Consider the following 72,089-nt stretch of genomic DNA (forward strand, 5'->3'; position numbering starts at 1 on the left):
GAGGGTCCACCAATTTGACATGCTCCACATAAAACTCGTCACCTCCCCTCACTACTGCCCAACCCAATTCTACTTCTTTTGTACCATTAGGCACTGGTATCCCCAGAGTCCTAAGCCAGAAACCAGACACACTCTGACTCTCTCTTCATGCAATGCATCTGCATTCCTATTAGGCTCCTCCTTCTAAATACCTCCCCCCTCTGGCCCTCCTCTCCACTCCCACTGCTGCCACCAAATATGTCATTTTCCACTTGGGTAAGTACACTGGTTCCCCTACCCCCAGTCACCCCACCCACCATCTGACCCTCTCCAGCATCTTTCTAAAATATAAAATCAATCATGTCCTTCTACTTTAAACCCTTCCATGTGACTCCCGCCAAAATCAGCAGGAGGCTTACACTGCTCTGCCTGGGATCATGTCTGACCAAAAGGACCCAACTATGCCACCTGTATTCGTCAGGGCTCTCCAGAGAAACAGCACAACCAATAGAAAACACACACACACACACACACACACACACAGTCAGGGCTCTCCAGAGAAACACAACCAATAGAACACACACACACACACACACACCCCCCACACTGGAGATGGGAGGTGTAACTGAAATTTAAAGTAATTGGCTCATGTAGTTAGGAGGTTGGCAAGTCCAAAATCTGGAGGTCAGGCCAGCGTACTGGAGACCCAAGGAAGAGTCAATATTCCAGTTCATGCGCAAAGGCTATCTGCAAGCAGAATTGCTTCTTCCTCAGGGAATCTCAATCTTTTGCTCTATTTAGGCCTTCAACTGATTGGATAAAGCCCACCCATGTGGAGGGCAAAATGCTTTACTCAAAGTCCACTTATTTAAATGTTACTCTCATCCAAAAACACCCTCACAGAAGCAGCCAGAATAATGTTTGACCAAATATCTGGGCACTGCGGTCGCACCAAGTAGACACAAAATTAGCCATCACATCATCTCTTTCCTATAATGATAGGGTTGAGGCATTTAGAAGCAAACAGGACTTATGCCCTTCCTGCACGATCAGCGCAGAGATCCCTGAAGAAACCAGACCACCAGGGCTGGAGAGACCCCTGAGCATCTGATCTGAGCCTCCTGTGCAACAACAGGAAGAAAGGGGCCTAGAGAGGGTCAAGTTCCCACAGACATGTAACAGTCTGTTGACTTGGAAGGTGAGGGATACTGTGCCTCAATTCAGGAGCCATGTAAAAATACAAGTAACATAAAAACACATAAAAGCTCAGGCTCCCATCCGATGTGGAACTTATCACACATACGATGTGAGTTCTTATCATTGAGCAGGGCCCAATACCTACTGAGTGCCAGGCCCTGTGCGGTACACATGGTACAGAGTGTGTGGTGAGAGCCGGGAGTTCCTACAAGGCAGGGACTATGGGCAGCAACTCAGTGGGAAGGGGAGGGGTGGGGGCAGGGGAATCTGTCCTGAAGCTGTATCTCCATATCCAGCACACACTTTCTACTTAGGATGTTTCCTTATCCAAAGTGATGTGGGGCAGACAAATGAAGATTACAAAGGGAACAAGCCCCTAAGACCCCTCCCCAGCTTGGAAGTGCTGCTATTTACACACAAACTGGGGCTTCTCCACAGAGGAAGAACAAACACCAGACACAGATGGAAACACCCATTTCAAAGCCACACGGGGTGAGAAGTGGGGAGCTCAACCTTGAACCTGAGTAGACAAGAAGATTACTCTCTTTCTTCTACCCATTCCCCTCCCACATTCTGGTCCAGAAAGGCAACAAAGCACATGGATTTTCTGTGACCCACAACACCTCAAGGGATGCAGGGATTCATGCTGCCCTTAGGGCAGGCTGCAGCCCTAGAAAAGGGCACTGCATTAACCTACTCCAACCAAACACCTTCGATGCTTCTGTACACAATACACAGTACTTATTACAGCCAACCCTCCAATCCCCTCACAGGAGAGGGACTTCCGTCAGCAAAGACTGCTATAAATACTGCTGTTCCCTGAGTTACGCCAAGATGCATCCTGCTCAGAACTGACGATTCTCTTAGAGAAGTATCACATCACAGTTGTAAGTGGGTTTTCATCTGGTATTATATAAAAATGAATAGAAGCACCATACCAGATTAAAAGCATCTTCCAGATACACATTCGAAGAGACCACAGCCAATCGCTCAGCTGCTACAATGGGATATAGGAAAAGATTTTTTTTCCTTAAAAATATGGAGAAAAAGGGTGCCCTGCAGTTATACTTTATAACTAGATCCATTATCCAGCCTCAAAAGCACAAACTACTCTATTCTTCCTTCTTTTAAGAAGAAAACAAAAATAGACTATACTCTGGAAGCTCTGCAAAGTCACCAAGACAAGCAACTCCCTCCAGAGTCATTTAGAAAAAACAATCTCTGGCATAGGCCCCCATGCTCATGAATGCTCTGAGATGGGGCCATAAAGCAGTTCCCAGGCCCTGGTACAGGCTCTAATAGTGGACACCTGTCCATATCTCTTGCAAGTAGAAGGAAAGGCCGGAGTCAGACCTATGGCCAGCCTTTACTTGGGCAGGTAGCTCAAACAGTGAACAAAATCACATCCTAGGTCTCCTCCCCACTTTATTGCCTCTGGAATGTTGCCTCCCTCCCCCATCCTGGGAAGGAGTCACTTCATGCTGAGGCCCAGGGCCCGATAGGCATCACTGCCCACCCTAACCCTGCATGGTGCCTAGATCCTATATAGGCTTTCACTACATGCACAGCATGGGAGCTGGTGGAGGAAGTCTTCAGATCCTAAAGCTCTTGAAAGGCCCAAACACTCATCCTTTACAACCCACGCATGCCACTACCTTGTCCAAGACACCCTGCCCTCTTAGGCTGGCGAGGTGCCCAACTCTGCACCTCCTGGTACAGTGAACTTACCTTGAGCACAGCCCTGCAGGTGTCAAATGGAGAAATGAAAGAGAAAGTCACCCACAATGGCATGAGAAGAACAAGTGGCTGGAAAGATGGAGCAGCAGCTGCGAGCACCTTCTTCTCAGAGTCCTCTCCTGACCACAACCGTTGTTGCTGCAATCACAACAACCACTGCTTTGGGCAGATCGGTCTAAGCAATGGGCCCTGGGCACACTTTCCAAAGTCTTCAGCCTTCTGAGCCATTGACAAATAGGTAAATCAAACTCATCATGTCCACAACTTCTGATCTCTCCAACCAAGCATGTTCCTTCCACCATGTTCCCCAGCTTGGTTGAAATTCCATCTTTCCATTATTTGGGCCCCAAATACAAGTCTTCCTTGCCCCTCTCTTCTCTCACCCTCATCCAATCTTTCAGGAAATTTCGTTGGCTTTAACTGTAATCTATAACCAGAATTTGGCTTTTATCATGCAACACTTCCACTGCTACCACTCCCATCCAAGCACTGTCATCTCTTTCTCGGGTCACTGCGGCAGCCTCCTCATGGGTCATCCTGCTTTCCTGCCTCCTTCCAGTTTATTGTCATCAAAGAGTTGGGGAAAATTACTCATGGTATTCCCATGTCTTATGATAGCATGTGTCTCGTACTATCTTTTCGAGGATGTTTATACACAAAGAGCTCTGAAAGATAGAGATAATATCTCCTTCTTGGGCAGAGGGCAGATTGTTTCCTGAACAGGATAATGAAGATATTGTCTTACTCCAGGGCAAAGTTTGGGCAGGTTGGCCAATACTCACTTACAAGACTGGAGTTTCCTCAGCTATGACACAGACCCAGTGTGTACACAGCATCCACCTGGGCTGTTCTAAATCACCCACATGGGACTTGGGAGCAAGGGGAATAGATATGAACAAGAACTCAAGCTGTCTGTTGAGCCATAAATAATATAATCCTTTATCTCTGACCAGGAATCTCTTGTCTCTGCCAACATCCATAGAACTGTGCCAGGTCAACTTGTAAACTTGGAAGCAGACCCTGCATAGCTGTTGACAGTCAGCAGCCAAAGTGCTCATTTAATACAAACCCAGATCACGTCACTCCTTGACTCAAACTCCTGCAATGACCCTCATCCCACACTGAGTGATATCCAAAGTCCCCACGATAGCCACAAAGCCCTGCATGAGCTCACCTTTCATGCCCCGTCATGCCTCTGCCCTCATCTTCCCTGCCCTATCCTTCACTCTCCTCCAGTCAAAGTCCTTCTCACTGTCCCTCAGACACAGACACATCAGGCGCATGCTTTTCTGCAGAACTTTACGCTTGTTCCACTCACTGAGAGCTCTTCTTCCATATCCACATGGCTTACTCCCTCACTTTCTTCAGGCCTTTGCTCAATGTCACCTTCTCACCAAGAATATCCTTACCCCCTACTTATAATAAGAACCCCCCTGCCATCACAGGCCCTCAACATGACCCCTAGATCCTCACAGAGCCACCTGCTTCCCACCTGTGTAGGTACTTCCTCAAGTACGGCTTTCTTGGGTCAGTTTACCAAGTCTTACCATCACCCTGACCTGGTCACAGTACCATCCCCCACAATGATACAAGAGAGCACCTGAGGAATGGGAAAATGGGAACATTCACTGTGGAATGGGAAAATGGCACCGGGGAACACAAGAGCAGAGGGAAGGAAGCAGCTTTCCATTTATCAAAGTGGCAGAGCACTGGCCTCGTCCTCGAAGCTAGCAGAGGGAGCAAGGGATGACTGGCACTGGTCAGTGTAAGTATTTATTTACATTCTCAGGGAGCTACAGAAATACCTGGGGCAGGGGAAGGGGGAGATGTGGCACAGGGCTGAGCTTTGCTCCTTCTGGGCAGTTGGAAGGAGGCTCAGACTATAGAAATTTAGGCATTCCAGGCACATGGAGACCCTGTTTCCCACTTCTACTGCAGGCTGGGGACATCTGGAAGAGTTAACTTATTTTTTCAACTGATACACTTTTTACAGTATCCTATACTTTTTTCAGTTATAGTTCTGAGTTTGGTGATGATGACAGCCCTGCTCTGGTATTTATGTTTCTGATTATTTTTAGTATTTTGCAATTAAATTTTCTTAAATTAAAACTTTAGAGCCAAGCAAGAGATCGTCTGTAATGCACCATGGTATGTTCATGCATGCAGTATATTTGGGTGGCAAGAGCCTCATAAGAAAAGATATTTCAATATTTGGCACTCAAACATCCTTGTTTCCATATCGCCCACACATTTCCGTGTAATTCTTTTGATTCCCACACTATGCCCTCAAGAGCCTTGTGAGCCAAAACAAAGAGCTGGGAGAAGTAATCCGGCCTCTTTCAAAACCCGAACTGGCTGCCTTTCCCACCTCCTCACCACTTCCACGGGTTGGGCCCAGGAATGGTGCAGCCTTCAGGCTCTGCCCTCAGCCTTCGGTTTCTCAAGCTGCCTCCCTTCTACTGCTTTCTCTCACCCAGAATTAGAGTCATCAATTCCCAACAAGGCTCTCTGAAAATCATGTCTGCCTGGACTGCGTGGTTTTCCTACTGACTCCATGGCCCACCACACTCTCAGTGGTGCTCTCCTGAGCCTGTTCCCCTTACACACTGCTCCTGGACCCAACCATCCACTGGAGAGGCCCTCCTCCCTGGCGTCCACCATGCTGCGCTGCCCTGACAGCCCCCTGACCCCTCTCTCTCCTGCTGCCTGGAGGATGAGGACAGCACTCTCCCCTAGGCCACATTCTCGCCACAGTTGAGACAGCCACCTCCACATCTCCATCTCCAGCCCTACCTCCAGGCAGTGCCAGCTGTGTTTCTATCCAGAAGCTCATCCGTTTCCCTCTAAAGTCCCTTCTGCCTCCCAACCTCCCTCACTATGTTAATTCAGTCTGCAGGCCCTCAGTCACCTAGGTCAACAAAACCTGCTACCATTCACCCCACTCCCTCTTCCGACCCAACTCACCTGCCTCACTTCAGAGGCTGCAAAAGCTAATGACTCTCCTTGCTCACAGCTGGTCATGAGACACAGTTCTGTCCAATGAGTTAGAAACAAGAGCCTACGGAGGTGTCTGAGAAAGCTTTTGCTTTCCTAAAAATATAGACCAATGGAGCTGGTTATTCCCCTTTCAGCTTCCCTTTCCCCCATCTTTCCCCTAACACTAACGTGCATCTAGAGCTGCTGCCACAGTCCTGAGGCCCTGGTGCACAGCAAGTAGACAGGCTAAGAGTCAAAGGCAGGGAGGAAATGCCAAGGACTTCGGTGTCATCGCTCAGTTGCCACTCAAGCTCTGGACAGTCTGCCTTCAGACAACTTGTCCTGAGAGAGAAATAGATGTCTGTGTCGTGTTTTCTGTTGCTTGCAGTGAAGGCGTCTTTACCGATACCCTTAATCGTCATTCTTTATCTCTTCACTCCCTCTTGCTCGCAGCACAGCTTTTTACTCAATTACTCTCTCTTTCTCTCTCTTTTCCTTCCTCTCTTCTCTGTCATTGTTGTAGCAAGAGCTTGCTTTTTGAGCACCTCATCTGGACAGGCTCTGTGTTGCACAGTGGAGGGACATCGGGTGCCAGCCGTAACCCATGTGGAGAGTGCCCAGGCTAGATTTCACCTTGGACACTTTAGTAATGGAAAGTCTCAAGTCTCCTGTCACTGTTCCCTTTGTCTTCTTCAAGGGTTTACTGCACACCTCCAGCAAAATGAGATTCTTGAGTTTTGTCCATTGAGAAACTGCAATGACCCTCAGGTCTCCCAGAGGTTACTCTGGTCTCATTCTCCTGACTAGGAGCATTTTGCAACCCAGAGCTGGGGGCCTCTCCCGTATGGCCCCCGCTCTCAAGTCACACCCACTGCCCACGCTCTCAAACCCTGGGCTCAGCACTTAGATCCCACTCTCCAGATACTCATCTTCCTGCAGGGACTCAGGGAAGCTCTGCTGTGAGGATGGCAGCAGTAGGGGAAGGGGTCCCAGCAGAACAAAGGGTTAAGAAAAACCAGGGTTACATTCTGGCACATCATACAGAGCCAAATAGTCCTGTGGGGAGTCACTATAAGAGATAATGAACACTTAGCAAACATACACGATATACTAAGCCGTAGGCTGCATGGTATACGTATATTATCTCATTTTAAAGTGCACAGTTGGGGGATAGTTTTCCAGAGAATGGATTCTCAGGTTTAAAGAGATTCAGCAGTGGGTCTGAAATCACATAGCCAATAATGGGGAGATCAGTGATCTGAGGTCAAGAGAAATGGGGTTGGAGGTGCTGGTGGTCTGCAGGTCAAGACTACAGGCAGGCATGTCCTAGAGCAGAAGATGGCCTTCTCCCCTTATACTCTGCTGCTGGTTCATCAGCCCTGCTGAAGCCCCTTCCTAAAGCCAGGTTACCCAGCAAAACGCCAGCAGAGGGGCTGTAACAGACCTGGCTCTAACACGGCCATGCCACCAATCAAGAGATTATAGATTCCTGGAAAAATTGTACCTAACATGCTGCCAAGTTAACAGCACCACGGCTCAAGCCCGGAGCCATCTGGGGAACTTCCCTGGGTCTGTCCAAGTGGGTCTGCTCATCTTCCAACTGTAGGGAGATGCCGCATGGCAGGTGATGGAAGGCCCTGGCTTCACCAAGATCAGACCACTCGTGCCTCTAGCTGATGCCCGCCCTCTGTAACCCTTGGAACACACAAGCCACTCACTGTGCCTGGGGGTAAAGACAAAGGGATTTCCAAATCTAGAATATGAAAAGTCTTCTTTTTTCAAATTGTTTTGTAGTTGCCAAAGTGCTTTCATATCCATTATTTCATGGGATAAAGCCAGCGCAATAATAAAGCAAATATCACTTTTCTAATTTTCTACATGAATAACATCAACAACAAAGCAAGACTCCGAGAGGTCTGGCATGCTGAAGACCTCACAACATTTTAGAGGGCATTGGATGGTAGTAACAATCAATTTTGTCTCCTCCTCTTCCCTCTCGTTTCCTGTGGGACCCAGGGGCCCAGAGGACCCCCTCTCCTTTGGGATAACAGATGGTTCAGGGAAGGTCTGTGCCTCTACTCAGGCCATTGAGCATCTTCCCTGAGATGTCTGATAGGATTTTCAGGAAAGAACAAGGGTAAACCTGGAGCAACCAAGGGCCACCACTCTCACCTGAACTGCTGCCAGAGCATGAGGTCAACTGGCAGGAAAGCCAGTCCTAGAAACATAAAGGTGAATTTCTGGGAAGATCACTGACTACACAAATACAGCCATGCCTGAAGCTCAGTCTCACCTCTGGAACTTTCCTGTAGGTGAGTCAATATGCTCTCATTTTAGTAATGACAAAAAGAATCTACATCTACAGAAAGAGTAAAACCAAGACCTCCTAACTGGTGGCAGAGCACAGAAATCCCCCAAAAGATAGAAGTGAAAATCAAAGAAAAGCATAAGATAACCACAGACGGCTACTTTTACTCATTCAGCAAATATTTATGAGCCAAATGCCATGCTAATTAATGGTTGGAAAGATGGCAGTGAGTCCAACAGACAGGATCTCCGTCTTCAGTGATCTTAACAGGACATGAAGGTACAGACACTATGGGAGTGGTGGAGGGTGGCAGCAATAATAATACAAATCTAATCTGATGGAAAGTCAGAAAAGACTTTCTCAGTCTTTTCTGACATACTGAGAAACTGAAGGATGATCAAAAGGCAAACCCCATGAAGCAAAGTCTGGGCAGGGCAACAGCACAGGTGAAATCTCATTGCTGACACAACAATTTCATTACCAGTGACTCATGAATATTGGTGCATGGGGGGATGATATAAGTGGATTCTATATCTTCTTTTATAATTTAAATGTAAATACATGTGAAAATCTTTCCGAAATAATCAATTAAGCATGCAAAGAAATATTTAAAAGGACCGTTGTTGCAGTAATGTTTATAACAGCAGAAACCTATGATAATTGAAACTTAAAAAAGAGCAACGAAATGTCAATATGCCCTTACAATGGAAAAACATTAAAAAAAAAAAAACAACAATGTAAACACACATATTGACTTAGACAGATGTACACTTCTAGGAGAAGAAGCAGGTCTCAAAGAATATACATAGGATGATTCCATGTATTGAGGACAAATAAGAATTCAATAAATATTTACTGAATGAATGGCAAAAAATATATCTGAACAGATAAACAACAAACAAAATGTTTTCAGTCATTATTTGTGGGTGATGGAATTATTTTTTCCCCCTCTTCACTTTCTTCCCCCCACTTCCACCCCTGACCTATGGATGTTGCCGTTTCCCCTTAAGAACTGGATCTCTGAAGGCGGGGCATCTCTTCCCACATGCTCACGGCGTGCACCTGGGGCCTGGCGCACCTGGCACATTTGGGGTGCCTGGTGTACCCAGGGCCTGGTGTCCCCGGGGTATGGTCCGTGGCTCTCCCTGGGGTGCGAACCCAGGACCTTCTGCATGTAAAGCAGATGTACTAACCACTACACGTGCTAACCATAACCACCCTGGGCGATGGAATTATTGATGATATTAAATTGTTTTCTATATCTGCTTATCTGAACTATCTAATTTTTTGTTCAAGGCACATGAATTACTTGCACGATAAAAAGGAATAAATAAGAATTCTTTCCAAAGCAAGCAATGACTCACCAAGATCAGTTTTAAAGAGCAAGATTTATAATTAGATATTGAGACTGTACGAAAGAACAGAAAATAGTGTAACTGGATAAGCATAAGAGATAAGAAAATATTCTTCCTATAAACATTGGAGAGAAATAAACCTTTCTTTAATGGCCCTGCCAAAATTTGTTTAGTACAAGTCCGTTCCATGTTCCATATGTATTTAGCTATTTGTATCGCAGCACATTAATTAAATATTAGTAAAAAAAACATTAATGCAAAAATGAAGGCAACTAGGCTTATGTTTGTATGACGCCAAAAAAAAAAAAAAAAAGCACAGAAAAAAATAAAAATGTCTATGTATGCCAAACATCTAAATATTTGGAAAAATCTGTAAAACAAATGTCATTTGGATTAATTTCTGGGTTGACTGATTACATCATCCATGTTTCACCCAGATGTTTTAGCATAAAGGAGAATGTGGCCTTGGACAACCAAACCAGTGGCTGATCAGAATTACAGCCAGCTATGCCATCACCATTACTAAAAGCACATGCTGGGCAAATAACGCTACTGACTCTCTGATGTCCTTTTGCAGCCAAATTATAATCTTCAGATTGTTCATGTCATTAAAAAAATTCTGTTAGCTTTGAAACTCTGTAAGTCCTGATGCAGGCAAAGGATTGGCTCTGATCTGGCAGATTTGATGAAAGCAGATAGCAGGTGCAAGGAAGAGTGGGCCAAATGGTAGGCTCTGGGCCCCGCAGACCCCATGAATTGCAGGAACAGCTGCCTATATCCTACATGGCTTCCCAAGTCCCACACAAATGTGTGGCTTCTATCTTCTTGGGGCTTCCTCACACACCGGGCTGCACCTCCTTATTCAGCACAGCATGGAAAGATTTCATAGGAGGCTAAAGGTCAGGAGAGGTGTACAGCAGGAGTGGGAGGTGAGCCGAGCTTTGGAGCATAGGCCAAAGAAAAAAGGATGACAGTGCCAAGGATGCCAAACACATGGTCATACCAGCCACTGCAAAGACCCAGGCCATAGCTCCTGGGGATAGCCCAATAGCTCATAGCCGCTCCCTTGAAGAAGCATGAGACGTTCTTTGGGCAAACTCAAGGACTTGGGAAATAAAAGGGTCATCAGACACATGCCCCAGTACCACTCATGCACTTACCCTGTGCTAGAATCAACCATTTACATCCAGTCTCCACGGGAACATGAGCTCCTGAAGCTGGGACCATATATGACTAAGCTTGGCATCCCTGCCAAGAGTCCTCACTCAGTAACTACTGGCAATTAAATGAGTGATCAGGTGAATGCATAAAATTACAAAACTACATCTCACCCAAAGGCTAGGTTCTATGTCAGCAGGTGCCGTAAAAATCATAGATGGTCTGAGTCACCTCTGGAAAATCCCTTAAATTGCCAGAAGATACATACAGAACCAGCTAGCATCTTTCCTCCGCTACTGGACAAAGTCACTGGTTCTTGTAGAAAGCCAAAGGAAGTGGTTACCCAGCTCGCACAGAGTTATGAAGGTGCACAGTCTCACATATTCACACGCAAGTACACAAACACAAGGACACATTCAGCATCACGAAGTTCTTACACCATGGTGAGTACATGGGAACTTAGGCCAGACTGAACCTCCTGCCACCCCCAGGTATGCTCGCTCTGGAGCCAACCCGCTCAGAGTAGAATGGTGGATGAAATCTCCAGCACTATGTCAATTCTTCTTTTACTCTTCTCAAGATTGCTGGTAGCACAAACAAATGAAGAAGTAAAGTTCATATATGATGGGACTCAAGTGCCTTCTCTACTTGGATTACTATAAGCTCAGAAGGAAACTGGGATGAAATGACATGGAGGAAGGGAAAAGGGTTGCCGCCTTGGAAGGCAGCCCTGGCCAGAAGCCCCCACTGGCACCATCCATGTTGCTCTAACTCCACCATCTGTTAGCGCACTTGCCCCTCCTGCTCCCGTGTCCTGTGTCCACACCCATAAAATCAGGCACTGGCCTGGGCATACATGCCTGACTATTCAGTCCCAACACAGGCCTGCATACTCCTGGAAATACTCATGGTTTTCTCAATGCTATTTCTTCAGCAAACTCAACAGATTGGTGAAATAGTTCCTGCAAGATGAACAATTTCATAATTCATTCCATCTCATTTTCAGATCCCTAGTGAGTGATAGAGGGAGAAGGACTTCTTGGGAGGCCAAACTGGAATAGGCACAGATGTGTAGTTATACATCACCCCTAGTGCCATGCTGAGCCATATTAGAAGCAAAAGGAAAATCAGTAATGTTGATCTTACATTTATTTAAAATTTTGACATTTTGTTTATCATTGGTTTTTTGTAATTATTTTCATTTTCTAATATATTGCATTAAATTATTGTTTATGTTTATTTCTGAGTTTTTTTTGATGCCACCTTAAGTTTTACACTTGAGATGAGTGCCTCACTCATTTCAACCTAGTCCCTACCGACAGAGCTACTATTTACTGAATGTCAATTTACTGAATGACACTGCGCTTGAAAAATTACATATAAGCCTAACAATACTCCTATCAATAGTTAGGAACATTCCCATTTGACAATGGGAAAACTGAGACATGAAAAGTAAACAGCACAGGAAGTGTCACACAGCTGGTAAGAGGTAGTGGGGTGAAGCGGACCATGCTTGATTAGAAAAAAAAATCAACCTACTGTGTGTCTTATTTAGGCAAGAAATGGCATAAAAAAAATAAGCACATGAGGCAGTCTTCAGCGAGCTGGATAGAAGGAGAGTGGATCCCATGGTGTCTGGTTCCAAGAGATTTAGAGTTTCAAAGAGGTTCAAAGAGATTTAGAGATCAATCACTTCCATGAACACTTGCATAGGACTAAAGAAAGAATCTCCTGGCTTCTAGTAAAGATGGTAGAGTAAGTAAATACTGTGCTTGCCTTCTCTCACAACCACATCAAAATTACAACTAAAGTACCGCAGTCATTGGGAGTCACCAGAATTCTAGCTGAACAGAAGTCCTACAACTGGTGACATACAGAAGAGGCCACCTCGAGGCTGGTAGGAAGGATGGAAACACGGAATGGGCTAGTCCCACACCTGCATGTGGCAGATGAGAATCGGGAGGGATATCTCAGTTGTGGAGGTCCTCTCAGAAGAGCAAGGGGTCCTGGTCCCAGGAAGGGCGCACCAGCCTAGGGTTCCAGTGTCAGGAAGAGAGGTCTCCATAATTTTTGGCTGAGGTGTTGGCTGAGTGAGACAGAGAACTGTTGGAGTCAAGACATTTCTCTTAAAGAACCCACACACAGGCTTATCACTGACTAATTTGCTCTGAGCTCCAGCGCTGGGGCAACAACTTAAACGGCACTAGGGACATAAGGGGAGGAACTGAGTTGTCTGGCTTCAGGGTGAAGGCTAGAAGGGCAGCTTTCTCCCAGAGAGTGCTGGCAGTATCCATTGTTCCTTTGTTGAGCCCTTCCTCCACCCACCATGCAGATACAGGAAGCCATCACATCTGAGTCTCCATCAACCTTGCTAATACTGATGGCCCCGCTCTGTCGATTCCCTGAGACTCCAACCCAACCAAGCCACTTCCAGAGGATTTTCCATACAAACAGCCTATCCTAGCTCATGCTGTAGACTTTCCTAAAATCTCTTAAAGGCTCACAAAACCCAAACAAGTAGCACCTGGCCACAGCATGCCCCATGTCTCTTGCTAAGCAGCCCCAAGCCCAGCATTAGTGGCAGCCAATCTCAATTTGCACCTTGCCCTCTCAAGGCACCTCTAGGTCCAGCATGAGTGGTGGCTATCTACAGATTTCTTAGTTACTCTTTCCAGGTGGCCCTGGGCAGGGTGCAGGGTGCAGCTAAACTTGGCCTTCAGCAGGGGTCCTCTCAGGAGGCCCCGGGGCTGGTATACCCAGTAGCCAGCTTAAGACGGAGCAGGATCAACACCGGGGGCTGCATTCAAGGAAGACACATTCAAAGAGGCAGACCAGGAAAGCACCAGAGCCCTGCTAAAGTGATTCCTGCTCTGTAGGGTCAGCTACTCACCGGCTAGTCCTCATAACCAATCAGCCCAAGAGACAATCCCTCCCACTGATGTGCAAACAGCAAACAAAGCTCAACTACAACAGAAGGGCATATACAACCCATACAAGGGACACGCCTGAATCACCCAGCTCAGGTGACCAGAGAAGACAGAGCCACTGGACCCCACAGGACTCCTATTACATAAGGCCACTCTATTAAGACCAGGAGACATAGCAGCCCTACCTAATATATAGAAACAAACACAGGGAGGCAGCAAAAATGGAAAGAAAAAGAAACCTGTTACAAATGAAAGAACATAACAATGCTCCAGAAAAATAACTAAACAAAATAGAGACAAGCAAACTACCAGATGCACAGTTCAAAATACTGGTTGTAAGCATGCTCCTAAGAATTTAGAGGAAGAGTAGATGAACTCAATGAGAATGTCAACAAAGAGATAGAAAGCATAAAAATGGATATAGAAAACATAAAAAGAACCAGTCAGAAATGAAGAATATAATAACTAAAATGAAGAATACATTAGAAGGAATCGAGGGTAGATTAGATGAAGCAGAGGATCGAATCAGAGATTTGGAAGATAAGGTAGCAGAAAACAACCAATCAGAACAGGAGCAAGAAAAAAGAATACAAAAAAAATGAGGATAGTTTAAGGAGCCTCTGGTATAACATCAAGCGTAACAACATTCACATCATGGTGTACAAGATGAAGAAAGAGAGAGCAAGGGATTAAAATCCTATTTGAAGAAATAATGATGGAAAACTTTCCTTACCTGGTGAAGGAAATAGACATACGCAGGAAGCTCAGAAAGTCCTAAACAAGATGAACCCAAAGAGGCCCACATCAAGACACATAAAAATTAAAATGTCAAAGGTTAAAGACAAAGAGAGAATCTTAAAAGCCACAAAAGAAAGGCAATTAGTACCTACAAGGGAGCTCCCATAAGACTGTCAGCCTATTTCTCAAGAGAAACTTTGCAGACCAGAAGGAATTAGCATGAAATATTCAGAGTGATGAAAAGCAAGTACGTACAACCAAGATTACTCTATTCAGAAAGGCTATCATTTAGAATCAAAGGACAGATAAAGAGCTTCCCAGACAAGAAAAAGCTAAAGGAGTTTATCACCACCAAATCAGTATTACAAGAAATGTTAGAGGGACTTCTTTAAGAAGAAGTATACGAACAAGATGAAGGAGAAGAAAAAAAGATAAAAAATGGGAATAAAAAAATGGAAATAACTACATATTTATCTACAATTACTTTAAATGTAAATGGATTAAATGCTCCAATCAAAAGATAGGATGGCTAAATGGAAAGAAAACAAGGCCTTCACATATGCTGCCTTAAGAGATCCACCTCAGATCAAAAACACGCAGACTGAGAGCAAAGGGGTGGAAAAGATATTTCATAAGATATTTCATGAAAATGGAAATGAAAAAAAAAAAAAAACTAGGGTAGCAATACTTATACCAGACAAAGTAGACTTTAAAACAAAGTCTATAACAAGAGACAAAGAAGGACCCAATTATACTACTTCTGTGTATTTATCCAAACAAACCCAAAACACTACTTCAAAGGAACATATGAATCCATATATTGATTGAAGTATCATTTACAATAGCCTAGATATGGAAGTAACCAGGGTGTCCATCAACATATGAATAGATAAAGAAGCAGTGGTACATATAATAGAATATTACTCAGCCGTAAAAAAAAATTAAATTTTGCCATCTGCCATGACATAGATGAGCCTAGAGAGTCTTGTGCTAAGTGAAGTAAGTCAGACATGGAAAGATAAATGCCATATGATTTCACTTACATGTGGAATCTAAAGAACAAAATAAACAAAACAGAAACGAACTCATAGGTACAGAGACCATTCTGATGGTTGCCAGACGAGAGACCATTTTGATGGTTGTTCATCAAAATGATGTTGAGATGGGTGGAAAAGGGGAATGGATTGAGAAGTATAAATTCATTGTTACAAAATAGTTATGAGGATATAAAGTATAGCATAAGAAATATAATCAATAATATCATAATAACTATATATGGTATCAGTTGGGTACTAGATTTACCAGAGTAATCACTTCATAAATTATAGAAATATCTAATTGCCATGTTGTACACCTGAAACTAATATAACATTGTATGCCAACTGTAATTGAAAAGTAAAAAAAATTAAAAAATAAAAATAAAAAAAGAAAGGCTCTCTTGGCTAGAGGATTCACATACTGAAGAAAACCTGGTAGATATTTTTAAAACCAGGCTTTGAATTTTTCATAAGATTATTTTAGGTTTGTGGGAGGAAGATTATGAAATCTGTGGCCAAAAGTATTTTTCTTGCAATTTAAATTTATCAAAAAGAATAAAACAAAATATCTCGCAGGAAAAATGTCTCATTTGATTTAAAGCCATAGGTCAGCCTTCTTCATCTGCTCACGAATACCGCATTCTCATTAACACCCAAGGATCCATGGAAACTCCAGAGAAACCGTGAAACCTTGATGTGGATTTTAGTTCTCCAACCATAATTTTGCTGATATTAGCAGTAGCATGAATGAACTTAAATACTGTTAACTCTAGATCAGATATACAATATGGTTCAGACTAAGCTGTCAACATTGGAGACTATGAGTTATCACCATTCTGCTATGTGTAGGTGGCACCTCTGCAATTTTGTTTATCATTTCATTTATTTTGTCCTTGTTGCTTGCCAGACGTGTTACCAGTTGGTGACGACCTTGGCCAAAGTCCAGAAGTAGGTGGGAACACACAACCCAGGTTAAGATCCATTTCTTCTCCCACCTCAAATTATATTAACTTTTCTCTCATCAGATTTTCTCTAGCACTTATCAGCCCCACACCATTTCGCATATAATTAAATATAGTCTCGTCTTGTTAAGATTTGAGAAAGTTTTGTCCTTCAGGTACAATGCAACTGCTCCAAGCAGGAATTTTGTTTCACTTACTCTCACAGCACTCAGCTCAGGGATAAGCACATATTAGATTATCAGTTAAGAGGTTTACTGGGGCCAAAAAGAGATACAAAGGAAGGCAAGTGGGGCTCTATGTGAGAGTCTTGGTGGGCAGAGGGTGAAAGAGATCTAGGAGCCTAGGGTAACCTGAAAAAATGTAGTCAGAGGCTAGATTAACACGAAAGACAGGGAAGAAAGCCAAGGTCATCAAACAGTAAGTATGGAAGGAAAATACAGTGAATAAGAGAACCAATAATCATAACATATGCTGGAAGGATCTAGAGTGAGAAGAGGTACAAAAACCTGTCCATGCAAGTGGTTTAGGACCAAGACTGTGCCTGACATGAAGGTACCAGAGGTCACCCAATGGCCATGGAATCACGGGACACTGTTCTCCTCAGAGCTGTCCTGTCAAGAACTGCTCCCATCCCCAGGGAAGTGCCTATACTGCTTAGCTCCTTTACCTTTGGGTTCCTGGACCCAGATTAAGTTCTGCCTTTCCCAGTTGTGGTGATGTCTAAGGCTAGCCATCGGCTGCCCAGCCTTCTCTAATGGACCAGTAGCAGGGGTGTATTATATGGCCTTACTGTGGAGAATAAACAAAAGTGCCTGCTCCAGGATAGAGAAGAATTTTTGTTTTAGATTTCTATATCTTGCTCAGCTCTCAATAAAAACCATGGGGCCTGCACAAATAAATCCAGTTGGTCTTTTATGAACTGGCCAAAATTAGTACAAGAATCCCTTTGCACACAATTATGCTTGTATTGGTTGAAGGGGCTAGAAACCAGATGTTCCTAACTAGAAATTGGTTTCTTTTTCCAATTCGGACATCTTCCTCGAGTTATCATTCCCAGATGAAGAGCTTCATTATGCTAGTGTATTCATGGAAGGTCATGAAGCAGGAAACCAGGTCCCTGAGAGGGCCCCAGAATCAGAATAATTCTGTAAAAGAAAGATCTAGATATTTCTAAAGTTTCACCCTTCTTGCTGTCCCTGTGAGTGATAACTGCTATACGGGTTTCCCTGTTGGGATCCAGATATCCAGAGGTGGATTTATACTGATTTTTCACATATCCTACCTCATCGCTGTCTGTACCTCCCCCTGGAAGGATTACCAGATGGTACCTGTCATAAATGGAAACCAAGGTCAGACTAGTCATATGCTTACATTAAGAAAGCCACCTTCCAGGTGATTAACTATCTCTTTTTTTGGCTTTAATTTTGCTAATAAACAAGAGGACTGCATATTAATAAAGGCACTTGTTTAACTAATTGATGTAAGAGAAACTGCAGCTTCATCCCTGCAATGAGGAAGACTACCGGACTATGCAAACCTCAAAGAGGCACTGAGCACTGATTGGTGTGTCATATTTGAGTGTGTACATTTTATTGGGTTGAGGTAATCATTTTCTCATCCTATCTACCTAACAGCATAAACAGGGAGTCCTCTTTGATAGATAATAATATCAGTCTCTATAGTTCTTTGTAAACAATGACCATCATACAATAAAAAAAACTACTGGACATGTGAAGAGGCAAGAATATTCGACCAATAATCAAGGGAAAATCATAGAAATACACTCACAAATTATCTGAATATCTAAATTAAGAGACAAGGACTTTACAATAATTATGATTAACATGTTAAAATTACAAAAGATGAAGAAAATGGACTAAAAGATAGAACACTGCAACAGAAATTGGAACATACAAGAGTTTTAAAAAGGCACTTAGTACTGATATATGAAATGTATCAAGTTAAGAATTCATCAGGACAGCAAATTGGACACAGCAGAAGACAAGATTAGTAGGGAGCCACACTAGTGTTTGTACAGAGAGAAAAAAGAATGGGGGGAAAAGAGAAAAGAGCACAAGAAAAATGTGGGGGACAGCCAAATGGTCTAAAATACATGTAATTAAACTGTACCATGTTTTGACTTTGAACAGACCTGATCGACCCTCCCCCTCCTCTTAGATTACTTACTGGATCATTTACTAGGGGGACAAAAACCAGGCAATGCAAGTGTTTTAGGACCAAGACCAGGTTAGTGAAGGGTATGCTTGGTAGGTGCCCTAACTCCTCTGAGGTTCAGTTTCCGCACATACAAAATAAGAACAAATAAGCCAACATCGTAGACTTTTTAAAGTGAGGCAGGATATTCTGAAGTACTATCTGTGTGCTCCTCCTAACCATCTCTGCCCCAGAATCACCTTACATGCCAAAAACTAGAGAACCCCAGAATAAAGACCCCTAATACTGGACTCCTAGGCACACAAACTCTTGGTCAGTGTGGAAGATGGAAAGTTAGGGATGTAAACTCATGAAGTGGCTTTCTTTTCCTGTCTCCCAGACAAGATGCAAGATGGCATAGGATGGAAAACTGGAGAAAGAATAGACAATGTAGGCTAGGAGAAAACCTGGGCTCCTTCAGAGCAAGCACCATCCTTGCCAGGCCCCAGAAATCACATGAAAACAGTTTGGCTCATAGAGATGCTTCACACTACCATTATCCATTAATGACCATTGAGATGGGACAATGCACAGGCTGTGGCAGGAACAATGCTCATCTGGGTCCTGACATGAGTTTAGTCTCCTACCTGACCCTCTCCATGTAGGCAACATCCATTTTACAGATCAAGACATGGATAAAATAAGGTGATAATTCTAATATTTAGCAATATTCCCAAATATATTAATTACTGACTACTATGACTTACTACACATTACTTCATTTATAGCTAATACTTAATGAGTGCATACCATGTGCCAGGCACTGATCTTAATGATTCACATGTACATTAACTCACTTATCACAACAACCTTCTAAGATAAGTTCTAGCTAAATATCTTCCTCAAGGCCAGCTAACGAGGCTCTTCATCAACTCTTAAGTATGACCCAAAGGATGAGTAGTATCTGCTGAGTGCCACTGTATATTCGGGACCTTTTATATTTGGCCTGATTGAATCCACACAATAACATCTGGGGCTCAGTCCCTTATCTACCCTGTAGTTATGTTGTTAAATCTCTAACCCCGCAGCGCTGCTGTGAAGTTTAAAGGAGATGATTATATAAAGTACCCATCGCAGTGATTAGTGCATTGTCAACACTCATTAGACATGCTGTCTCTTACTTCTCTTTTGTGTGACAACAGAGATCTAGGAAAAGAGGGAAGATCCAGAATTAAAAATGTTCCATACATATAATTCAAACAGAGAGTGAAACTAGGAACACCTACTTTTCTTGTTGCATATTTTCATATAATTTAATGGAAGTTAAATAAAAAACAAATGTGTCTGGTCTCCAGTTTGGTTCAGGATTGTCAGCTAGAGCAGGGGTCCTCAGCCCCTCAGCTGGACCGGTACCAGTCCGTGACCTGTTAGGAACCGGGCTGCATAGCAGGAAGTGAACAGTAGGCAAGCAAGCAAAGCTTCATCTGTATTTGCAGGTACTCCCCAGTGCTAGCATCACTGCCTCAGCTCCACCTCAGATCATCAGGCATCAGATTCTCATAGGAACACTGGCTCCTGGTGCCAAAACGGTTGGGGACCACTGAGCTAGAGCATCAGAGCTTACAGGGATGTATCAGAAACACTATCTTAGTAGGCACCACCCCATCAGTCACATCTGAGATCAATTTGAAGCTGCCCTCCTCTGACCAAGCATATCACCACAGAGTCCTCAACTAAGGCTCAGATTCCTCCTTAAAGAGCTGCACAGGTAGAGGGAGAGCCCTGGGACCCAAGGCAGGCAGGTACGAGATGCTGGATTTATTCCCCAGCCCCAGATTCCCCCAGAGTCAGGATCAGAAAACTTCAAGGCACCTCGGGCCATCACCACAGACACTGCCCCTAGAAGCTGATGCCTAGAGACAGCTCTTCACCCAAAGGCTGGTACTGCAGCATGCCTGCCCCCAGGCAGGCCAGGCCATGGAGACAGACATACATAATAGAGTCATTGAAGGATTCAGAATAAAAAATCCACAGGGTCCAGGCAGAACAGGAAAGCTGAGTCTAAAGCCCCTGCTCTTCTCATCAGAGGTAACCGCATCTTAAACTTGGCCTCAAGGTTTCCAGAAACCTATTTAGATCTTGCACGGCCTCTGTGTGTGACTAGAATATAAGTCAGAAAATCAGCCAAGGAAATGGGGCTGTCAGCTTGTGAGACCACAGTAGGCCAGGCCAGAGCAGGCAGTGGGATCCTCATAAGAAGAGCCCATGCAGTGCTTGAAGCTGAAGAGGGGATGGTCCATGTCCTGGCCTGGCCTCTATTCAGGGAAGGTAACCATTCTTGACTGAGCTCCTGCCTTGCACCAAGCACCAAATGCTGAACTGCACACCTCAAGGAACCTTCCGAAAAGCCTTGTGTTCTAAATACTATTATCTTAATAGTTCTAAATACTATTATCCCCAATTTAAAGAAAGGAAACTGAGGTTAAAAGATATAAAGTCCCTGCTCCAGGCCTCCTGGTTGGTAAGTGCAAGGATACCAAAGCCAGATCTGTCTGATTCATAAGCCCAAAGAGGCTTGTTTTCTTATATCATGTTCCATTCTGATTATTGAAGGCGCCACCCTGGACTAGACACTGCACCAGACCCCCTCTAGACATAATTTCATCTAAATTCTCACAATTCCCCAGGAGCAGGAAAGAAAACTTTTCGATTGGACCAAATGCCCATTAATCGTTTTTCTTCTAATGTAAGGCTGTACAAACCTCTGACTGGCAGGAAAAAGGAAAGTGGCACTATCTTCTAAACATGTGCCCTGTAATTCCAGGCTCCTAAGAAAACTATAAACTCTAATCTATCCCTCACAGAGAGATATACCACATTCATGGAAAGAAAGTTTTAATATTTAGAGAAATATCAGTATTTCCCAAACTGGCCTATAAATTTCATGTAATTCCATTCGAAACAAGAACAAGCTTTTCCAAAGGACTTGACAAATTAATTCTAAATATATATCATAGAGAAATAGATAAAGCACAGGCAATCCACTTCTGCAGAAGAAAAAAGTGGAGGAACTTACCAGACACAAAGACTAAATACAGAGGTGTAATGATTAAGACAGAATGGTGTTGGTATAGGACTAGAGAAAATGACAGACAAACCAGAATAGAGAGCCTTGGAAGAGATTCTCACATATATGTATATTTAAAATATGAAAGTGACAGCATGATCATCCCAGAGGAAAAGAGGGAAAGTTTAATCCACAGAACTGGAAAATGTGGTTCTCCATGTGTCAAGATTGAAATTGGCTCTCTAACTCATCATTCACAAAAATCAATTGTGTGTGTGTGTGTGTGTGTATCTTTCCTTGGGATAGGAAAAGATTTCTTGTTCTTAAACAAGATTCAGAAAGTTCTAGTAACAAAAGAAAAAAAATTGATAGATTTGATTTTAACAAAATTGAAAACTTTTATTCAAAAGATGACTCAAAGAAAGAGAAGACAAACTACAACCTGGAGAAGTTATCTGTGGAATAAATTAATAGCGAAAAACTGTGAAAACTACCTACAAAAAAATTAAAAAATTCAAACAACCCAGTAGGAAAATCAGTAACAGACATTACCAGGCATATTCACAGGAGCAAAAACACTTATGGCCAAAAACGTATGAAGAAATGCTAAGCCTTAGTAGCAATCAAAAAATTGGAAAATCACTATCATGAGATTTCATTGTACATTCATTCAATTGGAAAAATAAGAAGTCTGAAAATACTCAATGTTCAAGAAAATGCAGTTTAATGTGGATATTTCATGCACTGCCAGTAGGAATGTAAAATGATACAAGTATTTTGAAAAGCAATTTGGTATCATCTTATAAAACTGGATAGTCACCTACCCAAAGGCCTATCAATAGCAAAATGGTCAAATAAAGTGTGGCTATGTCACACAGTGGAATATTATAAAGATACACACAATAACACCTTAAAGTTGACTGGGAAAAAAGTCCTAGAAGATAATATCCAGTAACATATTTTTTAAATTAAGTTCAGTACAAAGTAAAACTAAACAAGTGGAGTTTAGGTATCATGTATGAATTTTTTTTTTAATTTTTTAAATAAATAAGGGATTAATAGTCACAACCTTCAGAATCATGACCACCTTTGTGGGGTAAAGGAGGCAGATAGTGGGACGGGGGAGGAGCACATGAGTAGATGTAAGTTATTGATAATATACAATTTTTGGCTTGAGTTGTGGATTCCTAAGTGTTTATTACATCTTTGATAAATAAAGGAGGACCGATGATAATAGTGTGTCATGAAAAGATCTAGGATTAATCCAATTCTGTAGATCTGAGGTCCAAAGTAAAGAATCTAGGATACAGGTGCAATTGAATTTTGACAATTACCAAAACACTATCTATAAAAAGCACCTATAAAAAGTACCCATCTACTACCATCCACACTGCTGCAGATCGGGAACCTGTAACCATTCTCCCTTATACCTGAACAAAAATAGCAGGTAGATATGCATCCCTCTTAACCCTATGACCAATCTTCCTTGTCATGGCTATGGTAGACATCAGTAATAGATCTCTAAGGAATTCAAAATCCTTCTGCACACAGATCTCCTCTTAGTCGCTTGAAATGAAATATGTGGAAAAGTGGGTGAGTTCTGTACACAGAGGCCCAATCAGGATGTTAACAACAGCAGACAACTCAAAGAAGAAGAATTCAAGGGATCGCAGAAAGAAGTCAGCTGATGGAGTAAGAAGCAAAGTCCATAAAACTGTCGTGTTGCTCCCTGGATGACAGAGCCCTGAGCATAGGCCCCTGCTTGGTTCCTGAGAGGAAGAGAAAATTGTGAGAGACAACAGCATATTTAACTTGACGTGTGGAAAATATGCTATGCTGTGAGGTGTGGAGGCTGGAAATGGAAACCAATTTCCCAAAGAAATATCTCTGTTCATGGGTGACTGGGTCATTTGAGGTCCCTGAGGAAAAATTTGATGTTCAGAGCTCAGGAAGGAAATGTGATTCCTCTAATGCATCCCCGGATGCTTACAGCAAGCAGGACCTTAGCCTGGACAGATGGATGCCAAGGAAGCCCCAGGGCACGGCTGATATCACCAGTATTCAACTTTCCAAATGCCCTTACAGCTCCTCAAAGTCAGAGTCACAGTTCAGCAAATGTGAGAGAGATGAAGGCCAAGATACCAGTAATGTGTGCTTTTCTTTTGGTTCAAAGCCAAAGACCTGAGATCTGAGTCATTTAAGAAGGACATCAAGATTCTAAGGAAGGAAAGGAAGGAAAGAAATCATAAGATTTCCACCTCTAGAGACTCCCTATTGGCAAGGGAAACCCTCTTGATTCTTTATAGCACCTTTACTGCCTAGCAGTGTATGGGGCATAGTATATTCTCAATAAATGCTATTGATTTCTTAATCAATTTCTCCAATCCAAGAGGATCAGATAAGCAATAGGAAATATGCATGGGAAAGATGCAGTCGGTCTTATCATATAAACATTGGATAGGAGCAGGGGCTGAGGTAGGGGGCTTTCAAGGGGGAGGCAAAGGGGAGCAGTCATCTAGAGGGCGCTGCACATTCTGGAAGGTTTGCTTGCAGCCCAGGATCTCAACCAGGTCAGAATAATAAAAGCATTTAGACCTCACAAAAAATCATCTCCATGTAGAAATAATAAAGACAGAATGCCAAATATAGTGTCTCAGAACAACGGAGTAAGCACGAGATCAGAAATTAGGAGATTTAAAGTAAGGCATTGTGTTTGTCTTCTCATCTGTCAGATGGATATAATTCCTACTGACCTTGTATAAGGATCAAGTGATATAGACATAAAAATCTGACAAAAATTATACGACGTTATAGAAACACAAGGAAAAGTCTGACAAAAAGTATGCAATGTTATAGAAACACAGGCAGGTGCTAAGCCAACTCAAAGATGGTATTGGTATAGGCAACCTGACATTTCTTAAAGGGAAATGCACTTCAGTGCAGGAAGTCGCAATGCCCAAACCCAAGAGCTGGACGGGTTCCGATACAGCAGAAAAGTGCTGCATCTGCCTGAGGACCTCTGTAAGTGAGTTTCGCTCTCCACTCCTGACCCCGGCAGGTTAAAGGGCAGAAGACCCATCATCCTTGGAGATTGAGCTAGGCTAAGTCACTGCTCTACTTGGAGACCTCCCCTTGGGCCCTGTGAAGACCCCGCCATAGGTGTCTCAGTCAGTAATGGGGCTGCCCCAGGCAGCCCCCAACGAGTAGCTTACAGAGACTGGCCCTATGTGTTCTCTGATTCATGGCGCCAATCACAACACTCATTTGTGCAGCGACCTGCCATTTACCATTCACTTGTCACACACTTTCATATATTTCCCAAAAATACCCTCCCAGAAGTATTTTTGTCCCCAGTTGACAAATGAAGAAACTGAGACTCAAATTAGCCCCAAATCACATAACTGCTTTGTGGCAAAGTCAGAATTTAAACCAAGATATGCTTTCCACAAAGCCCATACTTTTGTCCACTGTTTTAGGCATTGACGTTAATAAATTAATTCAGACCAACACTCAGGAAGACCTAGGCACAATTTATGAGTTTCTTTTGAGGGAAGTGGGAGAGGTGGGGACGTGCTTTTGGGGCAAATGCCCTCAGGAGAGGGCACATTGGGAGTTAAGGTGAAGTTTTGGTGCCCATTTGCTCATTATCCACAGACCAAGGACTAGCTGGGTGGTAGCATCATCACTCATCTCTACTTGCAGATTCCAGGGCAGGAAGCAGTGGTAATGAGAAGCAAAAGGTGCTCCAGTGTCCCCTAGCACAGAAGTACAGGCTGAGTTGGGACATGAGGCACAAGCAAATAAATCTAGGGACACGTGGACCTGAATCTTGGGATCAGTATGTTCCAGAACCTCTGCAAGTAGAAAGAAAAAGAGAGACTACCAGACCCTAAAGAAGGGTTTAGTATAAATTACCCACCAGGAGGTATTCTTGGAAAAAGAGGAAAGGAGAAAAGACCAGGCTAGATCTCCCTATGGGAGCATAAGAAAGAAAGCCTGTGACCCAGACTTTCACCAATGACTGCCCTCTCATTACATATACACCAGGAACAGTGGCCCAATTAAAATCTCAGACGCTAGCCAACTAGCCATCCTCCCTTATGGGGGGAATTTAAAATGGGCTTGGGAAGAGAGGCAGGATTGCAAGAAGATAACATGAAATTATTAAGTCCCTGTTCATCCCAGTAGGAAGCAAGAAAGAGGACCTCAAAGGGTGCATAAGGGAGAGCAACTGAGAAAATAGGAGAGGAGAAACATAAGGACTTTGCTAGACCTCATGTGGTCTTGGGTCCAATGGATGCCAGTGGGCCTCTGAACTCCCTCTTTCAAATGAGCTGGGGCTCCTCCAGGGAAGTGGAGGAAGAGAGGAAAGAAACAGAACAGCAGACAAGGAGGTATGGAGGAGAGCAGCCTCTGTGAACTCTCCGGCCTTCTACTCCCAGGAGCCCCCTCCTCTTCTCGAGAGCCTAGCAGCCCCCTATGCATCTTCTTTCCTCACTTCTCCTTTAGGGAAAATCCCCTGTTTCTCTTGGTTGATTCTCCCATGGTACTTCAGAGAATCTTTGGTACCCAGGAAGAGCTTCATCAATATTTGGTGCTGTATCAGATAAGAGGAACCAAAGCTCGGATTTGATTAATGAGCTTGGCACATAGTTGGTACTCAACAAGAACTTGCTAAACTGAATACTTGTTGACTGAAGCTATTTATTTCACCGATAGGGACAGGAGTACAAAGGCTGGCACTGCTGCAGGAGAGCTTTAGTTCTGAACTTTATACAGGCAGACTTTGAGCCTCCAGTTAAGGCTCCTTGCCCACCACTCCCCACTCCCACCATCTCTCAGAGGGTAAGAGTAGGGGACTGTCAAACAGCAGGATACATTAATTCCCAGAAGATTGTGATATGAACACATCTCGCCCCTTTTCCATCCATGAGAGTCACTGCACCAGTAATCCCTAATCCTTAGCTTACCAGATGTCTCACCCCCACTCACTCATACCTCCATGCCTGTGTGCATTCTGACCACCTTCTTAAAATGCTCTCTCCATTCCTGCCCAGTCTTGTGCAAGTGCACTTCATCCCCAGTTGCCAGTAAGCCCCGCCTCTCCGTTCCTGCCCATTGTTGAAAGTCTTGTACAAGTGCACTTCATCCCCAGTTGCCAGTAAGCCCCGTAGAGACGGAATGTTTGTTGTCCTTTCCCGTTCTTTTGGTTGCTGGTATCAGAAAAGCCTGACCTCCACCCTCAGTGCACACAAGTGATGCCATCCTCACCTCAGGAAACAGAACAAGCTAGTATGTCTGACCAACAAGTCTCAAGTCTCACATTGATGTCAAAGCTATTATAGAGTAAAGCTCTCTTTTTATTAGACCTGAAGCTGAGGAGATGTTGGCCTCAAGTTGTTAGGGGCTACCATGTGGAGAGAACCTGGGAGAGTAAAGAAGAAAGCAGAACTGAGAGATGGAAGAGGCTATGTCCTAAAAACACTGAGTACCTGGATTCAGCCATACCTGAAGTCCACAACCTAGACTTCTCACTGTGTGAACCTATAAATTCTTTGCCTGTCTGTCTGTCTGTTTGTTTGTTTGAGCCAGTTTGAGTCAGGTTTTCTAATACTTGCTTCTCAAACAATCCTGCAGCATATAAACATCACCACCTCCCCAGGGACCTAACAGAGCATGGTACAGAGTAAACATCCAATAAATATAAAATTAAATTCAACAACTCAGTGGTAGCCCATTTAAACCCAGGCCTTCGAAAGTACAACTTCATATCACCCTACATCTTCCTGGGGAAAAGGAAATCTCCCTGTTCTATTTCTGACTTCTGATCTTATTGCGACATCACTTTGGTTCCTCAGGAACTGTTTGGGAAGCAGCTTATTGTCTTCTAACTTTTGGAAGAGCACTTCTAATTAAAACAATATTAAACAGTAATAACTGTCTTATAGTTTTACAGCAATGCCCATAATCACATAAATAAGCATTTTATATCCAATTAGCATTTTATATTTATTCAATCCTAAAACAATCTAGTGTTTTTATTAATCAAATAAAATAGCATTTAATAGATATGGTTGTTTTAGCTTCTGAAATTAGCGACATATAAAATAGAACTATATCCAATTATGCGATATATTGCCCCACAAGAACAATACGTGCTTGCCAGGACTTCCACCAACACAACGCCCATATTTACTTAAATAAGCTAAAACCAACATTTTCCAACATTTCATCATTTGCATAATACTTTCATGATTTCTGCTATAGTCAGGGCCACCTGTGGTATTATTTACTTAAAATGTTTCTTTAAATAAATAGAACCATTTGTTCGTTTAAATAATTTTATTTTAAAAAGGGAACTTTATATCATGAGTGTGATACATTAGCTATATTTTAAGACAATACAAAATAAAGACATAGTTATTAACATAAAAATGGTTTATTTCTGTGCCCATTTAAAGTCGTCCTGCATACCAGCAATGGTAGTCATGGTACAGTTGAGGGAAACTTGTGAGCTAAACCATTCCCATGAGAACTCCAAGGGCATCCTGTCTGGCACCTCCACAAGCCTATTCGTGTCACACAGCTCTCTAACACACCCAGGTTGGGCCTCTGCCTTGGACCTCCCTGGAGTGAGCCTTCTCTTCTTTATTAAGCACTTATTTATTGATAGACCAGGAACTTGGCAGTAAAAAGTTAGAATCATCTTTGACATGGCGGATGACCTCTTTAATATTGCAGGACAATTGCATTTTTAAGCAAGAAATGCATTTCTGAACACGTCAGACAATTTAAAACAGGTACTTTTCCAGACCTAGGGATAAATACGAAGTACGAGGGATGAATCTTAGAAGCACATCAAGCTCTCTCGATATTTTATTTTAAAGCTGTACTTTATTTTCTCAGCATTGGCCCTAATATTCCATGGATTACTTGTACCTACATTACCATACAGCATATCAAGGTGGTGGTCTGGCCTCCTTCATGGTATTTTATCAGGCCTACCTCTTGGACCAAACTTACTGACGTGCAGGTGCAATTTTCACGACTAACAATGCTCCTTAATGAACACTTGAATGACATTTATAGAGTATAAAAAAAGAATCCCAATGATAATAGCCGTGAACATTAAAATAACAGCACTGTAGTTACCAAAATAATTTGCAGCCTGCCAATGCATGCAAGCAACAAAAGAACTCCCAGAATGTGGACAAATTATGGGGTATTTCTATTTACCAGTTCAAGAGTGAACAGTTTATAGGTCAGCCATCTGGCTTTGAAATCATGCAATTGGTAAGGGAAAAAAATGGGAGGGTCAAGTTATTTCCAAGTTTGTGCATAAAGTAACACTTTAAAAATGATTACGTCACACTTTTCAAATCTGCAAGTTCAATTGCACATGGATTACACTGTGGCTGACAGGGACTTTTTTAGAAGGAAGAAAACTGGGGAGTACCATGGACTGGCAGGGTGGGTCTGAGAAGCCTTATGGTAGTACTTTGCGGGGAGGTTTTTGGTGAGGAGAAGGAGCTTGCCATTTGTTGGCATCCCAGATGCAGTAGGCTCAATGAAGAACTGCTGAACACATTAACTCAACTGATCCTCACATTCTTTTTTAGAGCTAAGAAATCAAAAGTCTCAGGAAGGTTCTAGAATATGCTCACCTGTGCAGGTTCTGAGAGCCGTGGCCTCAGGAGAAGGCCTGGGGAAATGAGGGCAGAAAGAGCGGAGGGAGACTCCAAGAGATGGAGAATGGGAGAGCTCAGGCATGAGCCACATGGAGGGAAGGGGCATAAGCAACATGCAGAGGGCAGTGACTCTCTGCCAGTGGAGAGTAGAAAACCATGCGGGAGTGAAAATCCTCAGAAACACAAGGGGACAGGAAAGCTGCAGCCTGAGAGCATGGGAGAAGAGGGAGCACAAGAGGAAGCGTGGATATATGATGGGCCGAGGAAAAGAGCATCCTGACCTTAGGGTTGTAAAGTGGGGTTCGGGTGCCTATGAGGCCCCACCATGCCTGAGACCAAGAACGGCAGAGGTAGAGGGTGCTGATTGGGGTTGCAATGTCAGAGCTGAAACCCCAGAGGTCCTGTGCCCAACTTGGCCATTTTTCACATTTGTAACCTGGGCTGTCTATCACTTCTGCCTTCGAAGGCAACTTTGAGGGTGGACTGAGTAACACAAGTCCAAAAGCTCCCCAAATTGTAAAGCAGGCAAGAAGGCCTGTCCCAAGGTAGAGGGCTTTCTCTGTACCTGCTGAGGAGGGAGTGTGGCTTGGACTTTCCATATTACGCACATAAGATGACACATGTCCATCACATTCTGTCCTTGAGCTTACCGGGGTGACTAAGTAATTACCCACACAAACCCATCTGTGTTACAAGCCCTATACCCCTGAAAGAATTTATTCATATAAAAATCTCCAAATCCATGTAGGCCCCCACCAACGAGCAGTGGACTTTTATTTGCACAGGGACAATATTGAGTGTTCCCTAACACCCAAGCCCCACCATGCTCTCTGATGACTCCTTGCAACTCTCTCTGCTTGGATATCCTTCTCACTCCTCACTCCCTACCACAGCAACTCCTTGCCTCTCTAGGAAGCCTGCCTAATCCCACAGGCTAGTTGCCTCTCCTCAATGCTCCCTCAGCTTCCAGGTGTCTATTTAATTCTTAGTCTCCCCATGAAGACTAAGACATCCTTTGGGCAAGGACTACATCTTATTCATCCTTATATCTTACTATCTAGCAGAGCAACTATCTAGTAGATGCTTAATGAACATTTGGTAAGTGGAAATTGACTATATGACTGATGTTCCACAAATACCATGGAATATGGACCAAGGAGTCACCATGTTCGGAGGTTCTCATCATTGCACTGGGGCTGTGATCTTAATACTGTATTTTAAAATTCCACCCAGCTGAAGGTGGCCTATCTTTATAAAGCTAGCATGATTTTTCTTTTTCTTTTTTTTCTCCTCACTCTTTTGTTTTTCATGTCTGAAATTTAAAGAAAGAGTCTAATTCAGGCCCAACAAGTTAAAGAAAATTTCTGCCTGGTGGCTCTAATCAGTAGTTCCCTGAGAGGTAAAACACAGGGCTATCAGGGCAGGACCTATGCACACTCTATCCCCACTCAGTAAATGACCCCGAGTCTCAAAAGCAGCACTCTCATTAAGATGTCTTGACAATACTGCCAGTTGCACAATGTTAACACAACTAGAAAAGCTGGGCGATGTCCAGTGCTAACCTTCCAATGCTAAATTGGATCTGGCTATTCTGTTTCTGAGAATTCAGATTGACCTTTCTCATTCCCCATGAAAACCACTTCTCTCTTTCTCACTGTTCACTGGAGTTCAGAGTAGCAAATACGGCTGAAATACAGGTTATCCAAGAACAAAATCAAAAGCAATCTATTTAATTTATTCCAGTTTCTGCATCTCAGAGACTGAACTCACCAAAGGTTTGATGACACACCTATCGCCCTCGAGGTGTACGGTTTGATTTTTTGTGTGCCTGCACCTTAATAGAACTCACCAGGAGGATCAAGGCTACTGAACACAGGAGACCTGGAAACCTTCTACCACTGGAGGTAGATAAATACCACTGCCACCAACAATGTCCCTGTGCTGTGTACTAGCTTGCAGGAAAAAAAAAAAGTTTTAAGAAGGTGTTTTTACTTTTCTATTTAATAGCTCTCTTACTTATAAAACATAAGCTCAAACCAATGACATAATGGCTCTCTCTTTGGAAAGAAACCCTAAATGGTGAAAAAGGTGGGACTAGTTAGGAGCCAAGCTGAAGATGAGACCAATGAACACAGCTGGCTACTCTGTTGTCTGTTTTCAGGGGCTCCATTACCATCTAGTGTTTCCTGATATAGATAATGTGGCAATTGACATTTTAAATATGTTTTCTCATTTCTCATATTCTTTCCTTAGGGTAAATTTCTATGACTTTAATTACTGAATGCAGAGTGTGAACATTTTAAGACCAGTTAATATATACTGCCAAGGCACCTGCCACCAGCAGTTTGTAAGGGCCCAGCAGTGGGCATGGCCATTGCTTAATATGTTTTCAAATGATAAAAGCAGAAAGAAAAAGGTAGTTATACTTTCAGTTTGCACTAATCAGATTATTAAAAATAGTTGGCTCTCCAAAAGATAAAGGGTGTCTTCTCTCTTAGGATTGCTATGCCAAGGGGAACCTTTTAAACAGCATCAAGCTAGATAATAGGCATGTATGATATACCCTTAAGTTAAGGACAGTGTATAAGAACAATCCTGAGGATGATCGCATGTATCTTTCCTTGTATATACCCAGTCCTCACACTAATCCTGTCTTTTAGGCATCTCCGCCACCTTTCAAATACAGCCCAGTAACTCCTGCCCACCGCCAGCCCTTGAATGTGCAAGGAATGCTGCTGACCGAACCAGCTCTCTGGCTCTCTGTGTTCTGGTGCCAGAGCTGCATTAATCTTGAGAGTTGTACTTCTCCTTACAGCCAGGCAAAAGCACATCGACACTGACCTGCCACTAACAGCAAAGCTGAGTGTGATCATGCAACACAGGAATTCACGATTCCATAAAGAAAAGGCTGGGGAAGACCCACCCTGAGCAACAGAGAACATTTAAGCGAGGCTCTGAACAGCATGGGCTGAAGGGGAGGGAAGCAGAGTCTCTATCACTAGACATGACAGAAGCTGCTGAATGTGCTCCACTGAGTGGGTAGAGCACAGATGGGATGAACAGACCCCCTCCCCATATTATGCTGTACCCTGTGTCATGTAAAGGGAACCAGGGGCTGGGGGCTGCCTGCAGGACAACCAAAGAGATGAGATGCAGCTCCGCCACTTACAGTGGGCAAGATACTGAGCCCTCTGGGTTTGGATCATATGTCCCCGCGGAAAGTAATGAGATAACATGGGACGACACCTAGTACTACAGAAGCCTTCAATAAAGAGCAGCTGTTATATAAAAATCACTCTAATGGTTTACAACAAAAATCTTTATGCACATATATAATTTATTTTAAAATTTTTAATACATTCTGGAACTTTCTCTATAAAAATTCAGTTCTTAACTGAAATTCAGAAACCCAGACGAATCATGCAAACATGAATGTGTTTCCTCAATAATACTATAAAACTATAGAAGAAAACATGTCCAATCTACTCCCAAGGGTTAGGCTGGCATGAAAGGAGAGATGTTGGGAAGCTCTAAAGTGCTAAAGGACATCGGGAAAAATTAGTGTCTAGCTAGACTTGGACAACGAGGCTTGAGTTTGCTTTGTCCAATGTGGTAGCCACTAGCCATGTATGGCTACTTTAATTTCAATTAATTAAAATTAGATCAAGTTTAAAAATACAGTTCCTCGGTCACACTAGCTACATTTCAAGTGTACATGTTGCCAGTAGCTACTGTCCTGAAATGGCACAGATATAGAACATGCCATCATCACAGGAAGTCTCACTGGACAGTGCTGCAGTGTGGATGGCACAAACTGGACCGCTCAGCAACCAGGCCCTAAATACAGAGCCCAAAAGAATCTCACCGCAACTAAGAGTCCATTGTCTTTCTCTCCTCGGCTTTATTGCTAAGTCACAGTATTTAAATAAGCTATTTTTAGTGGCAGCTACAGACCTCTTAGAAAAGCTGATGTAAGCAATGGATTCTATCTCCAGGAAAAATAATGTTTGTGAGAACACAAACACATAATATCACATACACACTCTCTTTTGTAAACAATACAGAATTTCAGAATATACACAGCCATGGACTCCTAATTAGGAACTTCAATCAAGAGAACAACCCAGAAGGTCTGTTTATCAAATGGCTGACTGATATGAAGCCAGAAAGAATATACTTAAGAGGTTCGAAAGGAACAAAGCTCAAAAAGCTCATCTTTTTCTTTCCATTCCACTTGGTTGGGAAGATTCCTTCTTTACTCCTTACTTAGATAGAAATGGTCAGCTCCTTAGAGGTCTCCTCAAAATTAGGTTCAGTCCACTGCACTCTGCCCCGTGGGCCTCAGATGTTACAGTCGAGTTTGGATTTTAGGCTGAATACAATGGGTAGCCATTGGAGGGTTTTAAGCAAGGATGTGTTATGATCTTATTTATCTTAAAAAATCTGTTGAGTAGAGAATTGCCTGTGGAGAAAGAATTGTTGAGAAGGTGTGGAAAGCAGAAGCAGAAAACCAAGTAACAAGTGATGCAGGCAAAAGGGACAGAAAAAAACAACTTGTACTTGATTGTAGCAGTGGCAATAGAAGGAAGTGGACAGACCTGAGACACATTTTGGAGGCAAAGCTGATGGCATTGTTGCCGGTCTGGATGTAATAGATAATAAAAAAAAAAAAAAAAGTGGTTTTGTTTATTTATTTGTTTGTTTTGGCAGGAACAAGCGTGTGGTGCAAATATGAAAAGGAAAAGATTTGCCATAGAATGGAGATGGGGAACAGGGGAATAAGAGTATTGTCTCGAACTTTGAGATATTCAGTTGGGACCCAAGTGGAAATATCAAGCAGAGAACTATTGACGTAATTCTTGGGATGGAGGGAGAGCTGAGAAGAGCACCTTGGAAGGAGTCCAAGGAACCACCAACATGAAATGGTCAGAGGAGCTTAAAAAGTGGAAAGGGTGGTGTGGGAGGGGAAGAGGAATAGGGAGGCTGGTGTCCCAGCAGTGAAGAAAAGGCAGTGTTTCAGGATGGAAGAGGTGGTGGCCTACACTACAAGCTTCTGAGAGGTCCAGTAAGAGAAGAATGAAGAGAGTCCCATTGGAGTGGGCAGTGAGTAGACAGCAGTCTCAATGGCATGTGACCACAGAAACCAAATCGGAATGGAGGAGAGCAGAGAAGCAGAGAGACTGACTGGGGGCATCTCTTTAGGGTGGATGACACTTTAATCTCTCAGAAAAGCATCTCTGACAACACTCTTTGTTTGTGGTAGACACAGACGACGTGTCGCCTCTGTAACCATAAGTCATCCTTGAGAGGAAGAACCTGAGATCTTGGCTAAGATTAGAATTTTTGAGTCTCCTCAGTTACCATGTAGTGGGTGCCTGCAACCCCTGGTCTCCGTTGCTTCCTCAAACACATTTCCCAACAAGTTTCCTCTTGCTCCCCCTCAACTCCCATGACAAGCATGTTCAACCATGCCATTGTTTTAAATAACCTACTGCTTGGCTCATTAAAGAGATCAATTTATGGACTGGCTCCAATAAATTTTACTTTGGTTCCAAGAAGGAAAAAAGAAATGTAATGCAGGGAGAACATTTTGGGAGGTTGAATCAAATTACAAATGATTTAAAAATAATACCATTTTATATATTCATTTTTAGAAGTATTAGACTGCTGGATTTTAATTTCATGTTATTACAAACATGCAAAGTTAATACAATGCAATTGATTGGGTAAGCTTCCATTTAAAATGTGAAGCACTTTACAAAACAAGATACGCAATACCTTCTGAATAACCTGGGAATTAATTTTTAAAGACACTAAAAATTATATGTTAAATTATTACATAGTTCAGTATTATATTGCAGAAAGAAAAGTGGCATTTTGATTCTCCAAGAAATTTAAATCACCTGCGTATTTAAAGATTTAATAAAAATGGGCTCTACACATAAAATTCTATACTTTTAGAAATCTAATGGATAACAGTCTTAGTAATATGCAGTAATTTCTCCTATACCCAAAGTTCATAATATAATGGCATGTAGATTCTCACAGCTGTAAGGTTAAAACAGGGGATTATTTCTAGGCCTCGGAATGAATATGTGGACTGAGTTATAATAGTGAATTAGGAAAAGAGCTCATTTATCTCTTAAGTGTATTTCAACTTCTTTTCTAATTAAGATTTTAACGTGGTTAGATTATATTAAATCAGATAAAACTACCCCTCCTATCTTTTTTTTTTTAGTCTACTCTTTTCATAAACAGATTTCCACATGAGTGGCTGCTTATCAAAGGTGAGAAACACATATATAATCAAGTTTCACTGATCAAAACATGCAAATAGAACATGCCAAAATCACCCCCAAATCCTGCCGGTAACATTAAGGGAAAAAATACCAGATTAGAAGCAGATTTCACATAGGAAAGAGCTAATCTTTGAAGTGTTTATTTGTTGCTTTTGTTTCTAACATATCAATAACCACTTTGGAGCATTGTTCATTATGGAACCCTAGTGCACATCTATCGAGATATGTATTTCTCTTTGAACTAATATGTGGCATCTGCCCAATGTCGACATTAGTCAATTTATCTTAATAGTATCTGGTTATGTCTAGTTCCTATTTTTATGGAGCCCTTAATGATTTTTGTTCTCTTGTACCTTGACTGCATGCTCACTTCATCCGAGGATGTAACAAAAGCTGCTTTTAGACTTCAGCCATGATGTCAATTTGTCACAGGAGGACTTTTAGCAGCAATGCGACGAAACTATAGATGGATCTCTACTCACAACAGGTTAGGTTCTGAGTCCTGCCAGTGGTGGGGCAGAGTTGGCAAGCCTTTGCCCTAATGCACAGCTTTCTCGGAACTATGAAAGTTTGTTAAGTTGCAGATACCAAATAAAGAAGCTTCTCTGAGCATTGTCAAAAGACCTTCTAGCATTTCTAACTATCAACAATTATCAGCAGACATTAAGCCCCTACAGAAGCATTTTAATACCAAGAGTATTATATTCACTTAGGAATCCATGATAACTAGTAAGTTTAAAAAAAAAAAAAAAAGATGTTTTAATATTAATAATCACTATAATTCACAAGTATAAACATATTAAAAATTAATACTAAAAGACCTCTCTAAAGTATAATTAGAGCATTAGATAAGTTCATTTGGCCAACTATAATCTAAAAAATAAATTAATAATAGTAATATACCTAAAAATACAAACATTCAACTGGAAACAAACACAAAGAGAAAAAAAATTAGCATACTTTAATTTGCTGATCGATACTTAATTCATTTGGGAAAAATGGCCTCTAGGGCATTTGGCTTCTCCTGAATAGCAAATAAATTATTATTGGGTGAATTAGCAAGCTCCTCATCTCTCAGGCCTATTCTTCCTTCCTCTGCCAAAAGAGAGAAGGAAAACACATTTCATGGCAACTCTCCTACCACCTACCAGCGATGCTGGAATAGTGAGGACAGGTATTGATCAGTAAGAGAGGGAGGGGACAGAGCAGGGCAGACTTGGAAACAGACAGAATTGCCTTCTCCACCTGTGAGCCCCAGCCTGGGAACCTGCCTTTTCACTTGCTTATCTGACATCATGAACTCAAGGAGACAAAGGCACTCAGGGCCAAGGGGTGGCCCAAAGTCAACGTGGATAAGTGAGAGGAGCGTATTCTCTCCGAAAAGGCAACCATCTTGTTTCACAAAGCAGCCAAACAGCTTTATGCAACTAATTGAAATTGATTTAGCAAATGCAAGGACACAGTTTGGAAGCCTGAACTCCTTTTGTTCCTTTGATTTAGCCTAAGCTCTCCCACCATTTAATTTTAATTAGATAGAGCCAGAAAAGTGAGCTGGCAGGAATAGTCATTGACATTTAATTAATGTCTGGTATTCCATTTATGGGAGAAAAAAGTCCAAGTAATGGAAGCTTGGCATAGCCATCTTGAAGCATAGGCAATGACAAAAGTTACATTGGCACGGGGGCGGGGGGCGGGGGGAGCAGCTATATTTTCAAAGGTCCCTAACACCCACATAGACGTATGCTCTTTTCCATGAGTAACTCTTGACCTCTAAAGAAGCTTAAACTCTAGGGCTGATATTCTATCTGCATCTCTACTGCCTAGAATAGAGCTAAGAATATCGCAGATGCTCAAAAGTATTTGTTAAATATCACTACATTTTCACAAAGAAGGAAATCTGCTAGTGGGGGCTGCATCACTCCCCATGCACACAGCCAAATATTCTCAAAAAGTCGGTTGAGAGAATGACATTTTCCAAAAAGCTGACAGAAAAGAGATGATGCAACTGAGATATATTAATAAACTCCAATATGTGCAGGTGACCCATAGACAAAGATCACTTTGATTTGTCCCATCAAACACACTCTTAAAGCTTTCCTGATTGCAGGGAATTCCTTTGCCCCATTCTCTGCCAAACCCCTCATAATACCACGCACTATTCATTCCAGCCTTTTAGGCAAGAGTTGTAAGAGGGAACTAAGAAACGGGACACTACTTCCACAATTCGTTCTGGAAGTCAGTATGGACCACTCTCTATGCTCATATAACTCTCCATGGATGTGACATATCTGATGCAGGCACGAGACCGATATCTCTGTGTAGTTGCCCAGAAGTGCTCTGCCCACCCGTGAGTGCACAATTCATTCACTTGAACATTCAACAAATATCTACCCAATGCCCACTATGTAGGCACTGTTCCGGGTCTATAGCTATATCAGGGGATAAAAATGGCAAATATTCTCATGGTGATTACAGTCCCAAGGGGATGATAAATAAACAAATACATGTATAACACAGTATAGAAATGCAAATTGCTATGAAAAAATATAAAGCATCAGGAGATAGACAGTGATATGGAGGAGCTGGAGGGTACCATTTTACCTAAGATAGTTATGAAAGTCCTTTCTGATAAACTTACATTTAATCAAAGACCTAAATGAACTAAAGAAGCAAGGCATGTGGGCTGTCTGGGGGAAGAGTCTAGCAGGCAACAGCAAGTGCAAAGGCCCTGAGGCAGGAGCAGTGGTCAAGGAACTCTGAGAAGGGCAGTGTGGCTGAAGCAGGGGGCTGAAGCAGAGAAAGCAGGAAACAGGATGATAGGAATTGAAGCCAGACGGGTGAGCCAGAATCTTTTTAATCACTGTGAAGACTTTAGATTCTATTTAAGGTGCCCCTGGGAGGCATTAGAGTTTTAAGATTTACCTTTTCAGACTGCAGGGCCAAGGTGGGAGCAGAGAACTATCAGGAGACTACTGTAGTAACCCCGGTGAGAGATGAAGATGGCCTGGCCTAGGGTGCTGACTGTATGAGCAGAGAAACAGACAGATGATATATGCATTTTGAAAGGATAACAGGATTTCCTGATGGATGAGACGTGACATAAGAGAAACAGACAACAGTCAAAGATGACCACAAGATGACCTGACCTAATGGAGGAATGTAAGTGCCATTTACTGAAATGGGGAATCCCTGGGGGAGAGATGGGTGAATTTGAGAGGGGGAAGCCAAAAGTTCGGTGTTGGAAATAAATACTAATCGTGATGACAACAACAATGATGGTGATACAGCAGAAAACAGAGTAAAGAGCTCATCTCAATTTTCAAAAATTAAAAATTAGTCCTCACAGAACCAAGCAAGAAGCCCCATTTGAAGCTCCCTATAGAAACCTGGTCTTCAAATACTTGCATGATGAGAAAGAAATGGTCTAAAGTTATTTTGAATTCCGCAAACAAGGAAATGTTAATGACAAATGACAACTGAATTGTCCCACATTCACCCTAGACATCCTCAGTGAACAGGTGACAAATCTCAAGAGTTCTGCTGTGCTGGGCAGTGGTCATTGCTAACAAAGCCCTCAGAGAGGAGGCAGGGAGCCCAGCAGTCACCACAGACTTTCCTGGAACACTGGTCATCTACTGGGGATCAGAGGCCACTGCTGTATAGGCCTCAGAAGACAGAAGATCAGAGGGTCGGGTGCTCACAGCTCTCTAGGCCCAGCGCCTAGCCTCCAAAGTAGGTGTGCACATCCCGGGGCAGGAGCAGAGAGATCCATTAGGTATTTAATATCCACTTTTTAATATTTTCCTTTTTTAAAATTTGGGGTTACTTTTTATCAAGATTCTACATACACATAGTTAAAAGAGTCAAAAAGATGTACAGGTCTTGTTACAAAAGAGCAGTTATTCTGAATCTTTCCTTTGCCCAGTTTAGTAGTTCCCAGAGGCGACTGCTTTTAACTATTTTAGCTAGTTCTTTCATTACTTACCTCTGTATCTGTAAATAAACATGCTTATGTTGCTACCTCATTTTTCACCTCTAAGCACTATCTATTGACTTTCCACTTTGGAAGATGAGGATTTAGCTCTTGTTCTTTCTACCCTCCATACATCTAAACACAAAGAAAAACAAAGATACCTCCCAATAGTTATGTTACACTTTGGTTAGCCCAACATTCAGTGTTTACACGATTATGATTATGTAAATGCCATTCATGGCTAAGTCATACAGATGCCTCTAGTCATTTCCTTTTATGTACAACATTCTGGATTTTAAAATTTTAGTAACTATCTTGATTTCTGTCTTTCTTGTTGTCTATGCAGTTTCTATGCAGAAATGATATGTGACTAAGCATAATCTAAACCTGTAAGCTTTTTTATATGATCACACTCTCTGACCCATGTACTCATAAACCAGGAAGTTTTTAGTGAGATGTTATCCTCAGAGCAACATTTCAAAAACAAATTTCTAACTATCTTGTGAGAAAAAAACTTTATAACCAATAGGGTTGGAAAAGGACCTGTGTAGCATCTGGCACCAGCAGGTACTGGGTCTCATTGAACTCAAGTGTTTTGAACTATTGAACAGATGTGCCCAAAGGATCCCTTGCTTTTTTCTGCTTCCTAGTTCTGTTAAGACAAAATGTCCTTTTTGGTCATCCCTCAACCTTATGCAAGCCCTTTCTCTGGTGTTTGAACTCAATAGAGGGTCCCCCAGAAGCTGATGCCACTGTTTGGGGGCCTTCCTTAGAACCAGCTCCCTCCCACTGTCAGAACAAGAAATATCAGTGCCCTCCCAAGTCACCCTGTGTCATGCAAATAGGCCAGCAAGGGAAACATTAAACACACTGAGCAGAGAGCACGGGAAAAATCTCAGTTCCAAAGCTATATATTTTTCTCAGCAGGTAAAGATAAAAAATAATGTGATTGACCTCTGCACTAGCCAGTATACAGAAGCAATAACAGGTCTGTTCTGTGCCAGGCAGTGGCTTTCCTGCAATGCCCAGGCTGACTAGTCAGGGGCACTGCCCCCAGTCTCCAGGCCAAACAAACCTAGAAAAAAAAACAGCACAAGGAAAGGAGGGTCCCCGGAATGCTACAAAGCACGTGAACTAGAGTGATGCCAGCAGAGACTCAGTAATTCCGACACCAGAATACTTAAGCTAGCAGGTTCCTTAGAGATTCATGGGTGAGAAAAAAAGGCACAGGTATAAAAATCCACACTAATTAACACTGTTTATTGCTAACACCATTTCACTCAATAGCAATCTGAAATTCTGAAAGGAACAGGAGAAGAGAGGGCAGATAACAAGACTCAGGAGGTCTTACAACAGTTGGGGCAAGGGTGCTCAGTTAAGAGTGTCCCCACTCATAGGGCTCTCCCCATCACAAGCCGATATTCTCAGTGGCCCTTCCTCCTTTGGTCCCTCTTGCATCCCTGTCCAAACCTCCAGTATGATTGCCCATGGGGCTCTGAAGCACCCCTCAGTGAAGGAGATGTTGGCAGGTATGAGACATCCAATAAGGATCAAGGAAGACTTGAGAAAATAGCAAGAATAACACTAACTCCCATTATCACCTACAAATCAAATGTTAGTGCTACCAGGCAGGCCTTGGGAGGTTTGAGGTTTTGTCCTTTCTCTCCTACTGATTCCTATTTGCAAGTGGCTACTAGTTCTTCCCAGGCCTGGGCCCAGGTGGCAACTGGCTGGAGCCCGATAGAGGCAGATGGAAGGGGAAGGCACAACATTACTAGAGGTCTCCAAAGGAGTAAACTGTATATTTGCCCTCTAGGAAGTATGACTGTTGGTAGGAAAGACCGTAGGTCTCTAACTTGCTAATGTGCATGAGCATGTATGCACACACACACTCCCATCAATATACATATAGCAGTATACAAACACCACCAGAGTCATCAGCCATCAGCATGTTTAGCAACCTTATATTACAGACATGGAAGAAGAGGCTTGGAGAGGTGAGATGACTTGTCGGTAGCAGGATGCATGCTGAGCTAGAACCTGGGATTGTTCTTCTTTCTTCTGACCCAGCCATCTGGATGAATCCATCACAGGACTATTGCTTGGAACACTGAGGTAGGGGTGGGTGAGAAAGGCCGGGACTTTGGGCTCAGACAGATTCCATTTGAATCCTGGCTCTATCATTATTGGCAGACTGGCCTTGGACAAGTTGTTAAGCTGTCTGAGCCTCAGCTTCCCTCATCTGTATGCTGAAGAGAGTAGTACCTACTCCCTGCATTGTTTCAAGCATTCTGTACTATTCCCACGTGCAGCACTTGGCTCTGCCTCAAGCACAGCAGCTCCTCCTTTAAGTGGCAGATGTCAGTACTTCTCACCTTAATATGCAGATTTGTGGCTACTTTAGATGGCTCTGCCCCAACTGGTTGAGCCTTAATCTCTGAGCAGTCCCAGAGAAGGGGGTCAGGGTGCACCAGTGAGGGATCTAACGGCACTGTCAGGCTCTGTCATGTAGGGAGGCTCCTGACCCGACGTAGCAGAAGAGGCTCTTTCAGCAGTTTCTAGGCTGGTCTGCCAGCGATGACTGCTCTGCAGAAATATTTGGTGACAGAGTCTTGGATAGATTCTGAAATGTCAATGATTTACACACATGGGTCATGGTAATTTAGTTAGTCGTATTCTTCAGCCTTTTGATTTGAACTCCCTCCATGGAAAAGTCAGCTTAATGCTGCCCCCAAGCCTCAGTCTCTGCATCCAAGTACCCACCTCCTAACTGTGTAGGGAGAATTACATTAAGTAAGGTGTCAAAAGTCCTCGGCAAGTGCCTGATGCGCTGTAAGAGCTCAATGAAGGCTCTTATGCGGTGGCTCTTATGCTGTGGCCACTATTATAATGATTGCAGCCTGATTCAGCTGGCTCCCCAGAGATGGGGAGATGCTCTGACACGATGTTGGGGCATTTTTGATTCAGTGAGGATGCACTCCCCATAGAAAAGCAATGGGGAAATGATCCATTTATTCATCTATCCACTGGACAAGCTCTCATGTGCCCCATTATGCATCGGCCTGGCCTGGAGGCTGGGACATACTATAAACAGGAGCCAGTCTCTGGTCTTCATGAAATTGTGTTTTAAGATGCCTGAGGCTTTTTACTCCTATCACCACATGTGTCTAAGTCAGACTTCATAGGTGCTTTCTTAAAACCAAAATCTCCTGAATCTTTTGTTTTGTTTTGTTTTTCTGTGATTCAGTCTCAAGGTGGCCTCTTCTGTGTGTACCCAGTTGTAGGACCTCTGTTCAGCTAGACTTCAGATAATTCCCAATGATGGCTATTCTGTAGTTTAGTTATAATTTTTATGCGAACATGAGAGGAAGCAAGCACAGTGTTTCCCTACTCTGCCATCTTGACTGAAACTCCGAAATCTCTTGAATCTTATTTTGTAGTCTCCCCTCCATCCGTCCCTTAGTCCTGATTAAGTTGGATGACCTCTGCCCACAGTCCTATTTCACATTTGCAGTTAATACTGAGAATATAGTATCAGTCATTAACACTTAACAAGAATCCACTCTGTGCTCTTAAGAGCCAGTGGGCCCATGACAGATGGTCATGGCCCTGAAGGAGGGCACAGTCAAGCACTATCCTCCCCCCTCCCCATCCCAGTGCCTGAGGGACCTCACCTGGCTCCAAGTCTCTTTGTCTGAGGTGCTATCTAGCAGACTCCCTCAGCCCCACCTCCTGCTCCTGCACCTCCTACTCCAGTTCTTGAGATTATGCTTGCTCCCCTCCCCCACACTGGGCTCCAGAAAAGCTACAGCTCTCAGAGTTAGGCCCAGGGGTGAGGTCACCACTCCTAGCTCTCGAACCAGCTGAGAAGCATTTCAGGGGACACTTCTCACTCAGAGTGTCACCTCCTCCTCTGCAGAGTGACACAGTGTCCTGGGGATTACATGAGAGAAAGCATGAGCTGTGCCCTGATGGTGGGCAGGGCAAAGCAGCAACCTCACCTTCTTAGAGCCTTGCACTCTTGGGCCAAACCACTACCCACCAGGCTAAACACGTGCCACCAACCCACCCCCTCAGAATCCCCTCCTCAGTCCGTCTCTCTGAGACAAGAATCAGAGATTTCTATACTATGCAGGGCTAGAGGGCCACCAGCATGCCAATACCCCACAGGCCTGATCTCTTAGAATAAATTATAGCACAAGACATTAGGCTCCTTAGCAGGGAACCAACAATTGATTTTATATACAATTTGGAAAGAGAAGAATATTACTGTGCTTTGTTTTCTTATGGCTATTATTCCCATAAGGGCTCATTTCTACCTCTTAACAGGGGTTTACTTGGACTGATGAATTGGTTAAAAACCTTCCTGTCCAATCTCGATTTACACAGCATGACACATGCTGTAAAACATTTAGCAAGAGTATAAATTCAGGCAGTGCAGCTCCCTGAAGGACGCTGCTGTTCTTCCATGGATACCTTCACAGGCCTCTGAGGAGAGCACAGGAAAGCAGGGGGATCTGGGTCAAATTAGGCCTGGTGTATCACTCTCCTCCTAGCAGAATAACTGACGACATATGTGGAACCATATCTAGACATGGACAGGAGTACAGAGGGAGAGTTCTATGGCTAAGGGTATCTCGGTTGAGTCCAGAGGACCAGAGATTTTAGTCCTGCTCATGGTAACCATTCCCAAACTGATTCTCACAGGCAGTGACATCTTGAGGCCCCAAACCTGCACCTGCGCCCTGTCACTGAAAAGTTTCCCCAGAATGTTTATAGCAAATTGCTTTCTCTCAGGCTTACAACCACCTTGGGCTTGGGTTGAACTGCAAAATCGGCAACTTGGGACAGGAACAACAAAGATTGGTTGTCATGGATAATTCAGCAGCTTCTACCCCAATCCCAGCACAAGACTTCATAAATTCCAAGCTACACTCTTCCTCCTGACATCACCACTGGCCCCATCCATTCCCAGAAACCTGCCATCGTGGGTAATATCAGCTTCATGAAAATGCCACTCTTGCCCAGCCAGGTAGGGATCAGGACCCCAAGTTCTCAGTCTCCTTTTGCCCCACAGCCTAATCTCTGGTGTTGCAGGCCACCTGGTGGCCCCTTAGTCCTGAGGACAAGTCTTTCGTCCCTGCGCATTTCCCCCAATGCCATGCCTTTAGGTCAGACAGATCGCTCTCTTGGAGCCATCCCCTGAGGTGAACCCGCCAATCCTCAGCAGAGTTTCTAAGTCCAGACCACTTACCTGAGCCAACAATAATGAGGCTATGGATAGATCTCAGTGCTTGAGAGGCCAGATACCTGCCTTGCTTCTTAGAGATGAAGGAAACCTAGTAGAGGTGTGAGTTGGATCCTGAAGACCATGCCCTGCCAGAGCCCACCTCAGGGGATGTAACCCTCTGGATCAAGGGTTGCTGGCTTCAGGACCTGTCCCAAGGTGTCCATCAAGAAAGTCCCCAGTGCCCAGCTCACAGTGAGCATGGGTTCCCTTTACCATCAGCCTGATCAAGAACCCGATTATCCAACATCTCACTCGTATATAAAACTCTACAGAAATCCTTTTTATTTTTCAAGGTAGACTAAAGGAGTAATCAATTTCTAACAATACAGGTGTGCAGAAAAATTCCTAACCAAAGGTCATTTCTGCTGTTTTTATTCATTTATTCATTCATTTACCAACCCAGTCATTCATTCAATAAGCACTCTTGAGAGCTACCTGGGGGCCAAGGCAGGAGAAAATAATGGTTCTATAATCCTCCTGCTCTTTGTCCTGGCCTGAGACAGTGGGGGCACCTCTAACATTGCCCGACGTTACTCATCATGCATTCCCTTTATTGAGAGAACTGCCTTATTAATGTTACTAACTACAATTTACTGAGTGCTGGCAATCAGCTGTGCCTTCTGCTAAGGCCTTTCAAAGATGATTTCTTCGAATCCTCACACGCCTATGACTAAATGGAATTACCCTCATTTTACTGAGAAGCTGGGTGGCACTGTCAGCAAGTGACAAAGCTGAATGTACAGCCCACTGCCGGGGGACATAGCCTATATTCTTTCCCTCTAGTAGACTTTGAACTTACAGAGGATTCACATCCTCAGAGAGATGTTCATAATAACATAACTTCCTTCCTCATGCAGCCCCTGTCTGCTGCCTGGGGGAAGGGCAGAGGACTGAAATGCTTTTAGGAGGTCTGAAAGATTTATAAATGAGAACCTCCTAAACTGTGAAACCTACATCCCCCAGGGCCCCATCAAACCCTTCCTCCAGGAAGCAAGACTCTGCAAATGCTGAGTCTCCATGACCCACCTCAGCACCTATGGTTAGGGGTTCAGACACTAGCAGAGGCTGCATTTGGCAGGAGGTAACACTGGAGCCCAGGGACCTCAATGGCTCATGTCATACACAGGCATGAGGCAGAGCTGGGGCTAGAATCTGTGTCTCCTGTCCTCCTGACTCCACCACCCGCTGATCAAGGAGGCTCCATCCTGCTCAGCCCACTGTAACTGTGGGATGGACCTGGTCTGCACTCTCCAACCATACGTGGGTTTACAATCCAGTGCACTCATGAAAGTAGTGCTTTGTTTCTAAGTAAGTCCAGCTCACCTGACAGAGACTGCTTATTTGTTCAACAATTCTTTCCATTTGGGTAATCACTCCCCTATCTTCAAGTCTGGCTGAGGCCATACCTCCTCCAGGAAGTCTGTAATGCTGTCCATCCTACACCTCTTTCCAGGAGACATTGATGTCTCTGTAAATAGCAACTGTGGCTCATTCCTCTGCATATCTCCAGCCTACAGCCCAGGGCCTGGCACAGAGAAGCACTCAATAAATGATTGTTGAATAAATTCTGTCGAATACACCAGAAATGATACAACAGCCTCAGGCTCAAATAGATATTTCATTATCTGGTGAGAAATTAAAAGATGTCAGCTCATTTTTAAAATAATTGACTGCTCTTTTATGAGTGTCCTCATCTCATTTTTCTCTAGCCTTGCAGAGCACTGAAGCTCTTCATACCCCTCATAATCAGAGGTATTATTTATTCTATAAGCATTTTATTTAACAGCACTAAGATCCCAAATTTTCAGTGGTAATTTCTTTCCTCTGGCATCAAGAAGGTCTACTGATAGCTATTCTGTCCTGAAAAGAGCAAACAAATGCCAAGAAGAAAGCCTGGTAATTCCAAACCATAATCTTCCCTTTGATTGATTTCCTCAAGGCAAAATTTTACTATTAAAGGCAGTGTTGCTATCTAAGTTTTTAGAAAAACCATCAGCACTCCATAACATTATGTAATGCATCTGAAAAGAGACAAAGGGCAGATGAACAATGGGTCTTTGCCATCATTCCTGTAGCTTTTCTGGAAGCTAAATCCCATCACTACTTTTAAGAACTATTTCGAAATGTGCATTTCCCAGCCACTGACCCATCATGAGACCTAGTGGAGAGAGAGGCTGTAATTCCCCTTGGAAACAACATCATCAGCACTTAGTCAGCTCCTTCTGAGTGAACTAAAGGAGGCAGCCTCAGGTGGAAATCCTGCCTGTGCCTACAGCAGCAGCCTGCCATGGCCAACTGTAGCTGTGTTCAGGATGAGCAACTCAAAACAGTTTATAGGCCACGTGCAGCAAGCATTGTCACCAGAGGTTATTGACAGATCGTACTTCTGTCACAAAAGCACATGCTTTTCTTATGTTTCATATTTTATAATTAGATTTTGAGCTCTTTACTCTATCCTACTCTATTAGGTGTTGTGGAGGCTACAACTTTGAATCATAATTATAATGACCCCCCATTTACTGGCAGCATCTGAAGAGCATACCCCACTAGATGCTTTACACATGCTGTCTCTTACAGTGTCATGAACTCTGGGAGATAGGTGTTTTATCTGAGAGTAAGTTCTAACCTACCTATTCAGACATATTAAATCACTGACTCTCAAACTGTGTTGCTCATCAGAATTATCTGAAGAGCTTTTAGAAATTCTAATGCCCAGTCTATACCCCAGCCTAAATTATAGTAAAATCTCAAAGACTATGATACAGACATCACTATTTTTAAGACTACAAGTGGTTCCAGCAATTGTCTAATGACTGGCTGAAGTTCCCACAGCCAATAGTATGGGAATCATGTGATTTGAACCCAGATGGCTCTGATTCCAAAACCAGTATTCCATCCTTTATGTCACCCTATCCATTGGTCCCTGCCTTCAGGTTGTCCACAGAGTTGGCCAGTCTACAGTATCACAGAGTTAGTCAATGCCATGATGTAGGTCTAGAGGGCTATAGTGTCCAAGAGAAGAGAGATCCCTGAATTTGGGACAAATGAATGATGGTTTCTCTAGGAAAGTTCCATTCAAAAGGGGCCCAGAGGCACAGATCCATAGAGCAATGGTAGGAGGTGTTACAGGTGGAGCATAGGGTACACAAAGCAGGGAGAAAGGAGAGCAGGCAGGGCCCTTGTGAAGACAATCACTCAATGACAATGGTGCTTAGAGGACTACGAGGGAGTAAGCAGGGTGTAGGGTAGAAACAGGTGAATGTAGAAAGAAAGTGATTTATTTGGTTGGTGACAGGAAGGCCCTGAAGATTCTCTCCAACTGGCAATGACATGACTGTGGTATGCTCTAGGAAGAGTCATCTAGAGAGGCATTTATAGGCTACCGTAGAATGAGGAAATGATTGAGAGATCAGATGGGTTGGGATGGGATTTCAACTAGGAGAAAGATGCAACCTTCCCACGAATTAATAACTGACCAGGGGTAGGGTCAAGGGACTGGAAGGAATAAGAGCCATTGGATGGCAAAATGGACAAGACTTGGCAGTGACTGACAATGTAGGAGGCCCTGCTTTTGGCAGCAGCCTTGTCATTTACTAGTTAAGTGACCTGGGGCAAGTCACTTAACTCTCCATGCCTTAGTATCCAGTTCTGATAGATGAGAATAAAATGCTTCCTGCTCATCTCTCAGGCAGTCAGTGGGTCTCAAATGAGAAAATGCATGTGAACATGTTCAGAGAGGCAAAAAAGCATTATACACAAAACCCTACACAATTTCATGATGATAATAATACTCTGCATGTTCTCTTTATTTTTCTAAGCTCTTAAACTTGAAGGGCTATGCTATCGTATGAAAAATTTTAATAATGATTCTTTTATAGCTCAAAGTTATGAACAAATAAAAAGAGTTTATGTCTTTTGCTGCTGCTAGAAAACAAACTTATCAACATGAATTTGAATTAAAATGTCAATAATTTTTCATTTGCATTTCTTAAAATATATTTAATTTCTTTTTACATTTTCTCCTTATTTTAAGAAGCAATAATTCTACGTATTAAGTTTCTGGAAAGCTTCAAGTTCCAAACTAACCAGAACACAAAGTTGGAAAAAATGTTACTTTCTGGTTTCTTCTTAAGAAAAAAAAAAAAAGATATTTTTACTGAACTCTCAGAAGATGGTGGTCATGAAGGTCACAATGCTTATGCCAAGAGCCCTCAATCAATTATAGTTATTGAAACTTAGGTAACACACAAAAGGGACTGCAAAAGAGAACAGTTTTGAAGACTAATCCTTAATTATTCCCAGAATTTCATTAACTAGTATTCCTAGTTTCAAGGGACCCAGTTTTTGGAACTGCGAAATTCTAGTGAACTCCAGCCTACAGTTTACGCCGTGGCCCCCAGTTAATTCCTTGGTCACTGTGGCCTCTAGTATTGAGTGCTAAATTCTCCAAGTACTCTATATGTTCAAGAAGGTATACATGCCATCCAAGTGGAGAGTCCAATCTGAGTTTCTAAACCAAATAACCAATAATTAAGTATTTTATGCCAAATATTGACTTATATTTGCTGCTACACATATATGTATATGTGCATATATGTTTATATGTCTGTGCATTATTACACACATACATCCTTATTTTATCTTCATAACAAACTAGCATTATGGCACATTTTGCAGAAGAAAAGGTTATATAACTTGCCAAGGGCCACATAGCATGGATCATGTGCTACAAAATATTTCAGCAGAACCAACACCCTGCATTCACTCTCCCATTTTCAGAGAACCTGAATGTGAGACTATGAGGACCTAAGGTGTGAATCATCTCATATGATTCTCTTCACTCCAAAAGAACCAGCAGGACCACTTGCCAAAATGATCACCTGACAAATATGTAGTTTCTGTATGTATGTTATCATGTGTCAATATTAGCAGAGATGTGTGAAAACATGGGGAAATTTTTCATTTTAAATAGCTACATGCCATAACTTCAAAACATCCAAAACACAATGGAAATATTTTATTCCTGGGAAACTGGGCGTTCTCATTTGTCTAAACTGGCAACTACTTTTAATAACAAAACAACCTTTTCTAAAGCGAGAGGGAAGACAGAAAGGCACCCACAGTCTTAAATTAAAAACATAATCATAGTTAAAGCACAGTTAGGCTTCCATGGGAATGCACGGAGGTTTTTTCTGTAGCTACCTTGAGTCCCACATGTCAAATTCCCTTGTCTTGCTCCTGAAGAACAAACGTGGGTGACAACCATGACTGTTCTCTGGTGGGACTTCCTCGGAAGTCTAGGTGTTGCTGAAGTGCAGCTGAAAGATGACAGTGCCCACTGCTGGCAACTTCTTATCTGACCTCGATATCCAGGAGATCAGGTGGAGGCACAACCAGCTTTATTTGTTACATCCTAATAGGTACAGCTTTAGAAGACAATGCCGCCTTGCAGATTGCTGTCGGACCAGTCACAAAAAAAGGCAGAGGAATGACAGGAGGCCTCTCACTCACATGATCCCTCAAAGTAGCCTTGATTCCACTGCTCCTGAAATCCATCCCACTCATCCATCATCCCTGTGGCTTCCAGGTAAAAGTGACTTTACTTATGCCATGATTCAGGAACATGGGCATGAAGGCCAACCTCACCGAGGTCCTTCACCAGGGATGGCAGCAATTTATCAGGCAGACCCAAGTGAGCTGCAGGCTTCCTCCATCCTCAACACTTTCACCCATGTTTGTGCCCCTATACATTTTCCTCTCCTGATTTATATACTGATTTCCCAGTGGGGAAAACCTAGGAGCCTGACTGCATGGTTGGGTGCTGACCCCTGCCTCACTCTTACTAGTAACCCTTCTCCTCAATCTCCCAGACTCTGGCTTGGGGCCTACCACTTTGCACAAACAGACCCAAAAACTGATTCAGCATAGGCCTAGCTCTGAGTACCTTCCTATCATTCATTTAGTCCATCAACAAATACTGTGTATTTCTGAAGATGGCAACTGTTGACTTGGATGATCTTCTCATGCTCTAGTGAGGGGAAACAAATTAATAAATAAATAAACCATGAGACTGCACTGTGGTCCATGCTCCAAGGGATAACATGGTGCTATGCAAGCTCAGAGAAGGCTCCATCCCCAACCAGCAGCACTTCGAGAGGGCTGTCTGGAGGGGTGAGGCATGGCCTGGTGAGTCTGAAAAGAGGAATAGGAATTAGCAGGCAAATCAGTAGGAGGCAGGGAGGAAACAAATGGCCATCCCAGGCAGAGGAAACGGCATCTGCAAGAGCAAGAGATAACAGCCATCACGATGTATATACGGGAACTATAAGCACAGAGTCAAGAGTTAGGCTGGGGTTAGATCATAAAGGACCACAGACATGGGTTAAGGAGCTTTGACTCTATCTCAATATGATTGGAGTGACAGAAGGGGTTTACACAAGAGTGGGACATTCAGATCTCGGGTTGAGGACGATGTCTCTGGCTGCAGAGTGGATGATGGGTTGTAGATTGGTGGGAGAGAGCAGGAGCTATAGACTAGGAAGGAGGCTGCTGCAGTCACCCCAGGCAGGGTGCTAAGACTGGAATTCAGTGACATCCCCACCCACAGCTGAGAACTACTTGGATGGCAGCCCTTGCCCGCATGAGCTCAGGCCTTTCTCTGTCATTTAGTCACAGTAAATCAGAGGCTACACTGGCTGCTGGTTCATTCTCCTGACCCTGGTTCCAGTCCTTCCAGCATCTACCTGTCCTCCATGGAGGCAATATTGATGAAGTGCAAGCATATTCCAGAGGTAAACAAAGAAACACTACTTAAATGGGCCAGTCATCAAACCACTGTCCAACAGGTTATCAGGGCAAGTTGATCTTGAAAAAGAGGAATGAGAACAGCACAGTAAGTGAATGGGCATCCTCAGAATATTACCAGAGCATACTGGGGCTTCAGGAGGATTCAGAAGGATGCAGGAGGTTGCTGGAGAAAACAGGAGGCTATATGAGAGTTCTGTGCTCCTGCAAGAGGGTGGAAAGGATCCCAAAATGGAAGAAAGGTAGGCTCTGGTACATTACCTGATTCTCAAGAGGACTGGGCCAAACCTGAGGTTACCATCCTAAGAAAGAAATGTGTTTGCCTTCCTGTTTCTTGATATCACATAACAGAGCTAGCCCCTCTGCCTCACATCTGGGTAAGGCACTGTCATTTATCTGCCCATCTTCCCCCTCTGTGCTCCCCAGAGCAGAGTCCCCAGGAGCATGACCTAGAAGCCCAGGCACCAGGTACGAAGGACGTCATTCCCACTCCACACCTGGAGAAGCACAAGAGTAGAATAGATCAGCCTGGCTTCTGCCCAGAACTGCATAGGACACACAGCTTGCTCAGAAATCCAAATGCCACCTTCCTGCCCCTCTGACCCTTTTCTGGGCCACTGCAAAGATTGTGAGAGATACTACCTGATATACCAAGGCAGGGGAGTTGGTTCAGAAAGCTCTTTTGTCAAAGGATCAATTGATACCAATCACTCACCTGCAGAATCACTGCCCGCAACCAGGCTTGCATAAATGATAGAGCCTTTCATTAATTCTTTTAAACAGCCTTTGAACAGAATTATGGAAAAGTAGTTCCTCACCAAATGACATTGTCTAAACATTCTGCGGACCAAGAGAGTGTGGCACTAAACTCAAAAGCATATGAAGTGAAGTCCCAAAGTATAAAACATCAACCTTGGTGCTAGTGGTGTCTGAAGTCTGCCATCAAGATGAATGGGGGTGCCTGGGAGAAACATTAGATGGCATTTGTCAACTCACTGTTCTGAAGGACAAGCAGGTCATTCCTCAGCAGAAGAAAAGCAAAGCTTCCACAATGGGCCAGAGAAGTGGAGCTGGGAGGTGATATTAAACCTCCTGGAAATAGTGTTTTATAACACTAGCAACATGCACTTCTCTTCTGTTTAAATTTAAAAAAAAAAAAAAATCAAAACGAGAAGAAAAGTTATCACAAGAAAGGTTTGGGGTTGTGGAGCCCACAGGTTTTAGAGAGAAGACATAGGACTCAGCCCTTCAGTGCATGAGCCTGTCTCACTCCCTCCTCAGAATGCATCCCAGCCCAGGAATGCAGATTTTCCATCCAACTCCACAGCTCTCCCTTGAGCTCCTCTGGGGTGGCTTGGCCCCAGACTGAGTGCTAAGGCACAGTGGCGCTTTCATCCCTGAATGCTTTCTCCCCTGCCCTCCAGCTCACACTTTGAGACTTCCACCCTGAAGCTTCCTCTGGCTCTCCAGGGTAGGTTGGAACAGGTACTTGCACCATATCCTGTGCTACCTTATCCCATTATGCACCCTCTTGGCTGCAATGTGCTCTTCATATGTCATGCATAACACCTTCTCCAACCTCCAGCATGGCCCAGGATGAATTATACTGTGATTGCTCTCCCCTTAGAGTAGGAAATTCTTGAGAGCACTTTCTGCAGGGCTCCATCCTTGAGACAGAGGACACTGTCAGCACTCAACAAACACTGAGGTGAGCTAAAGGAAGTCAGGGACACTAGGGCCATGGTTCCCAAACTGTGTGCTAAGGCAATGTGGGGAGTCATAGCAAACGCACAAAGGTGTCACTGGATATTTTATATTTTTGAAGGTACCACAGTGACGTCCGTTAGACTCCATGCAAAGGTCTAGCTCTAGGTAGCTCAGTTTTAACACCAGATTCCTGCATTCCTTTCATGATGTCACATCTTTGTGAACTTTAGTTTTCAGGATTGCTGTGATAAAAGGCAAGATCTAAGCAAAAATCAGTGTGGAACAAGACATGAAGATAGCAGTGTCCAATATGATTCCATGGTCTGAGACACTGTATAGTGCCCTATGGGCACTTAGTTGTTAGAACATAAATAGTTATTCAAGTTTGGGCACCAATCTATTTAATAGGTGGAATTGCTGAGTACTTCTTTTGGCCTGGAGCACTATTTAAAAAATTAGTAAGACACAAAAGGTGCTTCGAGCTGAGAAAGTTGGGGAATCTCCGCCTTAAGGTGAAGTTGGTGGAGGAAGTGGGGAAGACAGCGGCCAGCCCTGCCCTGGCAATGTCACCCAAGCCCACCAGCAATGCTATTCACTCCAATATCTGCTGAGTTCCGACTATGTACCAAGAACTGTGCTCAGAGCTGGGGCACACAGACGGACTTCTCAAGGGCAAGGCCCTATCCCAGCACCTACTCCGGCGCCAGGCAAGATACTGTCCAGGACGAGCTCCTTGACAAGCCTCACTGTGAGACATATAAACCACAGCCATGATCCCTCCAGCACAAAAGACAGTCTTTAAAACTCAAAAAAAAAGATCTTATCCGAAAAATCTGAAACTCATGTCCTTAGGATTAACGTGGTGAGTGACTCAGAGAAGACTTAAGGAAAAAAAGGAAAGGTTAGCATAGAGACAATACAATACCAATCTCTGCCAATCTTCCTGGCTCCTAAATAATCCTAGAGATGCTGGGGTGCATGGCCCCTGGGGTGGGCCATGTGTCAGCTGGGCATCCTTGGGCTACCTCAGTGGGCAAAGGGAACAGTCCTAGACTACATCTCACCAGATAATGTACTCTCAGGAAGAAGAGCAGAAGTGGGTGTTGAAACTTTCGGCCACAGCAAGTTCCTCTGCAGAGCACAGGGGTTCATGTTTGCAGGACATGAAATGAGAGCAGGTGCCTCACACCACTCAGGTGACAAAAATGATCTCGCCCTTCTTCCTGACATTTCACGGTCCGTCCGGTCCTTCAAAGAGGGTGTGTACTCTGTCATCTCACTCCTTATTAGCTGGGACCTTGGGCAGGTTTTCCAAACTCTGCATCTTAGTTACCTCATTAGAAAAGCAGGGATAACTCTAGCCCACACGTTTGTTATGAACATTCAATGTTATGTGTATGGAAAGTTTCTAGAAAAGGAAATGAGGTCCCTTTCCTCTCCTGCTCTCTGAAATACACAATCTAACATTTTATATTTTATCTCGTCTTACTTTCTCACAAGTGTGCCATATGCTTCCAAGAAGCCTTCTCTGATTGCCCAAGAGGGTTAGGTTTATCACTCCCTCTTCTGACTGCTGATGACGCTTAGTTTTTCCATTATGTAAATGCATACATTTATTTGCTCAACAATTATTTATTGACTGTCTTTTCATGCCAAGGACAGCAAGCAAGAAAGGCCAGTCTGCCTTCTTGGACTGCACTATGGTTATTTCCATATTCCTCTACCCACTCCCTCCACCATCCTCCTGCTAATGGATGTAGAAGAGGGAAAAAGGTGATGCAATTGGCAGAGGAGGATGAGGTCATTTCACCACATGGTATAGTAAAGAGGAAGAAAGCTGAATCCAAGCAGAACATGGCAATTAAAGACCAGAAGGACCTAAGACTATTCTTCTGAGGAAAATAGGGAAGAGTCTGGAGGTAACTTGAGCAGAGCTAGGGTTACAGATCCCATGTGGGGAACAGGGTTTGAAGAAGCCCCTGTATGCACAGAGTATCCCTATGGTTACTCTCTACCGAATACCTAAAAGAGTGGCAGGAAGCGGGTCTCTGTCTTCTTCTCCTTTCCACTTCTCCCCAACCTCATATTTTATCAGGTAACCAGTGACATGTTCAATGAGCCAACTGAAATAATAATCGTTATTATTAATTTTTGTTCTATAGTATTATTATGACAATGAATCAATGTTTTATCCCAAAAGTTAATCGCTACTAAGAAAGATGCTAGTTAACATACAACTACCATATGATTCATCCATTCCGTTCCTTACCTCAGAGAAATTAATGCACATGTTCACTAAAGACTTGTCCATGAATGTGCATAGCAGTTTTATTTGGAAACAATCAAGATTTCCATTAGCTGAATGAATAAACCAACTGTGATTCATCCATAAAATGGAATATTATTAAGTAATAAAAAGGAATGAACTATTTAAACATGCTACAACAGATGAATCTTTTTTTTTTACAACAGATGAATCTTAAAATAATTATATCTTGTAAAAGAAGCCAGACAAAGAGTATACATTGTAGAATTCCATTTATATAAATTCTAGAAAATGCCAGCTAATCTACAGTGACACAAAGCAAAGCGAGGTGGGGAGGAGTAACAGAAAGAGGGTGTAAAGAGTCACGAGGAAAATTTTGGAGGCGATGGATTTTTTCATTATCTTGGTTGTGATGATGGCTTCATGGGTGTATATGTATGCCAAAACTTGTCAAACTGTACACTTTAATTATATGCAGTTAATTATTTATTACTTATACCTGTTAAGAAAATTATAATAGAGAAATAGGATATAAACAGAAATATAAAACAAGAGATCCCTCTTGGAATATAGTTTGGCAAACTTATCAGAAATCTTAAATATCCTTAATTCTTTGATACCTCATCTACAACTGTATCCTAAGGACATAAAAAGAGACACAAAATTCTCACTGAAGAATTATTTATAATGAAAAAAGTGGAAACCACTAATATATGTGACAAAATGACTGCTTGAATAAAGTGTGGTACACTCACATATTGAAATATTATGTAGCTATTAAAGTCAATGCTTATGAAGAGTTTTTAATAACCTGGAAAAATACTTGCATGATAATGTTAAGTGAAAAAAAGCAAGATATAAATTGCATATATAGTTTGAATTAAATTATGTAAAAATATGCATGGAAAAATCTCTGAAATACTTTTAGGATTATCTCTGAGTGATGAGGAATATCAGTAATTTTTAATCTTTTAATGCAAATTTTTAAATGTTGTTACTACTTTTATGCATTTCCTTAATTTTCTACAAGGAGAATGTATTTTTTAAATTAGAAAATAAATGAAATAAGCCATATTCAAGGAAATCCTCTAGACTTTCTTATTTCTTGAGAAAGCAAGCTCTGCTATAAAGATTAAAACCAGATTGCATTTCTCTAATCTGTGAAAATGTAGAAATGTCTTCACTGCAAATTGCCACTCTATAACTTGAATCCACATTCCCTACTTTTAGATCACCTAGAGAACCAACTGATGAACACCATATGCTGTCACCTAATTTTGTTCTATGTCTTGCGAAAACTCCACTTCTATCCACGTTTTGAGTGTAAGCCCCTTGAAGACAGAGGTGGGGTCTTTTCCTTCATTTATGCCTCCCCTGTCGCTCACACCCCACCTTGCCATCTTGCCATAATATCTAGGAAAGAACTGAGGGTGCAAGATCTCTCTCTCTCTCTCTCTCTCTCTCTCTCTCTCTCTCTCTCTCTCTCTCTCTCTCTCTCTCTCTCTCTCTCTCTCTCTCTCTCTCTCTCTCTCTCTCTCTCTCTCTCTCTCTCTCTCTCCCTCCCTCCCTCACACACACACACACATATACATACACACACACATAGTGATAAATTAATAATAATGCCATATCATGTTTCTATACATAGTTAGCTTTTCAGAGTCATTTCCTATTTTAATCAAACAAGAAAACAAGAGCCCAAGGAGGTGGGTGGTAGGTTGGTAGGACTTTGGCTGAAACTAATCTCAGGAATCTTTCCCTGACTCCCCTATATGAACAACTGACAGAAGTACTGGAACTCCATGGTCATACATTAGCCTGTGAACTCTGACTATGTTCTGCTCTTCTCTGTATCTCCACTACCCAACCCAGATAGAAATGTTAATAAATTCTTATTATTTCTAGAAAGAAGGGTTTAACAACTAGGCAAAGGGTTGGCTATACATTTGAATCCATTTTCTCTAATGTAACATATATCCAAGAGAATATATGTTATATTAGAGACTATATCTTCAGTTTTTCAAGACCAAAGATGCTAAACTATAACTTATTTTACAAGAGCCTTTGCAGCAATCCAAGATGATTGATACACTGAGGAGATCTGCCCCCTATCTCAAGAATCCCTCAGCTCCCACATATAAAGCTGAATGAGCCCCCGGCTTCTTATATTACATGGTCATCAACACATAGTCCATCAAGCAAATGGATGAATACTTAAAATAACTAAAGTGATGAACAATACAGAAGAAAAAGAAAGGCAAAATGTCAAGAGAGTCAAAGGTGAGTACTGGCCCCTTGGTGGTTCAAGCCCAGTGTTCAGCCTAGAAGGAATGCTAAGGGTAAACTGGTGACTCAGTCATGTCCTCCATGACCAATGCCAAGAAGACTATCATTGGTGTTGGAAAACTCCCAAAGTTTTTTAATTAGGGTTTGATATGTTCAGATCTGGTGAAGGATGCCTAAAAGGAGAAAGAGACTGAAAATGCAGTAAGGAAACATCAAAAGGGTTTTGAACTAGGGTGAGACAGAGAAGATGGGAATGAGAGGCTGGAAATAGTGTAGTGGTTTGCTGAGCTGGTTCATAACAGCTTACAAGAACTGAATATGCACATTACTTCCCAAGTTCATGTTCAGTGAAGTCACACTGGTAGCTTGAAATCACTGCCATGATGGGACTATTTACACTAAAGAAATAGGCAAATGCTACTAATCAGAGAGGTACCCCTCTCCCAGAGAGCCAGTTGTTAAATATTTACACACACCACCAGATATAGGATTTTGGAAACCACCTGGGTTTAGGAGGTAAAATGAAGAGAAGAGTCTAGGATAACTCCTGATGTCTGAGTCTGGATCTCAGGATGGATACGGCTCTGTCCTTTGAGATAGGGAATAGGAGAATGAACTGGTATGGCTAGAGAAGGTGAGTTCAGACAAAGATAGTTTGAATTCGAGGGATCTGTAAGACAACCCAAAGAATGTGGGTTGAGAATAGTAGTATGTTTTGTCTGAAAGTTTGGGAGATAGTTCCGTGCTGCAGACGTCATATTTACAGCCAGAGGTGTGGGCAAGTAGAGTCAAAAAAAAAAAAAGGCAGAGGGATGACCCTGGGACTCTGTAGAACTCAACATTTAAGGTAGTTACAGAAGAGATGACTGGGCAACAAAAACTGAGGAAATTCAATAAGCAAAGGGAAAAGAAGGTATAGGTGTCCCAAGAAATAGGACAGAGAAATTCAACAAACAGGGATTGCTACACTCTCAAATGCTACACACCTCAAAGAATCTTCTGAGGCTGGCATCAAAGGGACCATGGGTGATCTTAACTTGACCAGATTCAATAGGATGTGGGGATTTGGGGAAGAGAAATAATGACCCCTCCATGTTTCATCTTGTGATGGTGTATCCTCGTATCAGTCAGGATCTAACCAGGAAACTAGTAACTACGTCCAGGTACTTCAAAGAGAGGAAATGTAATGCAAAGAATCAGTTACCCAAGTGATGGAAAACAAGAAAGCTAAACGGCAAATAGGAAGCCACTACCACCCAGGACTGAAGGGACAAACAGAGGAAGCAGAGTCATCAGATCCCAGGAGGCAGGGCTCCAGGCCTCCCTCACAGGAGCGGAATCAACAGGGGCAGGAGATGCATGGCAGCAGTGAGATTTCTCAAGGCAGAGAAAGAAAGGGAGAAATACTTTGGCTTCTCCCTTATCCACACTCTCCAGTTTTCCACCAGAAGCAACTGGCAAGGCAGCTGGGGAACACACTCCCCTACCATACAGAGCCAAGGATCAAAAGGGTAGGATGATCTGATAGCAAACAGACGCGGTCGTTGATCACATTTCATCAAATCTAAGATACTATCAATTAGAAGACCCATCTTGATATCAGAGATGTTAATATTTGAAAAAACAATAGTTGTCCAAGAATGGATGAAATATAGTATACTTATGGAGACTTTACAGGATGGCATAATGGTTCATAGAGTATCTATTTTCCCAGTGTTGGGTTTCCTTTGCGTGAAACTGTTGCCTAATCCTGACTCTACAGAGACACACTCCTTAGAAGGAACACAGGCTGCAGGTATGTTTCTCTGCAGGTTCCTAGTGGTTCTCCCTATCCCAATGCTCATTCCCACCTAGTATATCATAGCCAGCCATGTCTTCAAGTTCAACATGTCACCCTGGCAAAAAATCAAATTTATTATTTCATCCATTGATGTCCTACCACATTTTACAATGGATTTCAGTCTTTGGTACAGAGATGTGTGCTGTGCCAAAGGAGGGAAGTAATTACTGAAGGGGAGATATGGAGAGCAGAGAGATAAAGCTAGGAAAAAAATGGTCACACATAACTCACTCCCATACTTCCTGGGCAAGTGCTGGAGGTGTGAACATATACTCTGCGGCCCACCCAAGAATGGGCCTGAAATATTCTTAGTCCTCATTGACAGTCCTGCAATCACAGGCTTCTAAGAGACACTGGGCAAGAGTTCTGGTGGCCATATCCCTGTCCAGTGGCAACAATGCATCTGGACTGCAAATCAAGCAAGAGCAGGTACTTGCTTTGACCAGCCATCTAAAAGAGAGATGGCCCCAGGCCTTCTTTGTGAAGAAGAGCAAGCAGCCTGGGAGCCCTGGCTAAACCCTGTTTCTGTACAGCCCTGGCTGCATCAGCAGTATAGATCAATATTAAACATGGGGTTCCCCACTGGTGGGTGGGCAGACAGGAATTCCACAGGCAGTAACGCGGTAGGAAAAAAGAAACAGAAAAACAAGAGAAAGTGCTTGCCTTCGATGACTTTAACGAATGGGCTCCGGTGGTATTTCTGAGACTCTGAGTGCCTGAGAATGTTTCCTGCCCTAGCCCAGCCCCCTAAGCTCAGTGCCATGGGGCCAACATTAGAAAGGGTATCTGGGTTCTTTCTACCCAGGCCTTCAGATAGAAGCCCATGGCAAACGGGCTGGTACCTAATATAGCACATGCTCTCTGCTGATTTGGGGCCTTTACTGGGTACCACTGACCCTCTCCAGAACTCTCAGGGCCCCACACAATCTAAGATATCTCATTGAATCAACATTCATTTATTCTTTTGTCCAGTCAACAGTTAGTTACCTGGAAAACAGGGATGGATTATGACAGTGAGCCCTGCCCTTTTACACACTTTACTATCTACTAGGCAAATCCAGCTTTGCATAAGCAAATCCAGCTTTTCAAATTAGAAAAAAAAAGTAGGATTTGCATGAACTCGAATTGAGGTATATACAGGTAGAGTCTGGCACAATTATGGGAAAAGAAATGTAAAACTTCATAGAAAAGTCCCAGAGGAGGAGACTTGATCTCTGTCCACCAGTGGAAATCTGGGATGGAGGTCGTGTGGATAAGGAGGAGGCCAGGGCATCCCAGGGCATCCCAGGTCCTGCAGGGACAGAAAGTGGTGCTGCCCGGAGGGTGAACCACCTGGTTCCTCCTCTGGGCTCTAAGTGTCAGGCTGGAGGAGGAGATGAAGCTGGAAAGCAGGGTGGCCCCAAGGCACTGAGGGTCACCTGCTCAAAGCAGGCATCACTTCCTCTGATCACCATCTCTGACTCTCCGGCCTCATTCAATGCCTGTGTTGCCCTCCTGTCCAGAATCATTATTTAATATTTTAATCTGTCAGAATGTTAGTTTTCCCATCAAAACTTAGATCTTTTTGAGGGCAGAGAACTGACTTTCCAATGGACACCATTCACCTAAGCCTATATACTCTAGGCAGCCTGCTAAAGCAAGACGAGTAAGAGGGGTGAGAAGTCAAGGATGAAGCAGATCCAGTCTTGGTGAAGTTTAGGGAGAGCAATATTCTAGCCTGAGTAGGTCCTAAGGCAAAAGGACACTTCCCAGCAAAAATAAATTAATGTTATTTTTTTTTTTTAATTAAGACTTTTAGCTTTTCAAGGAACCCTATTACTGGTGAATGACAATCAGCATTGTGCTCAGGTTTTTGTCATGTAAATTCTGCATTTATCCAGCAGCTTTAACCTGTCAGAGCCAATCACAGTATTCTTTGGAGGGTTTTCTTTCCGTTTGCTTCATGGTTATTGCTTTTAACCTGAAAACAGGGGAAAAAGAGAGCTCTTTCCAAATGGGACATTCTTTAGTAGACCTTCTGTGTTTCAATTTCAAAATCAATACTTCAGAATAAACTAGGACAAAATTTTCTTTGGTGGCTATGATATGAACAACAATACCTTCCCTGCTCTCAATCCACGGAAGCCCAACTGGTGTGGCTAACAAGACAATCGCCGGGCCCCTGAAAGGAGGTGGTGGCCTCTCTGCCAAGCCCCAGTGCTATCTTCTGAGGGATTCCCATGTGCATAGGAGGGGAAAACAAGAGAAGATACTCTCTTGCCCTCGATGAATACAGAATGGAGTCAGGGAAATGATTAATGCACAATAAATAGAGAACAAAATATGAAAATGTGCCACTGAGAGGCTGCATACCATAATAATATTAAGAGCATAAGCTCTGAAGTCATGACAGATCTGGCTTCAAATCCCATTGCCACTACTTAACAGATTTACTAAAGCTCTCAGAGACTCAGCTTCTTCAATTATAAAATGGGGAAGTTAGGAGACCCACATCACAGAATCCCTATGATGACCTAAGCTGATTTGTGTAAAGTGTCTAGAATGGGGGTAATTCTCTTCAGGGTCTTACCACCCTGTCACCGACCTCCCCACCCCCTCTAACCTCCAACAGGGTCCCAACTTTCCTTTAGAGTGCACACACCACACACGGCATAGAGTATGCTGTAGGCTTATTGCCCAGGAAATGAGTGTGTTCCCCATCCTTTCTCTCGTGGGCCATGGGAGAGTAGAGACCACTGTAGCTAAGGCCAAAGTCAAGAACAAATAGAATCAAGGAGAAAATGCAAGTCATCATCTAGTGAGAGAAACACCTGAGGTGAGAAGGACCTGCCACTAGATAATTTAGGAGAGGGATCCACCTGGGTCCCCAGAGACCTTGCAGCTTCCACTTTGTGCACTAAGCCACCAAGTAAGAAGTGTGACTGCTCTGGGGTCTTCATGCAGAGAGGAAACTGAACCACATGTGGAGGCCATGTGCAGGCTCTGGTCACTAGCCCCTGCTGAGCCCAGTCCTTGAGTCATCTGACCCAGGCACCAGACATATGACTGAAGACACCTCCAGATGATCCCAACCAACCCCCAGTCATTCAAGGCCACAGGCATCAGAGCAGAGACAAGCTACCTCCCTTCCCCTATCTAAATTCTCAAGCCACAAGATCTGTGACCATAATAAAATGGCTACTGCTTTAGGTCACTAAGTTATGGAATAGTTTGTTAGACAGGAGTAGGTAACTAGAACACCAGCCTCTTGAATGACAAGTTTTTATGTCCCTGTGTTTACTTTATCTTGACAACAGTGTCTTAAGTTACAATTTAATATACCCATCTTAAAAATGAGGTATCTGACTCTCAGAAAAGTTATGCAATTTTCCCAAGATCCCATGACTTCTAAGTGGCATAATTAGGATTTACACAGCAAATCAGGATTCATACACCACATATCAGTCAACCACCCAGAATCAAGAGAACATTTTAAATAAATCAGATGTACTCAGTGCTTGAAATGGCCTATTTACTCATATTCTACATGCTGATAACACTCACCTCTGAAATAAAGTTATTTGGCTGTCGAAAAAATAAAAAATACTAAATCCCATCCACTTGAACTGGACCATGTGACTAAAGCTAAGCTGATGGACTAATTCACATCAAACTGCTCAGCTGACAATGGCTCAGTGCTCTAAGTCTCACAGAGAAAGGGCAGAATTTGTATCAATCAGATTTTTCAGTTCCTTACCTGAAATAAATGAATGACCACAGCAATTCACACCCATGGGCAAGCTGAGGTGGGTGTAAGGAGAGGTTTTTAGTTCTGCCAGCTGTTGTTCTACATCAGAGAAAGAAGCGCTACAGACAGAGGTAACTGCTTTGCAAATTCACTTATAGGTGCTCTGGGAAAATGCTGAAAATAGACACTTGAGAAATCTGACTGTGATCAGAGGCTCCAAGTGCTTCCCCAGACGTGTGGATGATGTATGCTGCAGGCACTCAGCCTAATTCAACTCATTTCACCCCGGAAGGGAGGGTGCCTGCCTTAGCCCAGATCTTTGGGAAGGAGCTGGGGTAACTCACAGTCCTGCACCCAAAGAAAAGGCGCCACCACTACCAGGCCCAGTGCCTGCCCCTGCTGCCCCAACTGCACAGTGCATGTGTCGCACAGAAGCCTCCTGACCCCAGGTGGGTGTGAGGGCAAGTATAAGTGTTGCTCACGAGTACTCAAAATTCAGTGAAGGGATCCACCTGTCAAAGGTAAGCTGAGTCCTCTAAATGTCCCCTCACAGCTGCCAAGCATGTCTGGCTGAATATGCAAAGGAACCTCAGCATTCAGACTCTGACAAATAAGGTTTACTACAGAGAGGGGAGCAGAAGAGTCCACAGAGAGCACAGCAAGTACTTTATAAACTACCTCGTCCTGTTCATCCCTCTCCTCAGTTGGGTTCCCTCAGAAATACATGGGTTTGAGTGCATGTCGTTTACCTGGGAGGTGATCTCAGGAAAGAGCAGTAGGCCTCAGTGCATGAAAATGGCAGGAGCAGAGGATATGTGGGCAGAACATGGATAATGTCTGTTACAACCACTATCTATAGGCACACAATCGCCCCCTCCACACACTGTGGCTACTGTCTAGTCTCTATCCAGCTTGCATCTATTGAGTTAGGTGGCAGTGCATCCTGAAAACAGGGACAAGTCCTGCTATACAGCCCAGCCCGGAGTTAACATCCCCTCTGAGAAGGAGGCCCCTAATTCTAAGCCACTGGTAGCAGGTTCAACCTAACTTGATAGCTGTTCCATTCCTCTGGCCCAGCCAAATGGGGTGGAGAACAAGATTGGCCCTTCCCTACCTTGGGTGGCCTATGGGTAGAATAGGGGACTATCGCAGATCTGGTTTTGTTATGACAAGTACTCCACTAAAACAGATCATCCAAGAACTGCCCAAGTGTAACTCCTGACCATAATTTCTGCCTAAGAATGCCAAAATTTAGAACTTGATGTAATTAATTTAAGGCATTTTTTTTTACTTGGAAAGTGAGATAATGCTGAAATGTGAAACAAACAGAGAAGTTCTAAATTTATCCTGAAATGTGAAGAAGATAATAAAACACCATGCCCTACACATCTGTTTTACCCCTCAAATTTGTTGTTAGAAATACTTTTGTCTACCTGTAAGAGGTATTCATAGAACCTCAGGCTTTTACTGCCAGGAGTTTTCCAAGTTCAACCATTTCAGGTGAATCAGGATGTAAATTTCCCACAGAAGTAGAAAAGATTCCACTTTCTAAAAAATCCCCAAGGAACCGATGCGGTGGGAGAGGGGAAGGGAAGAAACCAACACAATCTCAGAGAAGGAAACATTTTGGTAAATTGAATTGGAAGAGGAGGCACGAGAACTCTCCCCTCCCGCCCAGGCTCCTGCCTTATTCCACACAAGCTGGGTCTGTGCAGGGTTTGAAGAGAAGCTGATTTTAAATTCACAGCTCATCGTCCATTATAATTGAAAATATGGTGACGCATCAGAGAAGATGTTGATTTTAGAATCAGAATGTCAACCTAGTCTTCTCATTTCAGAAATACATACATCCCTTAGTGCCCTGAAGTTACTGTTGGACTGAAATTTTTATAAACTCAACTCCAAGTCAAATATTACGGAACTGCCAAATGTCACTGAACTACTTATTAAGGGGATATACCATTCCCCATTAAAGCAAAATATTAAAGTGCATTTTCATCCTAAAGTTACTAAAACTCTGGTAATTCAGCAATTCAGCCTCTTTCTTGGTAACACCTCAAGCTCATGTGAGGGAACAGGGGAAAAAATGACAGACACCTAGGGATCAAAAACAAAACAAAATAAAAACTCTCCCCCCTCTAAATTAGCAATGAGAACACTAAGGAAGAACTTCCTGTCTAAGAGAACAGTGTTTTATCTCTGAAATATCAGTACTGACCATAATAAATACTCTAGCCAGTTTGCTGGAATTTCATCCATAGGATTCTAAACATGAAATGATGTTATTTTTGCCCCCTACCGTGCTATGTCAAGCTCCTCTTTCCCATTGGGTGGCAACTGCCTTAAAGATACTCCAGTCCAATTCCACAGCTTTTCATTCCCTTTTGGTTACGAACACTTAATCCAGTTCATTTTTAAATTTCAGTCTCCTACCTGATCCAAAGCTCTTCTACTCTCCCCCAACCCCTGCAAAGAGAATGCATTTCACAGTCTTATGATGTGGTCTGTTCTCTCCTCCTTCTCTCTACTCTGCTCTTCTGCCTGTGGAAAGGGGAAAGACCAAGAGATGTCTCCACACGTAACTGCTTATCATGCTTATCAGCCCTCTCTTCCACTGGTAAATGATGTCCCAGCACATGGTTTATGGGCTCAATGTCGTCTTCCAACACACATGCCCCACTGGGAAGGCTTTATTCTTCAGAAGGTCGTCTCGTGGCATATGGCAATCTTTTCAGCTGTCCACCAGCTGGTGGCATTTTTCCCCCTTTCCCCAGAAAGGTCCCCAGAAAGACTACAGTTGCGGAAGTTGTCTACCCTTTAAGGTAATTTCGGTCTGCAAGCACATATTCAGTCCATCTTTAGTATCTCTTAAAATAAGGAGTAAGTGAGTGAGTATATGAATTACATTGCTGGTGTCCAGGCACCTCCTGCCCTGACTATCACCCAGCACACCATCTAGAGCTCCACAGATCTCTTACTATGCCAGGGGCCCTGGATTGGGTCAGCTAAATATTCTTCATGTAGTTTTAATAAACCTTGAGTTTCCAGGAATACAATCATCCTGTGAATTGAGGCCAGTATACTTCGACTTCACCAGAAGTATTTCACCATTTCTAAACATCACAGCACCCCAATACTGCCCAAGATATCTGAATTGCCAATGTAACACACCTGGCTCCATCTGCATTTGTAGCTGTGGAATTCACGGCAAGCATCTAATTCGCTACTTCCTCTAGTATAGTTGGGCCTAAGCATGACATATTATTGGATTATTTTCTTTTTAGTTCCTTTAAATTTCAGTCAAGGCATTACACTGATTTGTTAAATTATGTATAAGAGCAGGTAACAGTATCAGTAAATTTCATTTCAGGATAATAATGAGAGCACTACAAAAAAATATGTTGTAAAAAGGGGTGATTGGTAGTGATAGGGATGGAAACCAATAGTCTAGATTCATAATCCTTTCTATTTATTTCCTTGTTATGCACCCTGAGACTTGAGTAAAACCCTGTTGGGTCGAAGCTCCAGTCTTGATATCGAAAAGGAAAAGTGTTCCTACCTGAGCCAGAGTTATGAGAAGCGGGCAGCTCTATCCTGTCCAGGCCCCTACCCCAGACCATGGAGGGAGTGGCAGCATTATTCACAGAAAAACCCCACTCCTAGGAGAAGAGGGCCTTCGGGGTCAGAGGTAGGGCTGTTAGCCTCCTGCCCCACATTCACCTCCACAGCTCATATCCCCGGGAGCACCCCAGGGGCTTCCCTTTCCATCATCAGCCTCAGAAGTTCTAGGTGTGGGGTTGGATGGGAAGCAGTGTTTCTCTGCGTGCAGTGTCACAGCTTTAATGCTCAGAACTGAACCAGTATAGCCAGAAGTAAATGTTTTGACTTTGGAGAGATTCCTATTGCTCATTTTCTGTGGACTACATACACAGCCTGGAAACTTCAGCAGCCAGAAGTCAACAGCTCTTCCTGATTGTCTGCTCTCAAGCTATGCTGCCAGAACCCCCACGGGCCTCATCACATGTATCTGATACCACAAACTGCAAATCGCTTTTAATGACCTGTTTGGAAAATGAAGCATGCCTTATATATGTAGGACTTCTAGGATCTGGGGTTTAAGAGGATGCTGACAAGAACAACAAGGATCCGCAGAGCAACATGGGAGAGTGTTAGACCCCCAGCAGCTAAATTCTCATCAGAGTAGTGACAGTAGAATTTCTCTCAAATGTGTGGTATTCGATGCTACAGATTAAGGAGGGAGCTCCAACTAAGCTATTTCATCAATGGGAACATTCATTTACATTAATTATACCAGAAGGAGATACAGCCTGGAAACGGCTCCCAGAATCTTTGGCTTCAGAGGTTCAAGGCCCTGAGCCGCTTAGCTTTGAATTATCTAACCTGTATCACACCCAACAAGTCACCTGCTCACAGTCCGGCTCCATCTCCCCGTCCCTGAATGCACCAGCTCATGCCAGTGACCGCCAGTGCCCAGCCTATTATGCTGACCTTTCCTAACCAAATCCTCCTGCTCATCATCCATACTCTGGTGTGCTGGCACTGAGAAGATGGGCACTGGGGACCCAGGAGAGAAAGGAGAAAGATGGATCAAGGAAAACTCCATCCCAGCCCCACACCCTCCATGAAGCAAAGAACTGGGTTCTGGGGAGCTCCAACCATCACTCACCCACTTACCTTGCGCTATACTATACCCTAAACATCTGGAGACACAGGAATTAGGACCTCACAGACCCTGACCTCGAGGAATGCACAACTTAGTGAGGGGCAGGCAGGTGAGTAAAGACAACACAATCTACCACTGTGAAAGTCTATATGGGAGCTGTGTAATGAGGGTGAGAAAGGACACCTCCCTTGGCCAGGGGGTGCAAAGGGATGGATTCCCAGAAGAGGGCTCTCAGTGTGAGGGGAGCTGCCAGGCTACAAGGTAGGGCAAAAGTGGGGTGGCAAATGGAGCAGTGTGTGCATCGGAACAGGGACACAAGAAGGCCTCACAAGCAAGGTAGGGCAAAAGTGGGGTGGCAAATGTGCATCGGAACAGGGACACAAGAAGGCCTCACAAGACAGGGAACTGGGTTCCTTCCGGTGGGTCGGGACTAAAGTGTGAGGAGAAAGAGAACATGTAGAGAGGGGATTCACTCAGGTGCTCACTCAGGCACTATGCCCGGTGCTGGGCTCTGCTCATACAGCTCACCTTCTAGCCCAGGAACAGGTAGGCACCAACTAAGGATCTTCTGACGTAAGCCAAGAAAGGCAGACTTTAAAATGAAGCAATACAGAGGAATTTTGAGCAGAGGGCAACTGCCTGGGCTTGTGTGTTTGCTTGGAGTCTCCTCCCCTAAGTCTTCATAAGCTTATACAATGCAAGCTCCCTTCCTTCTCCTCCTCTATGTGCATATCTCCAAAAGAACTGGAGTAATGACAGTAAGTCTTACAAACAGGTACAGCTGCCATAGGAGGTAGGGCCTTCCTGGTGACAAGCTACAGCAGAAGATCCAGCTCCTCACTCAGGAAACTTTCTTGAGAAACAGGCTTTGAGCTAGACAGAGAACAAATCCTTCTCTCAGGCCCTCACCCTCCAATCCAGCAGGTAAAGGAACAGTTATCTCTGCACTCCACCCAGGCAGGCCTAAAGACAGACCCCAGGTGAGGAGGTCAGGACCCATTTCCATCTCCCTGCTCTCCTTGTTTCTTCTCCCGTAAGCATTCCCAAAGTCTTGTCACAGTGTCTTCTGTGTGCACATGGTCAAGGGAAATACGTTAAAGTGGGAGCAGCAGCTGGCCCAGGGGAAGATGACCCTCTGGATGCAACAGTGGAGCACTAAGTTCTCATCACCCACACCCACTTGAAGACGTCCTGTCAACAGCCCAACCTGGAGTCGCTGGGGTGCATTGTATGAAATAAGGCAGAAGTTTCCTTAGATCATTTGGCCTGAGCATGAGGCAGAAAGAAGCGTCTCTGGCTTCAGGTATGAAATGACATGCTAAGTGTTTCCTGGAAGCACTAGAGAGAAAGCCTGAATATCATGTTCTCAAGCTACATAAGTCCAGGATAAACTGTACTACTGCAGAGGAAATCATAAATAATACATCCTAAGACCAGGACTTCAATAATTTTGAAGGGTTTCATTTCTCCTCCCTTCCAACTTTGATATATGTACTTACTTAACAAGGGTCTGGGGAGGGTTAATTGAATTAATATATGTAAAGTGGCTTTGAGTTTGAAGAGAATATGCAATATAAATGGAAGTGTCACTAAAAAGGTTAATCTAATTTACATCTAACACTTTCAGTTCATGGTGTTAATGAACTATATCCTTTTAGAGAGTGATTAATTTATAGAAATGAGATTATTTTTCCTAATGCTGTATATGGGTCAGCTTCTCCTATTACTATATCTAACTTTATAGGAGAATTCAGCATTTTATAAATTAAAATAATAAATCAAACACCCCTGTAATGGTTATATTTCATTAATTACTAGGGGACTTGCTTTAGATTAACATTTATCTGTTTTAATTAATTTGCTGCAATGCAGTTATCCATGCAAATTGGAAAATGACATATCAACTTGACATAATATTAATAGTTTTGACTGGGTCTTCCCTGAAAATCTATGGGCCCTCAACTGCTGCATTTGCTGCATAACCATGGTGACCACCAGCTGTGTGACAATATGCAGGCTGTACATCACAGAGCTGGGAAGGGACTTAACACTAAATTCAAACTTCTCCTGAAAATATAATTAACTAAATTGCTAAGACAGTATAAAGACAGAAGGGTTTTATTTGGGGGCGTTGAATCCCAAAGTCTAAATATAAATTTCTTAAATCTGATCAACTTAGTTTTTAGGCATTTTTATCCAAAAGACATTCAGAGCCACTTCCATATACTCAAAACTTTCTCGGGTAGAGGAGGGAGGTGCTGTTGTGTCCTTTTTGGAAAAGCAGATCCCAAAGGGCTGAGTGATTTCCCCCAAACCTCACACTGATCAATGGGTCCGGGTCACATGACTTAGAGACCACACCTTTACTTCATGTTTCACAGGGATTTTCTTGTCAGGCTTGTTTGAAGACTGCAGATTTAACTATATAAATGCAACAGATTTAACTATATAAATGTAAAGTAGCAGAAGTCACAAAAATGATGTTTTTTTTTAATTGGCAAAATATAAGTCAAATTTCAGCCAATTCAGAATTTTTAGAAGCAATGAGAATGGCATTTACAGCCTTTCTCAGTGAGAATTCTAGTGGCATCTGCTGGACCTGACTCCTTCACACATTTTGGTGTGGTTCATCTGTAGAACCGTTTTCAATCTTTACAAAGTGAATGCTGTAACTGGTTTAGAAGGACAGTCAGATAACTAAAGAGGAGCGGCCTGATGAGTAGTTTTTACCAGTGACCAAAGGCAGAAAGTGGCGCTGACTGGGAAAATTGTGCATGCACAGTCACAATGGACTCATGACTCATAGCCAGCATGGGTGGTATATAGTCACTATCTCAATACTCAACATTCACTCCGGACCCTGGACAGTTCTGAGAACTGGTCACACAGAGGTGACCAGGATGCTTCCCCTAGAGGGGCTCACAGTCTGCCTGAGGAGACAGAAAAGCTATAGATACTTTGCTAGGAGAAACTAAAGGCGGCGAAATACAGAGGGGCCTGGGAATAGGCTTGCTATTCCCATGCAAAGAAATAGTGTTCCCTGAGGAACTGTTAGCAGTCAAGGGGAGCACTTCTCAACCTTGGCTGGGAATCAGAAGCACCTGAGAGCTTTAAACAAAATCCCAGGTCCTTTCCTAGAGCAATTACAAAAACATGGGTTCCAGGCATCAGTGTTATTTTAAAACTTTTTAATGTGGTTCTGCTGTGCTTCCAGGGTCGAGAATCACTAACACAATGAGTAAGGGGGTAGACTCTGAAACTAGACTTTGTGGATTCAAACCCCAGCTCTGTTTTACTAGTTGAGTGAACTAGATAAAGAGCTTAATTGTCCTAACCTCAGTTTCCTCACTTATAAAGTGGGGATAATAAGAGTACACACCTGACTGAGTGGCTGTAATGCACAGCTACTCTTTTCCCATAAACTATCAAGTCTTCCAACAGTTTGTGTCATGTGTGATGTTTGCCCTAGACAGAGTGTGAGCTCTTTGATATCTGGAACTTGCTTTATCTTTTTGTTCCCCTCACAGAGATTAGCAGGAGACTGAGAAATAGATACTAGGCTAAAGAACAGGGGTCAGGGCATCTTTGGGTTGGCCTCTCACCCAAGGCATCCTCCTCTGAACAGTACCCCCTCTGGCTTTCTGCCTGTTGCTCTCCCAAAGCTCATAGCACGACTATTTTGGATGAATGTTTCTGTCCCCGCAAAATTCGTATGTTGAAACCCCACCCTCAATGGGATGGTCTTAGGAGGCAGGGCCTGTAGGAGATAATTAGGATTAGATGAGGTCATGAGGATGGAGTTCTCATGAATGAGATTAGTGCCCTTACAAGAGTCATGAGAGAGCTTGCTTCCCGTCTCTGCATTGCACGTGTGAGGATACAATGAGAAGTCATCAGTCTGCAACCCAGAAGAAAGCTCTCACCAGAACC

This window comes from Pteropus alecto, unplaced genomic scaffold (genome assembly GCF_000325575.1).
Source record: "Pteropus alecto unplaced genomic scaffold, ASM32557v1 scaffold92, whole genome shotgun sequence".
Taxonomy (NCBI): Eukaryota; Metazoa; Chordata; class Mammalia; order Chiroptera; family Pteropodidae; genus Pteropus; species Pteropus alecto.